Genomic DNA, 60,948 nt, shown 5'->3' on the forward strand with positions numbered 1-60,948 from the left:
CCAGGCTGGGGGTCAGCATGGGAGCAGCGGTGCGGGCTGCATGGTGTCTGGTCGCAGTCGGGCTGCCAGCTCCTGGGCACAGGGAACGGGGAGGAAGGGGCACACATGTCCAGCTAGCTGGGTCCTTGGTGGAGAGGGTCCCGCAGGGCCAGGTGTGTGACCGGCGCTGGGCAGAGCCACCCTGGAGCTCGAGACAGAAGGAAAGTCGGTGGTGCTAATCCTGTCTTTATTTTGATGTTTTGTTCATCGCAGATATTTTTTTTTGCATTTGTTTTGATTTTTAAAAACATTGCATTAAGAGATGATTTATCCTGATGACTGAGTATTTCTGGTGTCCCCTGACATTTGGCACTGAGGGGGGTGCCTTGTTCTCCTCACCCTACACCTGGCCCCCGTATGGTCATTCAAACAGGCTGGGATTGCAGGCAGGGACCGAGGCTGAGGTGCCAACCTGGTGCTGGGCACAACATTGTCCTATGGGCTAACGGCTCGGGGGCCGAGTGTCTGCCGACGTCCTTCAGGCATGCAGGGTGCCCACGCTGTCACCCGCACCCCTTTCACGCCTGCCCCCTCGTGGGTTTGGGACTCCATGTGCTGTGGGCTGGCAGGCACCTGCCACAGAGCTGGCCAAGCCTGCAGGGGTGGCCCTCAGAGTGAGCCGCAGTGAGAGACTGCACAGTGTACCGTGAGGCCCCTGGATGAGGGGAGCGGATGGCCACAGAGCCCTCGGCCGCCATTCAAACAGAGATGCATTCACTTGCAGTTTGGAGCTCAGAAACCTACAAGGGGTCTCACTGGGCTCAAATAGAGGGGTCGTCAGGCTGGTTCCTTCTGGGGGTTTCAGGGGAAAATCCATTTCTGCCTGTTCTAGCTTCCGGAAACTTCCTGCATCCCTCTACTCTCGCGTTCCCTTCCTCCATCTTCAAAGGCAGCAAAGGTGGGTGGAGTCTTTGTTGCATCACACCCCTCTGGCTGTCCCCCTCCTGCCGCCCTCTACAAGCAGCCTGTGATTATTGGGCTGAGCCACACAACCCAGGCCCTTCTCGCCCTCTTAAGTTCCGCTATGTTAAGGAACCTATTGTCCCCATTGCCACATAAGGAAACACACTCTCAGGTTCTAGAATTGGGACACGGGAGGCCGTTATTCCTCAGGCCACAGGGAGGGACGCCTCGTGATATCTGGTAATCGGAGGGACCCTCAACTTCCAGAAAGGCCAGCTAATGGTGACCAATAGCAGCTCACATTGCTCAAATCCATGACCTCATTCAGTTCAACTTACATCTTGGCCAGTTGTCCGAGGCTGTCCCATTTCATCTCCGGGTTTGCTGACCTCTCCTATAGGCCAGACTGTGGGGCACTTTGCCCCAGAGGGTGCTGCCTTGAAAAACGTCTTCCTTCATGGATCCAGCCTGGTTGAGTCCTGCTTACGCACCACACACTGAAGCGGTCCCTGCTTCTGTGGAGCTGACATTCTCGGGGTTAGAGACAAACGTGCCACAACAGGTGGCAAGGAGCACTTTGCAGAAAACAGATCGGGATACAGGATGGGGAGTGACGGGGCCACAGAACCCGGAACCCGCCTCCACGCAGCCAGCCCCCCACCAGCCTGGATTCTGGGAACACAAGGTCCTTTAGCTCCGGGCCTGTGTTCCTCCTTGAATTCACGTTGAAGACGCCACTTCAAAGCCACAACTGTACCAAAGGTGAGGGAAGGAGCCTGGCCACGCGCTATGGGGTGTGGTGTCTGCAGAGATTCAAAACAATCGTAAAACCAACTGAAGGTCCGGAACCAACTAAAGTTCTGTGTACTTTTCATTATCCTCTGCACTGTCGGTTCTAAATAACGCCCCTGCAAAATACCCCTCCGCCTTGTTACTCTAAGTTCTCAGCAATTGAAGTATAAAGAACATAACCCATTCTCCTTATTCTCAGTAGTTCTGTTCTATGAAGTTGCCGTGGCCCCCGAATTAGGAAATATGGACCATCGCTCCCGAGGGAAATACAGGGTCAGGTCCCGTAAGCCTCTGGTCACAACAGTTGTGTCAACTGATCGATAAATAACCTCGGAGGATGTGTGTTTCTGTTTAAAGACACCTAACTTAATAGAAGGTGTTGATTCATTAACACTGAACGGCACTCGCTCACAGCTGAGAAGTGGTGCTAACACACGTCTGTGCTCCATGGGGCACGTCACAGCCTTTGAGCGCTTAGGGCACAAGACAGCTCTTGAGCATTACGCTGTGGGGGCATCTGAGACATGAAATCACCACCACCACCAAAAATAAAAGCACAGAAGTGGGGAAAACGTGGCACTACACAGACCATGGGAAGGACACCGGCTGACAGTGAAACTGTGGCGGGATGTCCCCAGTGGGTGACAGTTTTCACCTCTCTGCCCCTCTGGTCAGTGCATGACTGTGAAAGGGCTGAGTATTGACTTGGGGTCACAAATAAATTTTAGAGAGTAGGTGTTATGGACTGAACTGAGACCCCAAAAATTCATATGTGGGCATCCTAACCCCCAGTGCCCCAGAATGTGGCCATATTCAGAGGTTAATCCTTTAAAGAGGTGTTTAAGGTAAAATGAGGTCAGTAGGGTGGGCCCTGACCCAGTAGGACTGCTGTCCTTATGAGAAGGGCGACCGGGACACACAGAGGGACGAGCACGTGGGGACACAGGGAGGAGACGGAGTCTGCACGCCCAGGACACAGGCCGCAGGCGGTACCAGCCCTGGGACACCTGGATCTCGGCCTCCGGCCTCCAAGTTGGAGAGAATAAACTCACGTTGTTGAAACCAGCCTGTCTGTTTGCCGTGCAGCAGCAGCCCGCACAGACCATGGGACAGACTAATGCTGTAAGCAAATTCGCCAGCACGAGATGCACAAATGATGAGGGACAACTGCGTTTACGTACTCTCCAAGTTGGCGGAGCTCTCCTTCTTCTCCTTTTGTAAACACCGGTGATGTGGAGTCATCCAGAGAACGCCCGGGGCCTGGGCTCCAGGAGTCGGCCCTGGAGGAGGTTTCAAAGGCTGGGGACTGGTCAGGGTCACGGCAGGTCCTTGCCTCCTGCCCCTGTGGTCAGATGTATTTCCTGCTTAAATAGGAGATTTCAAATCAACGATGGCAGCCCGTGTGAAGACTCAGAGCTGGAGTTATTTCGGTTCTGTAATTCTCTGTGACTTCCTGGTACTGTTATTGGGTGTTTAAAATTTAAAGCTGTGAAACCAAGTGCAAACTACGAGGTGTAGCATTTCAGTGCAAACATTAGTTCGTGTGTGAACTATTTCACTGAATTCAAATAACTCTAAGATTGAAATGTGTTCTTCTTTTTCACTGTTAATTGTTTTAAAGAACAGGATTCGGTTTCGCACGATTATACTGGAAATAAGTTTGTCCTATGGAGGAGGGAGTGTTCAAAAAGTGGTCGGTGGCCTGGTCTGGGTGTCAACTGCACGAGGTACACTGCTGGCCTTGGGTTCCTCCCTGCTATTCGCTGGCATCCAGAGCTCCTTGCAATCCTACAAGAGTGGACGGGACTGCATGGCCCAAGGCAGGAGTCCCCACTGCAGGACCAGGGAGACAGAAGTGACAGGGCCGCCTTTGTGAACTACCCTGGGGCAGACCCTGGCTCCGAGCCCTTGACTTTCTGTATTGGCTTGAACGCTGAGGACCACACAGCTCCAGGAACACCCCTCGCTGCAGGCAGCCCCTCTGTTTCTTATTTCCAAATGGAAAAGCAGACTTTGACGAGAAGCTTTTGTAAGAAGGTCTTTGTAAACTAAGGTTTTAAAAGAGGATGGATAGGAGCTTTGGAACCTGCGATTTTTATTTTATTTTAAGTAACACTTTTATTATAAAAGTGATACATGGTTGCAGAATTTGGACAATACAAATAAATCTGAAAGTGGGGGGAAGTGCCCAGAATCCTCCCACATCCTGGGTATTCAGTAAAGGCTGTCTCAGGGGACGTGGCGAGTCCTTACCATGTTGCTATTTCTTAGGATCCTGGGGACCAATGAAAAGGTGGGTGCAAGAGAAGGCGGAGCCACAAAATCCCAGTGCACCAGGCACTATGGAGGGTTGGGCCCGGCTGAGGACACACCGGGCGGCTGGGGTCTTGGCTGCCAGGCCCCAAGCTCGGCCACCTGTCCTCTCGGTGGCCGGTGCCCCAGCCTCAGATTGGTGACAAAACTCCGCTGCCTTTGCACTGAGAGGTGAGTCCAGTCACCCCAGGCCCTGTCACCCCCTGGACCTCGGACTCCTGCTTTGTGCCAGTCCTAGCGGCCATGACAGGCTGTGTTCTGACGGTCTATCCCTCTGGCCTGTCCTAGAGACCCCAACAGAGGTCTTCACACCTGGCCCAGCCATGGCACATGTAAGGTCCCAGAGCTGACCCCGGGGCCACCTCCAGGGCAGACAGGGGAGCCAAGGAAGTGCACTGTGGACCTCTGACTTCTGGGCCGGGCCTGTGTGGGGAAAGGCAGGGGCGCCCTGGAGCTCCCACCCCAGGGTGGGGACCAGGCCCAAGGTGGCTTCTGAGTGAGGAGGGTGGCGCTCACTCAGTCACAGAGCGGCCCCAGGCTGCTACTGCCAGCGGTGCCTCTGAGCGGCTCTCTCCTCCCCAGGGACTGTGGGGATGCAGCCAACCTTGGCCCACGTGTGCCATCACTTGCCATGCCTTAGCCCCAGCCAGTTTCCCTGGAGAGCGGCCATCGCCCTCCACCTGTGCACCAGACAGAGCCAGAGAGAGCTGTCTGTGTGTGTGGCTGGCCCCGAGGCCGGCCCCTACCCGACTCAATCTGCCGCTTTAGCCTGAGAAGCAGGTTAGCTGGCCTGGGGTGGGGGTGGGGGGCCTGCAAAGCCAGCTGCCCCTGCCAAGAGGTGAATGGGGCAGGCAACTGGGGTGACCATGAGGTGACCATGTGGCACCAGGCCTGGGGCTCTGTGAGGCCGAGGGGTTCTGTGCGTGCAGACGGTTAATCCTCACGCGCCCTGAAGAGCCTCTGGTCTCACCACCCCCACTGCTGCCCAGAGGAGACCAAGGCCCAGAGGCCAAGAGCTGCCCTGGCTGCAAAGGCACTGCGGCCCCTGACCCCACCCGGGGCGTCTGCAACCCAGCGCATTTCCTTCAGCCCAGGGTGTCTGGCAGGCATTATAGGTTGAAGAGAAAAAGGAGAAATTTCCTAAAAATCAAAGAAAAGAGTATATCTCTCCTATAACCAAGAAAAGAAATTGAATCCAGAGGTGACCCCGTTTATTCAAGACACCTGTTGAGGTCCTGCCATGCCCATGAGAAGCACAGAGGCCACCCACGAATTGGAGGGACAGTGCTGCCTGCATGGCACCTTTGTCCCGCGGGGATTCAGGCTGACACAAGCGCGTGACACCGAGGCAGGGAGAGGAGGGTTCCCCAAGGGGATCAACGAGCTGGGGGCCAAAGGGCAGCAGATGTGATTATGGGCTCAAGACAGGGTCCTGGGGTGAAGGAACCAGACAGACAGGTGGGGAGAGTTGTGGCTGCCAAGGCAGGCCCCTGGCTGGTTGTGTCTGTGTGTGTGTGTGTGTGTGTGTGTGTGTGTGTGTGCGTGTATCTGTGTGTGGGGAGGGGGATGTGCCTGTGTGCGGTGTGTATGTGTGTCTGTGTGTGCGGTGTGTACGTGTGTCTGTCTGTGTGGTGTGTACATGTGTCTGTGTGTGTGGTGTGTACGCGTGTCTGTGTGTGTGGTGTGTACATGTGTCTGTGTGTGTGGTGTGCATGTGTGTCTGTGTGTCTCTGTGTGCCGTGTGTGTCTGCATGTGTGGTGTGTACATGTGTCTGTGTGTGTGGTGTGCCTGTGTGTGTGTGTCTCTGTGTGCCGTGTGTGTGTTTGGGAGTGTGAGCCACAGTTCCTGAGATCATCTTTCTCTACGATCTAGACAGATGGGGACCTGTCAGGAATTTTCGTCAAGCCCTTGCAAAGCCCTGGGTCGGCAGGAAATGTGGCCTTGAGGACGAGCTCCCAGATGCACCATCCGCTCTCACATTGTTTCTGAGGCCCCGCTTAAGCCTGTTGCCAGCAGTTTGGCATTCTGTTGGCGTGAGCTGAATGCCGGCCCTTTCCACACAAAGGCCCGTATTTGCTTCCTCTGCAGGATTCCCAGGACGCTAGCAGCCTGCCAGCAAAGGCACAAAGCCCGGGCACCCCGACTTTTCACCTCACAGCCCAACAGGGCTAACCCACAAATCCACACTATGTGGCTGCCGGGCATTGTTGTGGGTCAGCGGGAATGTGTCCAGCTAAGTCTGTGCCCTGACTCTCCGTGAGTTCGGGAGGCTGCGTGCACAGCCCACTGCTGACCCCACCACAGCCCTCAGAAAGGAGCAGGAGGCCGGCCAGGTCACCCCAGCAGCAATGTGAAAGTACTTAATGCCACCGACTATATACTTTAAAAAGGGCACAAACACCAAATTTTATGTCTCATATATTTTACCACAATTTTTTAAAAAACTGACCATCGTAGGCTGTGACTAGGGTAAATGTGCATACCTGGAGACTACCCAGGAGATGTGACAAATGTCACCTGGAGGCCGAGAAGGTGCCCCGACCCCTCAGGAGTGGCTGTGGCCAAAGTCATTTCCAACTAGCAAACTGCGGAGCTGTTTTCAGGCCGGATCTTGGCTCCGAGCACAGTGCCGTGCACAGCAGCCCCAGGCTGTCCCTGTCCCCCCCTCCCAAGTATAGCCACAGCTGCCACTCCAGCTGCAGAAACTGAAAGAATGGCACAAGGCTCATTTCCAGCTCTCCTTCCCGTTTTTAACTATCTGTCGTGGTCGGCAGAGGGATGGCCCCCCAAGACGTCTGCGCCCTAATCCTCAGAACCTGCAAATCTGCTACTTGATGTGGCAGAAGGGACGCTGCAGCTCTGATTAGGCTTCGGGAGCTGGGCTCAGTGTCGCCCTGGGGTCCTCGTGAGGGAAAGAGGAAGGCAGGAGGGCTGGAGAAAGGGATGTGACAAGGAAAACAGGTGGGAGGGGTGCAGGCCACGAGTTAAGGAATGTGGTGCCTCTGGAGGCTGGAAATGGTGAGGATGCTCTTCTAGGGCCTTTGAAGGAGGCAAACCTGTCAACACCTTGATTTGCACCTAGTGACACACAAGCTCCACTGTAAGACAACACATTTGTGTTGTTCCAAGACATTAAGTTTGGGGCAATTTGTTACAGCAGCCACAGGAAACCAATGCCGTTCTGTGAAATAGAGTGTTAATTCAGACCCCACTCCCACTTCGTGCATTTGGCCAACATCCCTGTCTGCAGGGCTGTGGGACAGCCGGAAGGGACCTCGGTCACGTTGAGGGTTCTGTCGCCAGAATCGTAAGAAGCACAGTCAGGAGTGGTCTCCACATACTTCATAAGAATGTTAACTTTGAAAATCATCGAAGTAGATTTAAAAGGCAATCGGACCAAAATTCGGACTAACCTGAAGACAAGCAGAATTCACTGATACCATCTAAACTGGCGCCAACACAGTTGGTGAATGCCGCCCACCTGCCGTACCCTGCTGACCGCCTGCCCTTTTCAGCCGACTCAAAGCTCCTGAACCCTCCTCCTGGGGAAGAATCTTGCATAAGGTCTCTGCATCTCTTCATCCCCCAAACACCCCACCCGCAGACTGCCCCAGCTGCCCTTCCTAAACCCAGAGACCTGGCGCCCGTCTCCTTCAGCCAGGGGGGCTGGCGGTGCTAGCACAGGCTGCTACGTGACTGCCACTTCCAAGGAGGCAGACAGTGACCTAAGGGGCCTCCAGGAGGCTATTGGGTCACACCTGGATACGCTGGACGAAGGGATGATTCACGTCCTGGCCGCAGCACAGCAGGACGGCTCGAGATTTCATCACACTGCTCAGAACAGCACGCAACTGAAAACTTATGAATTGTTTATTTCTGGAATTTTCCTTTTAATACTTTCAGATTACCATTGGCCGTGAATAACTGACACCATGGATAAGGGAGGGTAACCATGCTTTTCAAAAGACATTCAGAAACGGAATGTGTGGAGCAGTTGGGCAGAAACAATAAAATGTTGGTTTTCTTCCACTTCAGCTTATCTGCAGTGAAGTTGTGAAAGGGACTATCCAACCGGCAGAGAACACTTCTTGGGTTACCAACATATGTTTGTTTGCATCGTGGGACACAGGGACATGCCATTCGCCCTTCACACCTGTGGCTTCTTCCAGTCACAACCAGCTTTATCCTGACTCAGCCTGGGCTTTGCAGCTTGAAACCGCTGCCTACACCATCCTCGACCATTCTAATGCCTTTCTAGAAACAGAGCACAGTACCCAGCTGCCTTGTCCGCACTGAAGGCTGCGTCAGACTAAGATCTACCAGTATCATCTTCAGATGTGTCCTGATCGGAGGTGTTTCTACCACAGAGATTCAGATTGTTTTAGACCATGACGCCTCTTAAATTTCCACAGCCAACCTTCTGAATATTCATACTCACCTTTAAAGAGAAAGCATGAAAGCATGTAACATCCAGTAGTTGCTAACAGACACCGCTCAAGGTGATCCAGGCAGCCTTCTGCTTTGTTGTTGTGGTTTGCTAAGAGGTAGTCCACAGACAGCAAAAGTTCCAAAACCAGGAGCGTACACTACAGTCTACACTCACCTGAGCTAGCACCAAATAAGACTTCAATTCTCTCATGCCCAGAATTATGGTCTGAAAGCCTGGCCATCAGGTTTGCCTTTTAAAAATGTATGGATAGAATTTCCAGTCAAGATGGTGGAGTAGGTAAATGCTGTGCTCACCTTGTCTTATGACCACATCTAAATTACCACTAAACACAAAACAACCATCATTGAGAATTGCCTGAAGTCTGGCTGAACTGAAGCCCTACAACTATGGACATACAGAGGAAGTCACCTCAAGACTGGTAGGAGGGGCAGAGATGCAGAACGGGCTGGTCCCACACCTGTGTGTGACCATTAAAAATCAGGAGGGACAGCTCAGCTGTGCAGATCACCCCGCTGAGGAGTAAGGATGTCCCAGACCCTCCCCAGCCCAGGGTTTCAGTGCTTGGGAGTGAAGTCCCATAATTTCTGGTTGTATAACCAGCAGAGATTGGGGCTGAGTGAGACGAGGGTGGCTGGAGTCCGAGGTGATTCTCTTAAAAGGCCCATGCACAGACTTACCTGATGATGGACTCACTGGCTCTGAGCTCCAGTGTTGGGATAGCAGCTTAAAAGGCGCCAGGAACACATGGAGAGGAACTGAGTTGTCTGGCTGCAGGCTGAGGGCTGAAGGGGAGCATTGTCCCAGGAAGAGGAGCTGGTAGAAGCCATTGTTTCTTTGTTGAGCCCTCCCCTGCCCTGCGTGCAGATGTGTGTGCGCAGACATCATATCTGAGTCTCCATCTGACTGGCTATCAGTTTTCATCTGCCCCGCCCTACTGGTTCCCTGAGACCATGCTCCACCCAACTTTCAAGCCCACCCAAGCCACCTTCAGTGGCTTTTTTGTACAAACTGCCTGCCTTGGCTCATGCTGCACACTTTCCTAAAATCTCTCAAAGGTTCACACACCCCAAACAAGCAGCATCTGGTTTGGGCATGTCCTGTACCTCTGGCTGAGCAGCCCCAAGCCCAGCACTAGCAGCAGCCAGCCTTGGTTCATGGCTTGGTCTCTCAAGATACCTCTAAGCACAGTGCAGGCAGCAGCCATCTCTGGATTGCTTTGTGGCTCATGCCAGGTGGCCCCAGGCAGGGCACAGACTGCAGCACGTCCTCTCCCAGGAGGCCCCGGGGCTGGCAGTCCCAGTGGCCAGCTTCAGACTGAGCCAAAGCATCACCTGGTCACCTCCAAGGACCACACACCCCGTGGGCAGGCTGGGCAGGAACCAGAGCCCTGCTAAAGTGAGTCCTGCTCTGCAGGGTCAGACCCTGCACCACAGCTCCTCCACTATAGTCATGACCAGTCCTCACAACCAATCAGCCTGAGGGTCAGTCCCTCCTACTGATGTGCAAACAACAACCAAGGCTCAACTATAACAGGAGGGCACACACAACCCACACAAAGAACACACCTGGAGCACCCAGCTCTGGTGACCAGGGAAACTGTACCACTGGGTCCCACAGCACCTACTACATAAGGCCATAAGGCCACTCTGCTAAGACCAGGAGGCATAGCAGCACTATGTAGACACAAACACAGGGAGGCAGCCAAAATGGGGAGACAAAGAAACATGTCCCAAATAATAAAACAGAACAAAGCTCCAGAAAAAGAATTAAACAAAATGGAGACAAGCAATCTACCAGGTGCAGAGTTCCAAACACTGGTTATAAGGATGTTCAATGATCTCAGGGAGAACTTCAATAAAGAGATAAAAAACATAAAAATGGAGATAGAAAACATTAAAAAAGAACCAGTCAGAAATAAATAATACAATAACTGAAATGAAGAACACATTACAGAAATCAACATATTAGATGAAGCAGAGAATTGACTCAGTGATTTGGAAGACAAGGTAGCAGAAAACATTCAATCATAACAACAAAAAGAACCCCCGAAAATGAGGAGAGTTTAAGGGGCCTCTGGGACAACACCAAGCATACCAACATTCACATCAAAGGGGTACCAGAAGGAGGAGAGAGAGAGAGCAAGAAATTAAAATCCTATTTGAAGAAATAGTGACTGAAAATTTCCTTAAACTGGCAAAGGAAATAGATATACAAGCCCAGGAAGCACAGAGAGTCCCAAACAAGATGAACCCAAACAGGCCCACACCAAGACACATCATAATTAAAATGCCAAAGATTAAAGACAAAAAGAGAATCTTAGAAGCAGCAAAAGAAAAGCAGTTAGTTACCTACAAGGGAACTCCCGTAAGTCAATAAGCTGATTTCTCAACAGAAACTTTGCAGGCCAGAAGGGAGTGGCAGGAAATATTCAACATGATGAAAAGCAAGGACCTACAACCAAGATTACTCTACCCAGCAAAACAATCATTTAGAATCAAAGGACAGATAAAGAGCTTCCCAGACAAGAAAAAGCTAAAGGAGTTCATCACCACCAACCCAGTATTACAAGGAATGTTAGAGGGACTTCTTTAAGACAAAAAATAAATAATAAAAAATATGACTAATAAAATGGCAATAACTACATATCTATCAACAATTACTTTCAATGTAAATGGATTAAATGCTCCAATCAAAAACATAGGGTGGCTGAATGGATAAGAAAACAAGACCTTTACATATGCTGCCTACAAAAGACTCACTTCAGATCAAAAGACACACAAAGACTAAAAGTAAAGCAATGGAGAAAAGATATTTCATGAAAATGGAAACAAACAAACAAACAAAGCTGTGGTAGCAATAAACTTTAAAACAAAGGCTATAACAAGAGACAAAGAAGGACCCAGTAATCCCACCTCTGGGTATTTATCTAAAGAAACCCAAAACACTACTTCAAGGGGACGTGTGCATCCATATGTTCACTGCAGCACTGTTTCCAACGGCCAAGATGTGGAGGCAGCCTGGGTGTCCCTGAATGGATGAATGGGTACAGAGGAGCAGGTACATATGTACAGTGGAATATCGCTCGGCCAGGGAAGGGAATGGGTTCTTACCATCTGCAGCGGCAACATGGATGGACCTGGAGGGTACTGTGCTGAGTGGAGTGTCAGACACAGAAAGACAGATGCAATATGATCTCACTTATATGTGGAATCTAAAGAAAAACAAACAAACAAAACAGAAACAAACTCACAGAAACAGAGAACATTTTGATGGTTACCAGACAGGAGGGGGCTGGGAATGGGTGAAAGACGGGAAAGGTTAAGAAGTACAAACTGGTTGTTACAAAGTAGTCGTGGGGTGTAAGGAAGATGTTGAAGAAAATTTGCCTTCATTGGTTGATGTGAGCTTTTGTCTATTAGCTTTTGTCTGTTCCTGTATGTGAGGTGATTTCTGTGCTGTGATCAGGGGTTGAGTAAATTCCCCCTTTGGTCTCATTCTCCAGAGCAGGGGAGACATGAGATGATGTTTGCTGTTCTGTCTGTGCTGTGAGGTCATGGTTAGCTTAGGGTTAAAGAAATTCTTGATCAGGGGTTGAGAGAATTCCCTCTTTGTTCTGTCTGTTTCGCCCACGTCAGCAGATGAAGTGAAGCAGTAGCTAAGTTATATCAGGACGACGTGACCGGCACGTTGCCAGGCTTTGGAAGACCTTGGGCTCATGGTCCCAAGCAGGAACAGTAGATATTGCTTGTCCGGATGAACTAGCCCTTCAGCTGGATAAGTAATATATTTTCTTTTTTTTTTTACCATTGACTGTCGGACCCTCCCGGAACTGGCTATTCCTTGAGAGGGGAGGCAGGAACACAAAAAAACTTGACTCTGGGGTGCATCTAAAGAGATATATAAGACAGACCTCAGGTGGATTGATTGATTGATTGATGTTTCAAGACATTGCTATTCAGAAGATTTGCTGTTTCAGGACTGCTTTTCAGGATTGGATTGTTTCAGAGTAAGAGATCAGAACTTGTCTCAATGGACAGTAGAGACTTTCGTTGGTGAATTGTCATCATTCTAGCATCTTTGGGAACTTGCATGCAGCTTGCAGCTTGCAGTTATCAAAAGACTTCCTAACTTACAACAACAACAACAGCAGCAGCAGCAGCAGCAGCAGCATTCTTGGGAACTAGCGAGCAGCGGTGGGAGACGCCTGAGTGTCTCTCAGCTACAGACCAGGCAAGGTTTTGATTTACGACTTTTCCAGTGCTGTTCCCCCTCTCCCCTACCCCCACCCACAGTTCGGTGAGCTTTTGGCATCTACTGTAATACTTACTATCCTTTAAAGCTTATTACTGCTTTTGGATACTCCTTATTGATGTGTATTTAGCCAAGTGATTTTTGATCAATAGTAAACAAGTGCTGGGATCTCTTAAACTTATAAGTATGTGCACTCCTCTGACATGACATTGTTATCAATGTATATAGTTTAGTCTTAACCACCTTTACTTTCTGTCATTAGCACATTCTATTAATTGCGTTTTACTATTGCATATTGCTAAATAGATTAGATATTGCCAAATAAATTCATTAGCTCCACTCTAGCGTGTGTCCCCCCCCCCCGTTTCCCCCCGCTCATCATTACATGGGGATGTAGGGTACAGCATAAAGAATATAGTCAATGAAATTGTAATAACTATGTGTGATGTCAGATGGGGACTAGATCTGTTGGGGTGATAGAGGGAGGGGGTTGGGGGACAGAGTGAAAAGGTGAAGGCATTAAGAATACAAATTGGTAGTTACAACATAGTCATGTGGATGTAAAGCACAGGGAATATAGTCAATAACATGGTAATAACCATGTGTAGTGCCAGGTGGGTACTAGTCAGAGGGTCACTTCTTAAATTATATAAATGTCTAACCACTGTACTGTACACCTAAAATTAATATAAAATAATATTGAATGTCAACTGTAATTGAAAAATTAAAAGGGGGGTGAGATAAAGAAGAATAAGAGGTCCACATTTCAGGTATAAAACAAACAAGTCATGGGGATGTAAAGTACAGCGTGGGGAACATAGTCAATAATATTGTGACAGCTGGGACGGTGTCAGACGGTTGCTGGACTTATCGTGGTGATCACTGCTTTAGGTGTATGTGTTGAATAACTATTGTGAACACCTGAAACTTATATTGTATGCTAGCTATATTTTAATAAAAATCTTTTTTAAATGTATGGATAATTAAAACCTGAGACTAAATAATATTGCTTCCTAAAGTGTTGCTCGGAAAAAAAAAAAATCAGTCCTTCCTGCTGTACCTGAGCTGTGAGCTGTTTCAGGACCAACAAACCACTCCTTGGCATGTGCTAGCATCTTCACCGCCAAGACCACTCAATCCTGGGGAGCAGCTCCTTCTTCCCCTCCCCCAGCAGTGTTTTCCATTTCTCAATGGGTCGTGGGCATCACCCATACCATCAAACTTCAACTGCTTGCTTGATTTCCTGAGTCATATGTCACGGTGTTTCCAAATTCACTGCCTTTCCACTATTACTGAGGACAGTTTCAATATGCCTCAGTCACAGCAAGCCATCGGGTGCCTTTAACAATGTTTGGTGCATTCATAGTGCAATTGAACCCAAAGTCACAAAAGGAAAAACAAATTTTAGAAGTTAAACCACACACATTGTGGGCAACCAGCAGAGGTGCCTGTACCATTGGGAGCACTTGGCCACAACACCTCAGGTCAGGTCGCATTTTACAGCAACCGGAATCTTGGCACCAAACTTATAGAAAAAAACCTTTCCGTTTTCAGAGCTTTTTGCATTTCCGAATTATAGATAAGGGACTGTGGGTCTTTTCTACCAGAGAATCAAAGAAAAGATAGAACCAGGCTCTTCAAAGACCCCACAGTCTAATAGGAGAGAGATGTGAACATCCGGTTAGGGCGCAGTTGAACAATGAAAGTAGCTATTGTTTAGTGAGCACCTACTAAGTACCAAGCTCTGCACCACTCTCCAGCGTAGGTGCTACTGATCCCATTAACAAATAGAAATTGAGTCCAGAGTTCATAACCAAGTACTATAAACTGAATGCTTATGGTCCCCCCAAAATGTATGTGTTAAATTCTACCCCCAAGTGTGGTGGTGTTGGAGGTGGGCCTTTGGGAGGTGAGTAGGTCACAAGGGCAGAGGCCTCGTGAATGGGGTTAGTGCCCTTGTAAGAGACCCCGGAGGGGCATTGTCCCTTTCTCCAGGTGATGACACAGCAAGAAGACAGCTGCCTATGAACCAGGAAGCAGACACCAGACCTGCCAGCACCTTGATCTGGGACTTCCAGCCACCAGGACTGTGAAAAATAAATGTCTGTTGTTTACAAGCTGCCCAGTCTGTGGTGTTTTGTTACAGCAGCCTGAGCTCAAACAATAGTGTAAGGACCGCTGCAGGGATGCAGGGCACCAAGGCCAGGCCCAGTGCAGGAAGGACACAGAGATGGTTGAGCGAAGCCAGAAATTAGAATGTATGTGAGAGTAAGGGAGCCAGAAACCCAAGGACAACCCACATGGGCAGATGGTATGGATGACTGACATTCACTAAATGCTGGAGCAGGAGGTCTGGAGGTGAGAAGAAGAGAAAGTGAGATCAGCTGGAGGCACGTTACCTCAAGGTGGCTGGCAGACTTCTAAGCGGAGACCTGTCTTCCCAGTTTGTGTCTGTGCAGCTGCCTCAGTCTGGCATATCAGATATGCTCCCAAAATAACGGATGGATGGATGGATGGATGGATGGATGGATGGATGGATGGATGGATGGATGGATGGATGGGTGTATGGATGGATGGATGGATGGATGGATGGATGGATGGATGGATGGATGGATGGGTGTATGGATGGATGGATGGATGGATGGATGGGTGTATGGATGGAGGAATGATTCTAGTGGGCCTGGTTCTAGTAACCACACTAATTCCTTGTGATGGACCTCAGTTCAGGCCCCATACATAGATTCATCCCTGCTTTCTGCCACTGCTCCCAGGGATGCCACAGCTGACACACTATTTTCAGCTTCCAACTCTTCAGCAGTCATCCTCCCTAGACCGTGTCCTGATGCTGCACCCTCCAGACATGATACCACCTGCAGGGCTGGCATCTGTCTTGTCACTTATCTGCTCTCACCTCAGAGTCCCTGCTCTTCCTAAGAGGTGTTTCTTGTTTGCTGACCCAGCACTTCCACAGGTGGGGGATGCTCTGTTGTCAAGAGATGCTGTTCTAACTGGTGAATTCATCCCAATGCTGGCCCTCAGCATACAGCCCCCTCCTGGCCAAGATGACCCTGGTCCTGCCCTGTGGCCCACTTCTCAGCCATATCTTGCTGCCCTCTCTGCTATGACAGCTACTGTTGAGACTGTCTGGTCCCTGGGCTTCCCAAATCTGGCTCTCTTCCTCCAGATGTCATTGTCCAGTCTCCTCTGGGGGATCCTGCTGCAGCCCCCACATGCTGCTGCCCCCAGGGGCTCTGGCCCTTGATCTGCTCCCTCGATTCTTGGAGTTTGTTGTGTGTAGGTTTAATATGATTTCAAAGCCACTTGTCTATGACTTAAGTGAAGGTGTTTTAATCCTCTTGTTTATGACAAAAAACAAAAAAAGTTGCTTTGATACAAGTACGAAGTAAGATGTCATCATTCCACATCTGTTGTCATTGATAAGCAGTCAGTAGCCCAGCTGCTGGGGGCCCCGCTGGGAGTCTGTTGATAAGAGCAAGTGGAGAAGCCACTATGGCCAGGGGACATCGCCACTGTAAATACTGCGAGTCTGTGAGGCCCATTGCAAGTTTCGGTTTGGGTGAGGGGACCCCTCCCTAGTAACCTAAAAACTCTCCGAAGACCTTTGGGGCATTGCTCCTGGACAGTGGTGATAAACCACACAGGAGCCCCGTGAAAGAGATCAGCCACCTACCAACACTGGCATCTTCGTTCCCTAGCAACATGCTCTACCAACAGGGGACTTTTAGGCTGGCAGCTGGAAATCAGCTTCTGGTTGGTCGCTGACTCCCTGAGCATTTCCTCCTATAAAAGGGTACACCTGATATGAAATTTGCACTTTATTCCTTCAACTCCCTTGCCTGAAACAGACTCAGTTTCTGGGCATAACTTTTACTGCCTCCCAAAACAAAATCAAAGCAGGGGTCTTAACTATCAGGCAACATCCAGGACCCTGGAGGGCCTACGAGCCCTCTTAACTTTGTAGGCTAAGACCCCTTTGGGAATCTGACAAAATGATGGGCTATGCACCCCCAGGAAAACACCTGTGCCAGGGTCCCACACATATTTATACGTGTTAACTCTGTACTTATTAATGAATCCAAATGTGCCACTCCGCCAGGGCCGATCCCCTGAACTTAAATGCAGACACACTTGTGTTGTCCAATCCAGGGGCCACTGGCCACGTGTAGCTGCCTAAGTTTAAATCTAAATTAATTAAAATAAAATAAACTCGGTGTCTTCATCATACTAGCCGCATTTCAATGCTCAATAGCCACGTGCCAGTGGCCACCCTATCATTGGACAGTGCAGACATAGAGCGTACCCGCCATCATGGAACCTGCTATCCTATCATTGGATAGTGCAGACATAGAGAGTACCCGCCATCACGGAACCTGCTATCCTATCATTGGACAGTGCAGACATAGAGCGTACCCGCCATCACGGAACCTTCTATCCTATCATTGGACAGTGCAGACATAGAGCGTACCCGCCATCACGGAACCTTCTATCCTATCATCGGACAGTGCAGACATAGAGCGTACCCGCCATCACGGAACCTGCTATCCTATCATCGGACAGTGCAGACATAGAGCGTACCCGCCATCACGGAACCTTCTATCCTATCATTGGACAGTGCAGACATAGAGCGTACCCGCCATCACGGAACCTGCTATCCTATCATCGGACAGTGCAGACATAGAGAGTACCCGCCATCACGGAACCTGCTATCCTATCATCGGACAGTGCAGACATAGAGAGTACCCGCCATCACGGAACCTGCTATCCTATCATTGGACAGTGCAGACATAGAGAGTACCCGCCATCACGGAACCTTCTATCCTATCATCGGACAGTGCAGACATAGAGAGTACCCGCCATCACGGAACCTTCTATCCTATCATTGGACAGTGCAGACATAGAGCGTACCCGCCATCACGGAACCTGCTATCCTATCATCGGACAGTGCAGACATAGAGCGCACCCGCCATCACGGAACTTTCTATTGCACAGTCTGATATATACAAATGGTGGCCACTCACTCCACTCGAATGTCTGACCGGCGTTCACACCATGCTGTATTAGTCAGCACTGCTACTGTGACAACCCTCGTCTCAGTGGCTTACAAACGTGTGTCTTCCCGGCTTCCTTGCCTGCAGGGCAGCTGGGCCAGCTGATTTGGGCTGCTCCCCGGCCTTCTCATTCAGGCCCAGACTGCAGGGCGGCAGACGCTTGGAACCTGCTCTTTCAGGTGAGGCTTACATTACCCGCTCACATTCCATGGGTCAAAGTGAGGTGCAGGGCCAGCCCAAGCAGTGGACAGGTCACGACACGTCCTCTAACCATGGTGACCCAGGGGCAGGCGGGAATGGCAGGCTGTGAACAAATAACACCATCGCCCAGAGGCCAGAACTGCCCTCCGAGCAGCTCCTCCTCAGCCATTTCCTGCCTTAGCAGGTGCCAAAGCTGCCCTTGGCCACTCAGGGAACAGTCTAGAAGCACATGCCATGACCTTGACAATCCACGTCACTGCCCCGCCAGGAACACAGAGGCAACAATGGTGACCCCCACTCAGGCAGCAGAGGGGTACAGCAACGTGGAGTGTGGCGTCACTGGGGGGTGGGGTGGGGGCCCACTGCGCAGCCACAGCAAGGTGAGCAGGCTCCTCCCCAGACCAGTGTCACAGAGCGAACTCGGAGCCCGGCTCTCCAGCCCTCCCAGCAATGGGATGAATTATCCAGCTTCCTTTTAAAACCCCCTTTCCAAAGAAATGTATCCCTCACAGTACGGGAGGCTGGAAGTCTGAGATCAGGGGGTCCCAGGCTGGTTTCTTCTGAGGGTTAGTGGCATCCTCTCCCCGTGTCCTCACAAGGCCGTCCCTCTGTGTGTCTGTGCCCTACTCTCCTCTTCTCATAAGGACGCCAGTCAGATGGGACTAGGCCCATTCTAACAGCCTCATTTTAACCAAAACAGCTCTATGGAGACCGTACCTCCAACTGCAGTCACATTCTGAGGTGCTGGGAGTCAGAGCTGCAACATACGAATTTAGGGGGACACAGTTGGGCCATCACAGCAGCAGTGGTCAGTTTCTGCAGCCTGCGCCCAGGATTCTGACCACAGCCTCTGCCACCGCAGCCGGAAGTCAGGCCCCGTCATTCCGCACCAACAAAACCCCTTTAACCACCGTCTCCCCTCTGGTCTTGTCACCCTCAAATTCAAGCAGGACTCTGATGACGTCCCCCCACACACACCGAGATTCTCGGCTCTGATTGTTCCAACACGGCTAAGGACCGCGGGGAGAGCCGTTGCGGATGCAAATAAGGTTGCAGATCACCTTCCGACAGGGAGGTTTTCCTGGGTCGCCCAGGTGGGCCCAGCCTGGGAAAGGGAGCCCTTAAAATGGCCGAGCCCCGCGCTGCGCTCGTCCTGAGACCGGGGTCAGCCGGGGGCTCCCCATACACTTTCCCCCACCTGCGAGTGCGGTGGAGAAGGGGTCTTCACCGAGGAAAGGTTCGAAAGACGGTGGGGGTCCCCCAGGGAAGGTGCGGGGACGGAGGGGCGCCTGCACCTCTCCGAGCTCCGCTGACTCAGCCTGAAGCGACTACGTACAAAAGCCCCTCACCCGCCGCCTTCCCCCGCGGCCGCGGTTTGCGCGCTCCGCTTCCCCGGGCGGGGGTCGGGGGAGGGGGCGCGGAGCCAGGACCCGCCGGCAGAGGGCGCGCGGGCCCCCGAATGGAGGGGGCGGTGCCGCCCGCGCGCGCCAATCCCCGCCCACAGGCAGGCAACGTCTCGCCCGATTGGGCAGCGCCGACAGGCCGTCGGGGCGGGACGAGCGTCGTCGCGTCCGGGTGACGTCTCTCGCGGGCGTCGGGCAGGGTCGGCGGCGTCGGCAGCACTGGCGGCGGCGGCGGCGGCGGCGGCGGCGGCGGCGGGTGGGAAATGGCGGAGTACTTGGCCTCCATCTTCGGCACCGAGAAAGACAAGTGAGTGAGCGCCTCCCGCCGGGGCTCGGGCCGGGGAGGCGGCGGGAGCGGCGTCCGGCCCCGGCGGCTGCAGGAAGCCCGCGCGTGGGGGGAGGGGCGGGCGGCCCTTCCGGCCTCGGAGCCGCGCGCCGCCGCCGCCTCGTGGGCGCTCTGGCGGGAGGCGATGGGCGCGGGCGGGCGGCGCGGCCTTCCCTGCCCGGCGCTCCGCGTCCGTCGGCCATCGGGCCCGCGGCGCTCGGAGGCCGCCGTGAATGGTGCCGGCGCTGTCGGCGTCACCAGGTCCCTGCAGCGTGGGCGCCTGCTGTGCCAGGAGGGCTCCGAGGCCAGTGCTGCCGGGTTGCGTCCTCAGATAACGTGGGGCCCAACCACTGGGCTTTATTCGCTTAACGTGCCTCTTGCGCGTCTGAGTGGGGTCGGCCGGTCGTAAAGACATTGATGTGGAAAAGTGTCGTGGGACCCTGAGTTAACTAACCATGAACGACGCCTGCGTTCAGACACCTGCATGTGCAACATACGAGAAGACAGGTGGTTTTTTTCTTTTTGTTACGGTTGCTCGCCTTCCCTAGTCAATTGTTGGGTTAAAAATTAACATTTTAACTCTGACTTTGCCACCTTCGCCTTGATTCCCAGCGCGCTGACTGAAATGTAGTCTCAAGGAAATGTGGTCAGGCAATTAGAGAATGATTCTTACTTTGAAACCCTGAAGACTAAGCGTCTGGCTTAATTTACTCTGAATAAGCCATCATTTGGGGTTCTTCAGGTCTTGGGTCGCGCTCGGGCGAGTGTGTGTTTTTAACGGTAAGTCTCTAAGCTTGTCAGAGGTAACGTCTTAACACCACTTTTTCAAACACTGTTTGAATTGTTTCTCTTTTCCAGGATGCAGCCTCTCGTGTAAAATGCCTTCCTTTACACGTGGCAGCGTCTCCTGTGTTGTTTGGGGGGGGGGGGGTACTTTTCTTCCCAGCAAAACTCACAAGGCACGATCATCAGTCTTAGTCACTTGGGTGTCAACCCAAAGCCAATCTCTGGGGACTCAGAGGTGGATAAAATTTGGATCTTGTTCTCAAGGAGGGAGGGGGTGCGTGTCATGTCAAGGGTAACTAGTGAAATGTGTTAAACGCTGTGGAGGACGCTGCACCCGATGCTGTAGATGCTGCAGGTCGCAGGGCACAGCAGGGTCCCGCCTGTGCAGTGGCCTCGCATGACTGGTGGCTGTGCTGCAGAAGGAGGCTGAGAACACGCAGGGTGATTTCCCTCCTCTTCCTGCGTTAGTGTGGGCTGTGACTTGGGCCTCGCGCACTGTTTTTTCCTTGTTCTTGTAAAAAGTTCTATCAGGTGGCGTCTTCACTGTTACTCTGCAAAGCTCTTACTTCAGGGGTTCATTCCAATAACTTATGACCTATGTTGTAAAAGTCATGGGTTTAATTCAAGAAATTTGCTTATTTTGTCTACGTTATTCATAACATCATTTCAGGAAGACTTGTGGGGTTTTAGTTTCCAGGAAACAAAATCAACTCGTAAAAAATGAAGATGATTTCTACTTTTTTTTTCAAACTAGAAGTAAAATGTAGGTCTCTACCAATCTAAAATATTTAACTAATGATGCATTTGAAGTTACGAACATTTTCTAAACCCAAGCATAGGGATAGCCTTTCTAATACCTTCTGTGATAGCAAATCACCTTTCCTTTCGCATTTTTTCATTTTATTTGGGTAGTTTAAACAGCAGATCACCAAAGTTTATGCTAGAAAAGTTTTGACTAATATACTGAACTCTAACTGGGCATCAGGAAATGAAAGCTACCTCTGGAAGTATAGGAATAAGGATTTGAATTATATGGAATGGTTGAGTATTCCTTGCATAGATGGGTTTTGCCCATTCTTAGATTTTTGCAATAAGCTCTTCCGTTTTCAGGTGACTCTGAAGATAAAATGCTATATACTCAAGTTAGGTGAGCTAAGACCTGTAAGTTTGCAGACATATGTAGCAGTATAATCACTTTCCTCCTCGAAGTTCAGACTTTTCTGACTATTGCTACCTAATAATACATCAGTGGCTGGTCAGTCTTCATGGCCCATCAGATTTCACTGAGGCCCTTCGACCTTAACTCCGGATTGGGGTTGACTGTCTAAATATATGGCACTTGCTAAAAATAATGTACCTACAGGGTAACCTTCCTTCCACCTCTGCATGTCTAAATTTGAATGAGACCCATCTAGTAAGGTTTCATAGTTCATCACAGATCTGCTCAGCTTCCTAGCATTGCTGTCACGCTGGCTGGATTGCTGGTTTTGATTTGATCGGGACCATCCAAGTATTTGAACAGTATTGAGGGAGGGTTTTGCAATCGGCACTGAACGTACAGGTTGAGTTCCCCCAGTAGCTTGTCTTCAGGGTATTGAAGCCAGAATTATTTACTTCAGACTTGCGTTTGGAAATTTCCTTGTTGGTCTGGTTTGGTGGGTGAGAGAACCTGGACTTTGTTTTCTGTTTTATTTAGATAATGGTTGTGTTTAAAGAGTACTGTGTATGAAGCACACATGCATTATATCTGATTCTCGGAACAGTGCCGGCTTGGCATTTTCCTCATGTTACATGTGGTTCCTGAGACGCTGAGAGGTGGGTAGGGGGGCGTGTCCAGGTACAGGCAGCTGGAGTCAGAATCTTGACCCTCACTACACTCTTGTCGACCGAGCGGGCACTGCATCGCAGGAGGCTGAAGAACAGATACGTTTTACGTTACAGTTAGTTTCAGACTGATCTTTCAGTAAAAGAGAACAATAGAGCAGAGAAAGAAGAAGGGATTTGAAGAAGGAGAGTTAGCATGCCCTTCATTGAAAGAGTCTCGCATGTTTATAGAGGGGCAAATTGAGGCTAAGTCGTCCTAAAATATTGTCAGGAAGGGGACGGTAAGTGCCACCAATAAAAAACGACATGCCTGTGTTTTTACGAAGTGAAAGAAAAGTAGTTTGATAGCATGGATTATGTTTTTCCATCTGTTTGATCTTTTCTCATCAAAATAATCCACTCTTATTTTCCCTTACAGAGTCAACTGTTCATTTTATTTCAAAATTGGAGCATGTCGTCATGGGGACAGATGCTCTCGGTTGCACAATAAACCGACCTTTAGCCAGGTTTGTTTCTTTTTTTTTTTTTTTCTTTTCTTCTGCTTTCATGTAAATTGTCAAAAGTTGATGTACTTTACAGAAGCAGTTAATTTCCATATATTAGGCGGGTTATTTTGTTCTCTGTTTGTTGCATTTTCCATTTGTGTTCATAAGTGAGTGTGTTCTTTCATTCCAGTGAGGAGGAGGCAGGTCTGAGAGCACCACCATTCCCTGTTGTCACTAAAGAAGCCTGTTAAGGTTTTTAGTGTTTGCCCGTGACTGTGGCCAGTCTTTGCTGCCTCGCCACCCACCCTGCATTCTAACAGACGTGGGTCCGGGAGGCAGCCTCTTCCAGCCACGCACGTGCAGAGTGGGCTTTCTGCTCTTGGCTCTCTCCAGACAGTAGTGGTGGACGGAGCCCTCTTACAGGAGAGGCTGGCGTGGCTGCCCGCAGACCCATGGTGCCAGGCATCCGGGTTCTCCCTCCCTGGTTGTGCCCCTTCTGTTAGCGCCGCAGTCAGGGAAGCGGCAAGTTGCCTCACGGCACAGAAACATTAAACGTGAAACTTAACATTAGAAGATGGGCATTTACTTCAATTATTCGTAGCCAGTCTAGTCGATTAATTGAGAGAGGCCTGTTATCTTGGGCTTGGGTCTGCTGAGTTCAGTTCAATCAAAAATTAGGGGTTTTGATGGTTTATTTGGTGAATTGAAGAAAAGGCAAGTGGCACACTGTGCCTCAGTGACCACTGATGAGTTAAAGGGAGAAAGACTTGTAAGAGGGACAGAAAACACCCCCATGTTGACCAGAGTGTTTGGAATTTGAAAAATCTATATTTCAGTCTTTCCAGACTGAGGGCTGTTGAGATCCTTCTAACCGCCCATGAAGTCTGAATGTGCATCCTCTGAACCATGGGGTAACTATTGTGTCTGGCTTCTGGAAGCTGCCAGACTGCTTTGAGCTCATCTTTCTGTTCACATGTTTTAAACTTCTAACACAACAGAAATTTATGTTTTCTACAATTATGTAGGAAAGTCAGCCCTTTGATATAAGAAAAAGACATTATTATTTTCTAATTTAAGCCAATAAAAAACCCCACAATTTAATTTGTTTTCAGAAGTGGGGTGACAGCTTCCTTTCCCCCATTATTCCTGATCACCAAGTGGTTAGTATGATAAAAATATCTTTGAATACCTTTGAGCATGCCTCGAATTTCAGAATATTGGAGAACTTGCTTTAAATTTTGTTTATTGTAATTTTTTTAGTGCTTTCATTTATTAAGTAAATCTCGCCACTAAGCCAGTGGCCATAGCTCGGGCAGTAACCAAGCATCTTAAGTGTCCACTGCGTTTTTTGATTTTGGGTGGTTACTTACAGATGCACCAAGTGTTGGGCTGAGAGGGGAATTGTGCAATTACACAGTTTTCTTTAAGCTACCCAGACACACATGGCTGTTTTCTTTCTGAATCATTGATTACCTCAGGATGTTAATGTGAAGCTTAATTTGAGTACTTTGGATCAAGACAATGATTCCATTAAAGTTTGGGGGGTCGGTTATATGTGTTAACTGGAGCATCTTGTTTTAGTTTAATTGGCTGGTTTTAGGTCATCGTAACCACCCCTGATTTTAACGGAACTGCATTGCCCCTTTAAGTGAAGCCTCTTTCACTAAACAGCCGTGCCAGATTACCTGAGTGAGACCTGACATGAATTTTCCTGTTGAGTAATTGGGCTTCGTATAGCTTTTCGTCAGAGTTGTCACACACTGGTAGTTCCAGTGGGGAATAGATAGGTCAGCTTTGGGAAACATCAGCCCCGAGATGAGTTGACTCAGGGCAGTGCTCAGTGGCTTGGGGAAGGTGCCGGGCCCTGAGTGGAGGGTCTGCGTGTCACGTGTGTGTGGTCCGGCTGTTGGACGTTCTCCCAGGTGGGTGGCCCGGCAGCAGTGGCACACAGCCACTCCCCTTGAAACGTAACTAGAAGTGGAACTGGCTGGTTTTGTAAAACCACTTACAAAACTGTTTTGGACACATGTTGAAACTGAACATTTATTTTTCTAAATCAGGTGTTTCATTTGTTCAGCTTGTAAATAATGTAGCATAATTGAGTGTGGGTTTCTTTTTGAGCTTCTTACAGTGATGTGGACGTTAAGATTCATGTACTATATTAGCCTACTAACTTAAACATGGTTTGTTTTTTCAGACAACTTGATTTTAAGAAGAACGGTACAATGTAAGGTTTCAAGTCTGCCTGATCCAGTTTAAAGCACAAGGGCTAAAAGGATTTTTTTCCCTTAAAAGAAGGATCGGAAAAGAGCAAATGTTTTAAGCTATTGTATTATGTAAACAGAGATCCCACCCAGAAAATGTAACTGTGCTAGGTGTCTGTGACAGTTAGGAAACCCATTTGGTGTGCCTGTTTCCTACGAGACCAGAGAGCTGATGGACTGCATACAGTTGGGTTATGCATTCGGTTTAAAAAGTGATTTTGTATGGACAACGTGATTATAATGTGAATTTTTTGACTTCTTAGTGTCTGCTAGCTTAAAGTGTGAGAAAATGTTAATGTTCTATTATTTATCTTGTAGAAAACACTTTAATAATGTGGGACCACTCAGAATAACTGTAATTTCTTCTTGGTTGCTGGCTGACTTGACCTAAGTCACTGCTCAAACTCTGTTTTCATAATATGATGGTTTGGGTGAACTCTTCGGAAAAACTAGTGTCTGACTTGCGGGAAGCAAACAAGCGTTGAGCCATTTGCAAACAAGTTGTCTCTTTGCAATTGTCTAATATATGCACAGCAGCCAGTAGAATTCCCCTTTTTATTTTTTTTTCCCCGCAGACCATCTTGATTCAAAACATCTATCGTAACCCCCAAAACAGTGCACAGACGGCTGACGGCTCACACTGTAAGTCCCACAGTTGGAGAAATTCTTTTAAAACAATGGTGCTAAAGAGCCCACTCTTAATTGAGACAAACAACGTTGGCTTCTGAGCTGCTGACATAGAGCTGTTGCAAACAGGACAAGGTGGTGGAACTCCTTGGCATATACAGCAAGCACTTAATACTTGCCTGCGCTCCAGCGGCTGTCCTGGGCAAGGTCACGGGCTGGCTTTCTTCCCTTGGTTGACACTTGTTAACGGGAGAGGGTCCATCCATGTGACATTCGCATGTTACCAGCCGATCACTGGCCTTCACAGTGACGGAACCCCGGGCACTTATTAAGTTCTTTCTGTAAAATCAATCTTAGGAGTATTTAGGAATCGATAACGGTAAGTTGCCCGATAAGTGTGGCTTTTATTTCACCATTATAATTTTTCCTCTAGGGAGTGGAGATTTCATGATATGTAATTATTGTATTTCTCTAATACAATAATTTTGTCATCGTTTACACAGGTGCTTTTCTTTCTCAGTTGTCCATTAAAAGTTTTCTGTAACATCTGAGAATGTTTTGATGGTAGCCTGCCAAGTTATTTGCACTCTTAACTGGCTTGGAACTTGGAGATGGAGTCTTGACGTTCTGCGAGCAGAAATACAATGCTGGCATATCATGGGATCTCTGCACTGCAGTGTAGGGCTCCGAGACAGCCATCAGCTAAGGAAACGTCTCTGCTCGAAAGAAATAACTTCCTCTTTTTTCAGCACTGAGTCTTGACTGAAGCGACCACCACAGGAAGCCGGTTAAGTGTTTACATTTAATTTTCCATAATATAAAGTTGTTGCGTTTTGTATTTCAGACCATTGCCCTCTTGAACATTTACCGTAACCCTCAAAACTCTTCCCAGTCTGCTGACGGTTTGCGCTGTAAGTTCATACAAGTTCCTTCCCCGTCCCCTGGGCTTGCGTGTCAGAGCTCAGCGTCCACTCCACCTGGTCTGCCGCTGTAGTGTCAAGGACCACTTCCACTAGAGGTGGCGGGAGCTTTTGTCCCACTGACCCCATGGAAACCTCTGCTGGACGTTGGAACTCCTGGCCACTTGTTTAAGAGGAAGAAAAGGAGTGCAGAGGGCGCCCTTTGCAGTCGCTTGGAGCTGCTGCTCTTTCTCTGGATGGTTGCCGTCACCCCATCCCAGGGAGCGCACGCGCCTCAAATGCCCAGTGTGTGCTTCTCTTGCGAGAGCAGCAGTGTTGGAAAGCTTTTCCCCCTTTAAAAAACAAACTCCTGAAATTACTTTTCAGATTTTATTTGTTAGGTTTTCCCCCTTAAACGCCATTCTTGAGCTCATGCTTTAATTGTGAGGGCGTTGTCCTGAGAGTGTTTCCCAGGTGCGGGGCCTCCGAGTTGCGTGGATCCCCGCATTTCCCCAGAACCAGCCTATGCCAACTCAGGTTTTAACCAGGGTACTTTACGTAAATACCTCCACCTTCAGGAGCTAGCTCCCTCCGTTAGGGAAATACAGGGTGCTTGGTGGGCAGTAGATCCAGATGGGCATTCAGTAGACAGTACCGGTTCTTCCTGTATTGGCAAATATATATGATCTACGAATATTGTATTTGCTGCGGGGTAGAGAACAAGGTACATGTTAGTGTCATGGGGAAGTTCACAACTGAAACTGAAATTTTAGAGCCCTCGAGCTGAAGAACCCATGTAGTCACCTGTGGATGAATTGGACGTCCTGGGCTCGCAGTAGACTCAAGGGTCCGAACCACAGGGCGGGTGCTTCTCACCCACCAGTCTGTTTGAAAGCTGGACACACAGACAGAAGGCGCGATCAGACCTACATGCAGTGCCCCGCTGGCCCGGAGCCCCTCCATTTGTGGGTGACCTGCACGGGGTGGAATGGTCATGGCAGCGCTCGTCCTGGCCCCACCTGGGGAGGCCTCCCGGTTACCGCCCATTTCCTCAGGGAGGGGCTGTCTTGTCAGGTTTTCCTGCCGAGACACTAAACTTTTTCCTGTGCTAGTACTGACCTGATAGTGGAGAATTTTTTCCCAAATCTGATGGTAGCAGGATTGACTTGGGAGCCCTCGGTTTAAAATAGCTAGTTTTTGGGTTTTTAAAGAAGTGAAATGATTAGGTGGAGGAAAATCTTTATATGTCGACTGAATTAAATAATTTCTGTACCAACCCTGCCCTGGGGTAAATGAGTGAAAAGTAGGTGACGGAGTAACAACACTTCATAATTCTTTGCCCTGCTTGTTTACTTGCGGACTGCGGGTGCTTTACTGGCAAAAGAATGTTGTGTTAGTTTTCTTTGTGTCTTTATTTGCGATTCACAGTGCTGTTATGCGTATGCTACAAAAGAAAAGTCTGGCTATACTGAATATTCCAGTTCTGGGGTCCAGATTGTACAAATTAAAGGAAGTTCTGATTCAGCATTTTAAGAAGAAAACCAATTTAAGTTGATAAACCTGAAATATTTGACAACAGACCCTTCCAATAAAATTTCAACCGGCTAGGTTCATCAGTTTCCTAAAATAAATGGTTCTTTTGAACATGACCCATCTGTAGAAAAAAAAACTTTCTATGCTTGGGTTAAACTTAAATAATGAATCCCAGTTTAAGAATGTTTCTATAAGAAAACTGGGTGTTTTTTAAGTTGTGTTTAAAATATATTAAGTCATATAAATAATTTTTTAGTTGATTAGTTTTTAATCACTCATTTCTGCCTTTCAAGTAGTTTTGATTGACTCAAATATTTTAAACAGAAGGTAAAACACGCCCACTATCAAGCATTTTCAAATGCGAGCTTGCCAGAAATTACTGAAATGTAATACTCCGTGTTATATGTAACACTGGGAGTGCCATGAATGCAGCTCGTATTTTAACCTCCACCCAACTCAGTTCTGCTCTGATTTGGAGTGTGTAGGTATGTTCTGTCTGTCCTCACGGTTCTGATGGGGACAGCAAGTGAGTTTAAGCACTGCGACTAGCCCTTTGCAATGGGCCTCGCTCTTCTGGTTTCTCCTTGGGGGGAGATCTGCTCACGCTAGCTTTTCAGTTGGGGCAGGCTCTCAAGAGCAGTCGCTGTTCCTGCATTCATTAAGTTTGGGGTTCTAAAGTGAGGTGGATTCCTGGGAAGTGAAAAATAACTAAAATGCGGGGAGGGTGCCCCACCACCATTCACATGGGTTAGAAAGTGAACTGAAATCACTCAGAATCGAAAGATTGAAGGTCTTGTCCTTAAAGATAAAAATGCTTTCAAGAGAGCTTAGAAACTGCTGTAAGGCAGCCGTCTGCACAGAGAGCCCTGCGCCACAGCTCAGATGCCCTCGGTGGGTGGCACCAGATGAGGCCACCAGTTCCAAGAGCGTGGCCTGTGGAAATAATGATTGAAGACTGAGCTGGCCCTCCTAGAAGCTTCTCGGGCCTTCCTGGGCTCCCTGGTGTAGCCATTTGGAACATCAACTTAATGACACGCCAGCTTTGTGATTTCCCAGATTTAGGTTAAGAAAACTCTAAAATTGGGTAGAGACGATAATGCGTATGGCGTGTAAACTTGCAAAATTACCCACAGAAGGGGTGTGATTTCACGTAGTGCATGTGAATTAACAGAGAAGAAACTTGAAGAAAATAGTTTGGGAATATAAAATAAGAATGCTTTCTTCAACAAAGCTTTGAACTTTCCCGTGATCCAAAGAGCATTCAAAATACTGGAATTGAACTTGGTGACTATCCTACTGAGTATGGTCGTTTGGGTTTTAATCGCATCAATATTTTATAGCATTAATTCTGTGTGGCTGGTAATCAGAGTAGTCAGGACATAAGCTTGTAATCACTCGCCCCAATGCAGCTTTCATTTTAATAAAGGGGGAAACACCAATGTGATTACTGGGCCTCTATTTGAAACCTTAAAAGGAAGAAATTTTTCATTTAAAAAATTTTTAAGTTGAGAGTCAACCTTCTTCTCACTTTCTGAAAATGTGGCCCTTGGATGCCAATTAAAACTTGTGCTTTTCGTAGCCAGAGTTGAGGCTCATCAGGGCGTTTAAGTCTCGCCACACTTGACGATTGTACCAGTTGGCTGTGGTGCAGTCTGCTCAGTGCTTCGGTAGGACGCAGCCTTGTCGGGTTCTCTAGATAAGCTGGTGTGTCACGGTGGCAGGTTGATGTAAGCACGAGAGTTCGCGGTCGCCGTCCCTGCGCTAACCAGTGAGGTCTCTGTTGTTGACAGGTGCTGTGAGCGACGTTGAGATGCAGGAACACTATGATGAGTTTTTTGAGGTGAGATACTGAGTATTTGACACTGATAGGCCTGGTCGCCTTCTCTGTTTGGGAGGGATGAAAACTTCCCCATTGATAAAAACACTCCAGCATGAGTCCTGGAGTTACTCTGTCACCTTTCATGTAATGACCCTTACACCACTGTCCCTCCTTCAGGAGGTCTTTACAGAAATGGAGGAGAAGTACGGCGAGGTCGAGGAGATGAATGTCTGTGATAACCTTGGAGACCACCTGGTCGGAAACGTGTACGTGAAGGTAGGCGCAAGATGCCAGTGGGGTTCTCTCCCGACTGGCTGTGAACAAGGGATGAGGAAAGCTCGCCTGTTGTTCTAGCTGTTAACCTTGAACTTGCCACTGCTTGGTGTACTGTTTGAATCCCGGTGCTCCAGCTGTAGCTTGGGTGGGAGCAGGAGGGCTGGGTGGGTTTTAGTGAAACTGGCTGCCTGCACAGATCATTACATTTACTCTTTTACCAATTGAATTGCAAAACCAAGGCAACGTTTGGCATGACCTTGGACCATGACAACGTTATCTAATCGTTAAATCGCTGTACAGCTTGATTCTGCCTTAATTACCTTACCTGCGTGAGCACACGACATATTTGGATCAGTCATTGGAAAGGTGCGGTGAAGGTGGGTGGCAAGCATTTTTGTTGCGTCTCCTCAGTTTCGCCGTGAAGAAGACGCGGAGAAGGCCGTGATTGACTTGAACAACCGCTGGTTCAACGGACAGCCCATCCATGCTGAGCTGTCCCCGGTGACTGACTTCCGAGAAGCCTGCTGCCGCCAGTATGAAATGGGGTAGGTGTGGGCAGCCTGGCTGCTGGGGGCGCGTGTGGAGAAAGGGCTGTGCGCACGAGCGCAGGGTGACCGTTGTCTGGTTCTTCCCCCAGAGAGTGTACGCGGGGCGGCTTCTGCAACTTCATGCACCTGAAGCCAATCTCCAGAGAGCTCCGGCGGGAGCTGTACGGGCGCCGGCGCAAGAAGTGAGTGGTCGAGTGTCTGCCCTGACGCTCGGGTCTGGGTGGTGTGTGTGTTTTGTTCCAGACGATTTGCAAGCCAAACTTGGCGTACATGTCATTTCTGTTCTCTCCAAGGCGCTGCTTGGAATGTAGTGCCTGTTTGAAATAGAAAACGTGCTCTTTGAAGAATATTCGTGTGCCCACCTTCCTACTTAAGCAGAGGTCCAACCTCGGTAACTCAGCGAGGGAACGGCCGAGTGGGAAACCGTGCAAACTCGTTCGTGTGTGCAGTTTTATTCTCTTAGCTGGGGGTCGTAACCTCCTTTGTATACTGCATATTTCCACTGGGGCTTCTTGGGTTTTGTTGGTTTGGGCGCATTTCTTGGCCTTGCCCCTGCAGACCACCAGCAGAATGGAGTATGGTCATAGCTGTCTGGTTGTGGTGTTTAAATGCAGCCGGTCGTTTCACAGGACAGAGGCCAGATATCGGAGGGTGGAATGCGGCGCTTTTCCTCCAGACGTGGAGTTTCGCCCCCAGAGTGGCTCTCATCCCTCTCCTGTTAAACGTACATTAGCAATGCAGACATGCTTGGTATTCTGTCCTGTTGGCAACAAAAAGAAGCATGGGAGGCAAAGAGTCCTGCCCACCCCCTGAAATCAGCCTGACGGACACCATCGCTCAGTTGTAAGGTGCCCTTTGCCCTGGCACTAACGTCTGGGGTCAGGGCACAGCCTACAGTGCGGCTTGCAGTTAAATGGGCCACTCTTGTCTTTGTGTTAGTGTCATCAGTTGGATGAGGTACAGTATTTGAAAGTGTCAGTCGCTGTGGTTTCATGTCACATGTTTGGGTTTGGATGCCAACGTGTTGTTTTTTTCCCTTGGTTGCAGGCATCGATCGAGGTCCCGGTCCCGCGAGCGTCGCTCCAGGTCTAGAGACCGTGGCCGCGGTGGTGGTGGCGGCGGCGGCGGCGGGGGACGGGAGCGTGACAGGAGGCGCTCCAGAGACCGGGAACGATCGGGGCGATTCTGAGCCGTGCCGTTTTTACCGTATGTCTGCTAGAAAGTGTTGTAGTTGATGACCAAACAAGTTCATAATGGGAATTTTTTTTAAAAAACAACAAAAAAAAACAAAGATGGGTTTCTGAATAAAATTTGTAGTGATACAGTAGTTTTGGTGTGACTTTTTTCTTGTGGAATGTCTTTACATCTCTCTTCCTTTACAGACCTGCACATCCTCAGTGCTGACCTGAGGCTCAATGTCCATCAGTCACTTTGGGTAGAAATGACGCCATATTCAACTTAAGGATCTGAAATAAAACACCTGCCAGTTGCGGGAAAATTCACATGGGAAAAGTTTAAATCTGTTTCTTAGCTGCATATTAACAGGTAATGCAGACTTTCTCTCCCGAGGCTGAGTAGACGGGGGTAGATGGCCTGTGAGGTCCCTTTACTTACTAGTCAGTAATACGTGCTTACGCGTCAGTCTAGACACTGCACCCTCCTCTCCTGGGAGAGGGGCTGGGCGTCTGGCGTGGGTGCCGCTTCGTCACAGAAGTGCAATACTGGATTTAGAGGGTCACTCGTACCCCAGTATCCCTCGGTGTTCTCTCAGTACCCTGGGTGGAAGCTGGGGGTGGCCCAGACTGGCCCAAGGAGAGTACCAGCCCTCATCTGCTGAGTGGCCCGGGGAGGGTACCAGCCCTCATCTGCTGCCCCTCCATGGCCCCTCCTAGTTCATGGCAGACAGCTGGCTGCCACCCAAGAAGGTATTGAACAGGTGACAAGCATGCGAAAACTAAGCCCAGGGCCGCCCTGCAGCCAAGGCTGAGCCTTCACACCCCTCCATCCTGTCTCCCGTGATGGTCGGTCCCACTGTCCAGGGACGTGCCCGCAACAGCTGTGCAGATCAAATGGGAACAACGCCAGCACTCTAACTGCAGGAACTGCACCTGTCCTCCCACGTCAAATTCAAAGTTCAGAGACGAAGCCCAAGGTCTCTTCTTACATAATGGAAGCTTCTCCATCACACAGTCCTGAGGCCAACCAGCTGGCTGCCTTCCCATGCCACGTTCCAGGACAGGCCTGAAAATGTGGCCCGTCAGGAGAGGTCCCCAGCTCAGGGGTCTGCCAGCCAGCAAGCGAGGTCGCTCACTACCCGTCCCTGGTGGTGGGGTCCGTTTGGCTGGATGACTCATGCAGGTGGCTCAGTATGGCTCTTAGGGAGGGGACCGACCCTCTGTCCCTGGGGGACTGAAGGCAAGCATAAGAGCTCTCAGCCCCCAGACGGGCCCTGTCTCAGGACAGACGTGCTCAGAAGACGCCGGGCACATCCAGTGCACTTGGCCCACTTGCAGCTGGAGAGGCCTTGGGGAGCACGCTGAGACCTCCTGCAGCGGGACCGTAGACTCAGAAAACCCCCACCTGAGGCAGGAGGCAAAGATTGAGGCACCTGCTTCAAATCCCAGGCGTTTGTTTTTTTTTTGTTTAACAAGTTGAATCATATGAAATTGCCATTTTTTATAGGTCAGTGAAGATCAAACAGCAAGTGCATGTGGTTCAACCTAACATCCCAAGATTGGGCCGGTTGCCACTGCACGAGGGGCAGGTGGGGAGAGCAGAGGCAGGAGTCGAATCCTGGCTGTGCCGTTCACTAGCTGGAGACTCGACCCTTGTGTGTCGTCTTCCTCTAAGGAGCACCCACCTTTTATGATATTTAAGAGACTCCATTCGGTAGTACAGTTGGTGCTTAGGCCAGTGTCTGGCGTGTGCGCAGTGAGTGCTCAGTAATGGTTACTTGTTAGTAGGAAAAGTACTAGTAACTGCCGGTAAGAGATGGGTAGTGAGGACAGCAGAGGGGTAAGTAGCCACCCTAATAGGTTTGTTTTACAAAGAGAAGATTTGACACAGTGTAAACAGTTACCGACTGCAAAACTGATACTCTAAAGGTGATGAAATAAAGTAAACCTAAATAGACACCCCACGTTCATGGGCCTGGAGTCTTACTCCCCAAATCAAATACTGAGGAATAAATGTACCTGAGGAAGTGTGCGACTTGTGCACTGAAAACTAGAAAGCATTGCTGAGAGAAATCGAAGACCGAAGTAGTGGAATGCCTTCCCGAGTTCACAGATGAGAGGATTTGATATTGTAGGATGGCACTTCCCCACGGCAGTCTGCTGACTCAGTGCCCCCGTCACAATCCTAACAGCCTGTCTGCAGAAATGGAAAAGCTGACCCTAAAATTTGTGTGGAATCGAAGGGACCCCAAATAGCCAACACAATCTTTTAAAAGAACAAAGTTGGAAGAGTTGCACTTCCTCATTTCAAAACTTGGTGCCAAGTTAATTTAGTGCAAAGTTAAAGCAGTAACTGTGTCACAGGCACAAGAAAAGCATGTAGATCAATGGAGTCAAACTGAGGGTCCAGACGGTACCAAGACCAGTCAAAGGGAAGAGAAGGGTGTCTCCAACTAGTGTGCTGGTCACCTACAAGCAAAAGGATGAAGGTGGGTTCGTACCTCACACCATATACAAAACAGTACCTCAAAATGGATCAAAAATAAGAATTAAAACCATAAAACTCGTTGAAGAAAAATGGGGGTAATCCTTGGTGACCTTGGATTTGGCAATGGTTTCTTAGATATATATATGTACCAAAAGCACAAGCAACAAAAGAAAAATAAATGCTAGTTCATCAAAGTTGAAAGTGTTTTGCACCAAAGCCACTATCAAGAAAGTGAAAAGACACCCCACCAAATGGGAGAAAATAATCTGCAAATCCTATCTCTGAGAAGGGTCTAGTATCCAGAATATATAAAGAACTCAAATTCAGCAACAAAAAAGACAAATGCCCAATTTCAAAATGGGCAAAGGACTGGAATTGACATTTCTCCAAAGACACAAATGACCAGCAAGCTCATGAAAAACAACATCATTTGTCACCAGGGAGATGCAAATCCAAACCACAGTCAGCTCCCGCTTGGCACCCACACGGATGGCTGTGATGCAAAAAAGTGACAGCAAGTGGAGGGGTGCCTGCGGACAAATTGGAACTGTCCTGTGTTGCTGGAGGGGTGCAGTGGGGCAGTCTGTGGTTCCTCCACAAGTTAAACGCCGTGTGACCCCTCAGTTCCACTCCCAGCGGTGCACCCAAAAGCACCGACATGTCCACACAAACTATACCTGTGTCTTCATCCACAGAAACATTCACAATGGCCAAAAGGTGGAAACAACATAAATGTCCATCGCTGATGATGGATAAATAAAATGTGGCGTGCCCACACGATAACACTTTCGACAGTGAACAATGAAGGTACTGACACGTTACAACATGGGTGAACCTTAAAACCCACCAAGTGAAGGAAGCCAGTCACAAAGGGCACCACATGATAGGATTCCATTTACATGAACTTTCCAGAACAGGCAACCTGGAGAGAGAGAAAGTAGACTGGTGGTTGCCAGAGCTGGGAGTGGGGAAGGATCGATGTGGGGGTGATGGCTAAGGGGTGTGGGGTTTCTATGGTGATGAGAATCTTCTGAAACTGACTCTGGTGGTGGTCACACACTCTGGACGTACTAAAGCCACTGAAATGTGCACTTGAGTGGGTGAGTTGTGTGGTGTGTGGATCGTGTCCACACACCTGAGATTGCCTGAGACCTAGAACTGGGGGTGGGAAAGGGTGGCAGGCTGCACCTCCGGCTGTTGCTTTGTCACCTGTGGCTGCGGGGCGTTGCCTCCCACTGTCCCGCACTTGGCAGACCCAGCGGCCAGCCCTGCATATCCCAGGCACCTGCCAATTCCTGGGCTGCAGACCTGCCCGCTGGCCCTGGGGACTCAGGGCAGCGGCAGCTGTCTCCTCCACAGCAGAACTTAATTCCCTCCCAGTCCTGGAGACCGGACATCCTCAGGGCTGGCGTCTCCTGAGGCCTCTCTCCTTGACTTGCAGATGGCGGCCTTCTTTCTGCGTCTTCATGCTCCTCCTTCAGTTCAAGCTTCTTACGAGGACACCATGTTAGGCGCGGCCGGAGGAATGAGACGGGAGACCAAGACTGGTCTATTAGAATGTATTGGGCATGTTTGAGCGGCGGGAGGTCAGGTGAGAGCGGAGGGAAAAGATCATAACTTCCCCGAGCAAAGAGGGATGGAGATTTATAGGAGGGTGTAAACGAGGCTGATCCCCCTTCAGTGCTCTGGGGGCTCTCATTGCCTTGTCCAAGCCCTCCAGCTCCACGTTCAAGCCCCTAGGCCGCCGTCTGGACCGCCCAGACCCACTGATCATAAACCTCTGGGAGACAAACACAAGGCAGCAGGTGCAAAGTGCAAAGCAAGACAAGATGGCTTTTAGCATAAGATGCTTTCTATATTCCAGGCGGCTTCTCCAGGCCTAAGACAAATACAAGCCGGCAGGTACAAGGTATAAGATGGCTTTTAGGATAAGGTTTCTGCCCCTGGCTTCAGCATGGCCTAACACACGAGTCACGCTGGCCTTGGCCTGCTATGGACTCCCCCCCCCCCCCCCCCCCCCGTGATGGTGTTTGGAGGTGGGGCCTTTGGGTGCTGAGAGTTCATGAGATGGCGCTGTCTGGTAGAGTCGTGCCCTTAAGACAGGACAGGAAAGAGCTTGCCCTCCCCCACCTGACAATTGTTCAATAAGGAGGACAGTTTCAGACTATTGCCTGGAATAGGCAGGGAGCTGGGGCTCGGCTCTGACTACAACAGAGGCAGCTGGGGAGTCACAGCTGAGGGGCAGAGTGGGTGTCATCAGGACTGGACAGCCTTGCTAAAATGACCTGACAGGATCCTTGCTAAGGAGGTGGGGGTGGGGTGGGGGCTTCTTTCTAAACGGACTTAGCAGGATTCTTGCTAAAACTGAACTAGGCAGTCCCAAGACAAGCGGGGGTGGGAGTCGGGGGGCTGGTGGTGAGGAGGGCGCAGAGGAACCCGACCCAAGTGGGGTCCAGGAGAGTCTGAGTCGCCCTAATGGCCTCGTTCTCACTTAGTCACCTCTCTAAAGCCTTTACCTACAAATATAGTTACATTTGTAGGTATGGGGGTTGGGACTGCCACAGGTGCCTTTTGGGAGGATGAAAGCCAGCCCATAAGAAGGACCCGTTGGAAAAATGTCCGCTGCCAAGACGGGCAGGGAAAATCAAGAGGAGCCTGAAACATCTTGTGCCAAAAGCAGGTGCGCAAAGAACAACACGGAAATGACAAAAAGACACAGGATCCAGTTGGAGTCCTGACCTGGGGCCATGTGGGCATCAAAACAATGGCAGTAAAAGAGTATAATCTGTTTAGTATGGCAACACTCCACGAATCCGGGCCGGCCCGGTGGCTCAATCGGTTAGAGCGCAAGCTCTTAACAAGGTTGCTGGTTCGATTCCCGCATGGGATGGTGGGCTGCGCCCCCTGCAACTCAAGATTGAAAACAACAACTGGACTTGGAGCTGAGCTGCGCCCTCCACACCTAGACTGAAGGACAACGACTTGGAGCTGATGAGCCCTGGAGAAACACACTGTTCCCCAATATTCCCCAATAAAAATTTAAAAATTAAAAAAAAAACCTCCATGAATCCACATGACATAAATAAAAACATCAAGTAGTGGTTTATCTAGGGCTGGAGGGGGCAGGGGCAGTGACTGCTAGTGGGCACCGGGTTTCTTTTTGGAGGGACAAGCATGTTTAAATTGTGATGGTTGCACAACTCCATGAATACTAAATATTGTGTGTATACTAAAAACCATTGGATTGTGTGCTTTTAATGGTAAAATGTGTGTGCTTCTTATACAAGGATCAGTGAATCCACACTGGTATATTATTTATAAATAAGAGAATAAATGAGGGGGGGAGAAGAAAAACTCTGTCATAGTGGAATGCCAAATAATAAATACAGAAGGAATGATGGGGTTAGAAAAATCACCTCTTGACCACCATTTCAGTGGAAATTGATTCAGATACAAGTCCTCAATGAAAGCTGAAAGTAGCAAGTGACAGTTTGAGAATAGGGTATTTACGCAGTTTCAGAGTATCTCCGCACAAGACACTTATTAATTACAAAGAGCAAACATAGTAACTTTATAGTAGAGAGACCAAGTGTTCAAAGTTAATGCCAGAGAAGGGACCAGATTGCACACATCCCTGAGGGAACAAATGTAACAAAAGTGTTACAGTTGCCAAATCTGGATGAAGGGCCTCTGGGAAGTCTTTGTACTATTCTTGCCACTTTTCTGACAGTCTGAAATTGAGTCAATTTTTTTTTTTTAATTTTAGTACTTGGGCTGCTGTAACGAAGTACCACAAACTTGGCTGCCTTAAAACCACACAAATTTACTGTCTCTCACAGTTCTTGAGGCCAGGGTCCAAACTCAAGGTGTCTCAGGGCCTTGCTCCCTCTGAGGACTGGGGGCCAAGGGGTGAGGGGTCTATCCTGCCTCTTCTAGCTTCTCTGGATCTTGTGCCTGCGTGAGTCCAATCTCTGCCTCTGTGGTCCCACAGCCTTCTCCTCTCTGTGTGTTTGTCCAAATTTCCCTTTTCGTATAAGGACACCAGTATAACTTCATGTGAAGTTGATTATATCCTCAAAGACCCTATTTCCAAATAAGGTCACACCAATTCCAGAGGTTAGTAAAAGTTTAACATTTAGGAATCCGGGTGAGTATCTGGGAATTCTTTGCCACTTTTGTGACAGTCTGACATTATGCCAACATAAAATAATGCGGAGCACGATCAGAAACTCCTTGCTGAGGGCTCATGTCACTGAGGCTGAAGTCCAGATGCTGGCCCACAGCCCTGAGGCCCCTGCGCCCCCCTCCCACCCTCTCTGACCACTGGGGCTCCTGGCTGCAGCCATGCTGACCTTCCTACCAACCTTCGGGGTTCTTGGATACCCTAAGCTGGTTGCTTCCCCGGCCATTTGCAGTGGCTGTTTCAGGCCAGAACATTTCCTCCCCCAGAACAAGAGGTAGGTCCTCAGATTTCTGTCCCACGTCACCTGTCCCAGCTTCCAACAAGGTGATCTAAGACTAGCTCCCCTTTGCGTCTCTACCTCGTTGTTATAAATTGCTGTGTGGTTGAGCCCCCTTCCCTAGAATAGAAACACTGCGGGGGCAGAGGCATTGCTCCCTTGAGTTGAGCTCTGTTTCCCGGGCCTGGGACAAGTGCCAACAGGTGGCCACCGCTTGCTAACTAATTGTGGATGGAGGGAGCCCAGGCACAGGTGTCAGCAGAGTAACCGAATGAGTCCACCTGTGGCCAAACCTGACGCACGGCCCTTGACTAGTGGGTCACTACAGGTCTGGGGAAACTCAGGGTGAGAGGTTCTCCATTCAGCCCGCGGGGCCCCACAGCACAGTCGTTGGGAATTTTGTCAGCTGTGGCCTCCCTGGGGCCGCCTTGAGCCCCTCCTGGCCTGCAGCCCCTGCGTCCTTTGATGAAGACAGCCTGCATGACATCTGTTCTAAGCAGCTTTTGTGACTTCTGGCCAAGTCTCACGTGAGCTCCGGTTCCTTGCCCGGCCAGTGGACGCCCCCCGGGCTCCGCACTTAGACAACGAGGGCAGGAAATGTACATCCTGACAACGCCGCCCGCCGCGGTCCATCCAGAGCCCGGGTACTCGCCCCAGCTTTAGGCTCCTGGGTCCCGCTACCAGACGACACGAGCGCAGAGTCGCCAGGCCTTGGGGACCATGGCCAGCGTGAGGGGACCCGGTGGGCGGGACATCTGCTGAGGCTCACCTTCAGGGCCTTACCAGTCCTTCCGTCTCCAGACTGCACGTTTTAAAACTCAACAAATGGTTACAACACCGCGCGGAGCGGGCAATTAACCAAGTAAAACGGCGTCCGGACATCAGGTACCGAGCTCCGCCCAAGCACTGGAGGCCATGGGTCTGAGGGGAGGGCCGGGATCGGAGCAGGAGGGCCGGGGCCCCGGCTCGCAGTTGCGTCAACGGGGAGTGGGGGATGGGAACGGGGCAGCGCGGGGGCAGGGGTCCGTCCTAATGCCGGACAGTGCGGGTGGGGTGGGGGCAGGGTTCCCGGGGTGGATGGGGTCTGGGCTGTGGCGCGGTTCTGGGACAGGCGCAGGGTGGGTTCCAGACTCGCGGGGCGGCAGTGAGGGTGGGATGGGAGGGGCGGGGCCCAGCCCACGGCCAGTGGGGGTGGGGCGGGGGCGGGGCAGCGCGAGGACCGGCCGGGCGTGTAGGCGGCCCGGCGCTCAGCGCCTCGGGATTGGCCAGGCGTCGGCCCTCCGCCCCCGCCTCTCAGCCAATCGCCTTCCAGCCAGTCTCCGCCGCGGGGTCCTCCTAAGGTCCGCCAGCCCCGGTTGCGTTTTCGCCCCGCAGCTGTTCGGCCACCACTCGCCGCCCCGGGACGCGCCCTGTCCGTCCCCCTCCCGCGCCCGGTCCAGGTGAGCGCCGCCGGGCCCCGTTCCGCCCCACCCCCGGGCGGAGGGATCGGCTGGGGTCCCGGGCCGCCCACCCTCCGCTGCGGTTGCGTCAGCCGCACCTGCACGCGGCGGAGCTGGGCGGGCGCCCGGGACCCTTCCCCCGCCCGCAAGTCCCGACCATCGAGAAGCCGGGGTTTCGGTCCACGAGGCGGAGCGGACGCGGGGCCGCGCGCCTGAGAGCTTGGAGCTGGGACCCGGGAGGGAATTTGGGAGAGGTGCGCTGTAATGGTGGCGACCGTTGATTTTTCGCGGCATTTTGCATGGAAAATGGCTGTTTCTTAAGCTGTTCTCTTCCGCCGCTTGTGTGGGGTGTGGGTAAATATTGAGAGAGCTGCGGGGACCGCCTCCAAAGCGGATGCCCGCTGAGCACGCTCTCCGGTTGGGGAGGGGCGGAAACGCAAAACTTTTAGCCTCCGGATTACGTCGGAGTGTTTACCCCAAACTGTGTCCCCAAGTGCCCTCCCGAAGGCCGACGACCGGGCGGTGCCCACATTCACTGTAGGGTTTCCGTCTCCCCCATGGAAGCTCCCACTTTAAAAGGAGTTTACTGCCGTTCGCACGCTTGACTCTAGCCCCCTCCGGGCGACTGGTGCAGCGTGCAGGGTGTGGGGCTGCCCTCGGGGGCGTCGTGATCCCGGGACGGTCGTGCGGTTTAAGGTGCGGCGGGCGGGGCCAGGTGAGCCCGCCCCCCCAGGATGCACGGGTGTGGGCCCGCAGGGCGCTCAGGGGCGGCCAGAGCCGGCGGGTTCGAACTGTAGCCAAGCAAGAGTCCCAGAGAGAGCCTTTGGGTTCTGCAGACCAGGTCGGTTTCCATCCGTGTTCCCAGCAGCCCCTTACCTTGTCGGAGTTGGTCCCGGGTGGAGAAAGCCGCCAGGAAGGAGGCGCCCAGCTGCCTGTTTTCAGCCGCAGGATCTCGGTCGGATTGTGGCCAGTGGCGCAACCCTGCGCGTGCCCACCCCCCAGGGCGTTGCCCCGCTGTCCAAGTCTGATGGGGAGGGAGGTCCACGACTGGGGAGCTTCTGCGAGATGGAAGAATCACCCCTCGACAGGCAACTTTGGCGACTGGGGGCGCATGACAGAGGGAAGGCTTTGCTCCCCTTACAGCGGGGGCTTGACGAAATATTCCATTGTATGGATAGACCACGTTTGCATATTCGTCCTCTGATGGGCACTTGTTGTGTTTCCACAGTTTGGCTGTTGTGACTAGTGCTGTTGTGAATGTGGTATGCAAATACCTGCTTCCGTTTTTCTGGATAGATGTGAGGGGGTGGGATTGCGGGGTCACGTGGTAGTTGTACGGTTCACCTTTTGAGAAACCGGCAAAGTCGCCCACAGCACCTGGTGCCTGCGAGTCTGTGCCTGTACTTGCTGAGCTGTCTGGATGAGTGGCGTCCCACGCCCGGAGGGGCCGATGGGCAGACCTTCCCCGCAGCATGAAAGCAGGCTCCCCTGCAGTGTTTGGAAAGGGCCTGAGCTGCATCTGCTCTCCACCCCTGACAGATCACAGCATGCCTTCCGAGACCCCCCAAGCAGAAGGGCTGGCAGGGTGCCCCCACCTGTCAGAGGCTCACTCCGAGAAAGGCAGCCTGCAGCAGGTGCCCGCCGGGGCCCAGGACGCCAGGGAGTGCCTGTGGATCAGCCCCGATACGCCCAGCAGGTGCTCCTGGAAGCTGGGCAGGCCCGTCACCGACTCGCCTCATCACCACACTGCCTTGTAAGTCCCTGCTCAGGGTCACGGGACCCTCCACTCTTCCCTGAGGGGAGGAGCGTGTTACCTGGAGGCCATAGAGCCCTGTGGCTGTGACCCTCCCCCTTGTAAGCGCTGCAGGGCGGGGGTGGAGGGACCTTTTCAGATGAGCCACCAAGGCTTGTCACGCTGCTGCCCAGCGCCTAGGTCGGTGCCCAAAAAGAGTAGATGCTGAATACGTCAGTGGAGGTGCCCCTGTCACACACTGTGAATGAGGTAGAGAGGAGCTTTCTAACGCGGGTCCTGATTGCACACTCGTGTTTGAGGTGAAGGTGTATTTTTTCAGCAGCTAGGATCATACCTGCACCTTTCCACTTAACTGAGTTGTAAACATTTTTCCCAGTCATGAAATACTTTTCTATAGTGGGTTCTTTTGTGGTTGGACAGAGACTGTTGTACGAATAAACCATCCTTTTTAAAGCCCTCTATGGGGTATTCAGGTGTTTGCAATTATCTCGTTATGAGTAACTGCAGTAGAAAACACTATGCATTCATGTAGTCAGTGCACTTTTGTTGAGCACCTGCTGTATTTTGTGCCCTGGTCTAGGTGTAGGGGATCTAGCAGGTGCAAAGAAAAGACACAGAAACCCCTGACCTGCGGAGAAACTGAAATCGAGCTAACTGAATTTTAGGATTATTTCCTGAGTAGGATCTCCCGGAAGTAGAATAAGTGAGTGGGAGACTTGTCTTTTAGATGCTTGATTCTTGTTTTGTGTACACGTTTCTGATTATTGATTTTTACACCAGGACAGGAGTGGGAAGGGGGGTGCACTCCTCAGTGGGGCCAATCGATAGATAGAAATGGAAAGTTACAAACCCAGGAGCTCCAAACATTAGATTTATCTCAGTGCTGGAGGTCAGTTGGTCACTGGCCAAACAGGATGACCTTCAGGGCCAAAACAAACCAGAGCAGTGGGTAAAAGCTGGAGCGAAGCTGGGGTGTGGCTGCTGGGGGTGGGGTTGGGGAGGGGGCCAGCAGGGAAGAGACAGACTCCCCGTCTGTGTCCTGAGTGGAAAGGACGCTCTCCTTTCCTGGTTGTCCGACAGCACCCCACCTCCTGGCCTGATCACCCCTCGTTAAAAGCCCCAAAGGGGCAGCTGGCCCATCCTGAGCCCTGTACCATTTGTCCCAGTTATGAGGGAGGACACTAGACCAAGGTCCCCTGGGGGAGACAGGCCTAGAGGGTTCTGATGGTGAGAACACATGGGGTGATCAGACAGAGGGTGACCTGGGGGGTGGCTTGGGGAGAACCTTGGAGCGGGCACCTGCATACGCAGAAGGTACTACAAGTGGGTATCTGGGGAGGGGGTTCCAGATGGATCTGAGGTGGGGGAGCTTAGAAAGAGGGCCAGAGTGGGAGCAGCAGAGTAAAGGGAGGGCGTGGGGTCAGGCAGGGATTGGGGTTTATTCTAAGATGCTGTGGGGTGGTCCTCCTGGAGGCCTCTTGTGCTGTCAAAGTGAAAACAATTAAGAGGAGATGACTCCAGGGCCGTCCCTCGTCAGTTCTTTCCCTGGGCTCCTGTCCTGACCTCAGGCAGCATTCTCAGGTGACTGAGTCAGGAACCCCGAGTTCTCTGCCTGCCCTGGTGGGGGGTGGGCCTTGACCTCCTGGCTGCCACAACCACTGCTGGGAAGGGGCCACCCACCAGCCCTCTAGTACTCCCCCACATGAGGGGGCAGGTGTTTCCTCTGTCTGGCCTTCACTTTAACTAGTGAGTGAATCAACCCCCCTGGTGTGGCCCCGAGGACCTAACCTGCAAGCTGGGGTCAGGAGCTCTTTGCCCCCAGCCCAGGCTCTCCTCCCCCTGTCCTGCCTCCAGCGTGGTTATGCCTCCAGCGTGGTTAGGGGTGACCCTTTTAGCTCCTTGCCACATTGGAAGTAGCTCGTCTGTGTGGCCGAGTCTTTCCCTCCTTCCCCCCCCCCCCATAGAATGCAGCATTCCTTATCTGTCTCAGGACCCCCTGGGGGGCAGGGCCGCCAGGCGGCAGGCGGGGTGTCTGACAGTCCCAGCGGTGGTGACAGGCTCACTAAAGATGAAGGACCACAGAGTGGCACGTTAAGGGCGCAGGAGGCTGTTGGGGCTCAGGTCAGTTGTGTCTATTCCTGGATGGATATTTGGGGAGCGTGTCCTTGGCACATGGCACTGGTCCCTGAGGGTGAGGGGGGAAACACCCCGGCGGCCACTCAGGGAATGCCTGTTTCATGGTTTGCACCCACCCTAATGCTGCCTGTCATCAGCTTGTCAGGTGGAGAATTGCTGGGGAAAGGGAGCCAGTCACTGGAATGTGAAGGGAGACAGTTACCCATGAAAAGGAAACCCCCCTCTGGGCCTGGAGGTCCTCTGGGGGAATCGTGACCCTGGTCTCAAGGACAAAAATGGTCACCCTGAGGTCTGTTCTTTGTCTTGAGCGTCGCGCTTCACCCACCTGTGCCTGACACTTTGGGGGTGATGCCGGGGGCTGTTTGCAGTCACTGTCACTGCCTGGTGGTGAGGCAGTCCCAGGGGGTCTCTGCTCTGGGGTTGGCACCCGTTTTTTTGATCAAAGAGAAAAGGAGGAGGCACCCCAGGTGTCAGATGCTGAGCGATGACAGGAATTGAAGTCCCCAGTAAAGCCTTTCTGAAAGGATGGACCGGACCTGTTTCGAACTTAGTGTTTGTTTATTTTAACTTTATTTGGAAATTAACCTTGGCAAGTTGCAAAAACAGTACATAGATGTCCAGTGTCCCCTCTACCCCACTGTCCATTGACGACATGTTCTGTTATCACAGTGCATTTTCAAACCCAGGACGTGACATTGATGCAGCTGTGCACTCAACTGCAGACATTTATTTCATAGGTTTTCAGGGGTGTGTGTGTGTGTGTGTGTGTGTGTGTGTGTGACCTTAGGTCCTTTGTGTACATTTATGTGATCACCACCCAGGACCCTCGTCAAAGCCAGTCCTTTTATTTATTTTTTTGATTTATTTAAAACAATGTGCTGGATTGCCAAGGCTGGTACTATTTCATTTTGTTTTGCTGAATAATTGTGGGCTCCTCTATTTTAGGGCAAAGTCTCCCAAAATCTTGCCAGATATCCTGAAGAAAATTGGGGATACCCCCATGGTGAGAATCAACAAGATTGGGAAGAACTTCGGCCTGAAGTGTGAGCTCCGTGAGTACCTCCTGCTGCACTTGGCCCAGCAGCGGCTGTGTGTCTGGGGGTGCAGGTGGTGAAACCCTCGAAACCCTCGTGGGGGACTAAGGAATGACTAAGACCTTGTCAGATAGGATCAGGAAGGATAGGTGATAGGGTCATGTGCCGGGGGTGACCGAGAGGGCCGCTCTGGAGCTGGTGGGCAGCGAGGTGACCTGAGAGCGAAGGAGGCAGCGTGTGGCGCCCCAGGAAGCGTGTGCAGGCAGAGGTCGCAAGAAGGAGAGTGACCTCATCCAGCCCTTACAGGGGTGGCCCAGCTCCCAGGAGCAGAGTGCGGTCATCTGTCTTAGGTTCTTCTGGGGAGGAGTAGACACACTGCCTGCTGGGCCATGTGACAACAGGACAGTTTTTGTAATGAGGGTCTCAGTCACCAGCTGGGCAGGAATGGTTGTCTCATTGTTTAGCAGGTTTTGTAGGGACAGACAGTCCCTACAAAACATTTACAAGATAAGTGGGAATGGGCCTTGTCCTAGGTAAACACGGGGGTCCTCCCGAGAGTCTTGGCTGTCATTTGGGGAAGGGGCTGCTTTGCAAGAAGGTTTCCAGGAATATGAGAGGGTGGGGGATTTCCTCCCTATCACAGTCTCCAGGCAGAGCCCAAGTAGAGCCCACCTTGTCACGGAGGAAACAGCAGCTGCAGAGGCCCTGGGGGGTTTCTGGTGTGGGGGGAGGCTGTGAGCCGGGGGAGGAGGGGGCGGGGCTTGAGGTGGGACGGGCAGCATGTGGTCGCATCACCGTGGGGACAGCAGAACCTTCTGCCCTCCTCTCCTCTGGGGCAAGACTTCTCTAAGAAAGTCAAGGTCAGTGCACACTCCCGGGCTCTGCAGGGGTGCTGGGGTCACCTCGGAACAGCCAGGATAGTGGAGGCCACTGACCAGTACCCAGCTGATACAGGTCTGCCTCGTCTCAGTGACCCCACTGTACGTTCTCGTGTGTCCGTTTTACTGCTGGACAAACGGGATGGCCTTCCCGTGGGGCTAGTTAGATTTAGGTAATGAAACAATTCAAGTGTGAGACCCGGAAGGGTCCTGGGGTGCAGGCCTGCTCTGCGGTCAGGTGTTTGGGGGCCCCTGACTACCACGCACGTGCACATGGACACACCACATACACGGGCCCAGCAGGGGCCTCTCCTGGCTCTAGGAACAGCCTTAGAGCAGAAGTGGGATTTCAGAAACCAGGACACACTAGGTTGGAGGTGATTCTCGGGGTGTCATAGGTTGGCCTGGGGTCCTCAGATCCCGTTGGGTACAGCGCCTGCCCTTTCTACAAACACCATGTATTTGTAAGAGATGGGCGGGCGTCCTCCCATCAGGAAAGATCTGACCCAAGGACTGGTGCAGCCAAGGACAGCATGTTGGGTGGGGAGAGCCCTAGGGAGAAGGTGTGTCCGAGGGGAGGAGGACGGTGAGGCAGGTGGAGGGTCTGCAGGTCTGTCAGCTGGGGTGTGATTGGGGGTGTGGCTGGCAGGGCCTCTGGGTATGGCCGGGCATTATGGGTAGTTGCCCCCCGCGTGCCCAGCAAGTCGCTGCGGGACTGGCTGCCTGTCGGAGGGGGTGTGACTCCGGCCCATCCACCCAGCGGGGCTCCTGGGCATGACTCTGTCTCGTCCCCTCAGTGGGAGGGGCATGTCCTCCAGCTGTGCTGGCGGGTGGGAGTGAAGGGGGCGGTTTACTGCGCCAGCAAAGGCCAGGCCCACGGCTGCGTTGGGTGCGTCAGGTTGTGGGGCCGGCGAGGATGTCGGGGGTGGGCCTTGCCCCTCCTGACGCGCCCCTGGTTGCCAGTGGCCAAGTGCGAGTTCTTCAACGCGGGCGGCAGCGTGAAAGACCGGATCAGCCTGCGCATGGTGGAGGAGGCCGAGCGCTCGGGGACGCTGAAGCCGGGGGACACCATCATCGAGCCCACATCCGGGAACACAGGTGCGTGCTGGGATACGCCAGGGTCCCCTGGCCGCGGTGGCCCGCCGCTGCACATGCTGGCCTGGCCGGGCCGCTTCCCCGTCCGTGTGCTCGCCCGGACGCCGCCTGCAGCTGCGTGTTGCACCCCATTGCCGACCCCTTGCCCTCTGGCCTGCACTGATGACATGGGTCACTCACACGAGCAGTTCCGCCTGGCAGTAAGATTTTAGTGGCCGAGCGCTGCAGTGACAAATACCACAGATGGCAGCTGAGTCAACATACATTTATTCCCTCACTGTCTGGAGGGTGAAGTCCAGGGGGTGGGCACAGTGCTTCTTCCTGCAGCCTCCTGGGTGTGTGGACGCTGTCTGCTCTGTGTCCTCAGGTGGCCGTCCCTCTGTGAGTGTCTGTGTCCCCATCTCTTCTCAGACGGACTCCAGACAGATGGGAGCAGGGCCCACCCCAGTGACCTCACTTTACCTTTATCGTCTCTTTAAAGACCCTGTCTCCCCATACAGTCACACTCTGAGGTGATGTCAGTTAACACTGTTAATTTGGGGGAACACAGTTCAGCCCCTAACATTGCCATCTGACCCCCCGAAATGCACATCCTTCTCGAATGCAAAGCACATGCACCCATCCCAACAGCCCCCAGGGGCTTCACTCTCTAGGCATCCACTCTACAGTCTAAAGCCCGAGGCCGCATCGAAATCAGACAGGGGTGGGACTCGGGCACATCCCTCCTGAGGCGACGCCTCTCCAGCTGGGAACCTGTGAGACCAGCCCAGCCATGTGCTTCCCAAATATGGAGGCGGGACAGGCGTAGGACAGAATCCCCACTGCTCAGGGAGACGGCGGGAAGGAGGCAGGGGTCACGGTCCCGGCAAGCCTGAAACCCAGTGGGGCAAATGCCGTGGGTCTGAAGGCTCAAAATAATTTTCTGCAGCCAGATGCTGTGTCCTCAGGACAGTGGCCCTGACCCTGTGGGAACCAGGGAGGAGGCCGCCTTGCCCCCAGGCCTGTGCCCTCAGGGCTGTGGCGGGAGTGGCCACCCTGCCAGCCTCTCCCCACCCTCAGGGCCTTTCTCTCCTCCTGGAAGGGTCACCTGTGCTCAGAGTGAGCTCCATAGCATTTGCTCTCTGCTGTGGTCGTTACTGTCACCTCCCTTGGCGCCCAGGACATGGTGTGGGTGCCCGGGGAAAGCTGGAGGCATTGGGGTTTGTGTTTGTGCCCTCACTTTTCCTTGCCTTTCAGCCTCCTCGTTCTCTCAACCCGGGATCCCAGCCCGGGCTGCAGGGCAAGGGACTGACCCGTGTGCTGTCCGCAGGGATCGGGCTGGCCCTGGCCGCCGCGGTGAAGGGCTACCGCTGCATCATCGTGATGCCGGAGAAGATGAGCACGGAGAAGGTAGGCCGCCAGGCGGTGCAGGGGCGGGGCCGTGTGGGTGCCGGGCCTGGCGGGGGGGTGAAGGCGCCTGTCCTCTGCAGGTGGATGTCCTGCGGGCCCTGGGGGCTGAGATTGTGAGGACGCCCACCAACGCCAGGTTCGACTCCCCAGAGTCGCATGTGGGTGTGGCGTGGAGGCTGAGGAATGAGATCCCCAATTCTCACATCCTGGACCAGGTGAGGCTCAGGGTGTGTGCGGGCTGACGTGGGCTGCTCCTGGGGTCTCTCGGGGTGTGGGGTGGTGGCGCACATGCAACAGGAGTGGGGCACAAAGGTGCCTGACACGCTGGCACGTGGCCGCTGGCTTCTCCCAACCGGTAGGACCTCCAGCGAGCAGCTGGCTGACGGGCTGAGCCTTTGCCTCTGCTGACTGTGCCAGCTTCAGGCTCAGCTTGGCACACTGGGTGGGAATGCCCGAGCTGACGACCTGGGAGCTCTCTGCCGGCGTAAAACGCGTAAAAACCTTTTTATGGGAAGCTCTTCTGTCTCACTCATTTCGCTTCTTGGTTAAATTCGGGAATCGCATCTTCTGAAGAGCTGAGGTGACTGTTTTGGGTCTGTTGAGGCTCCTAGAACTGCCTGTGCCAGTGGCCCCTCTTCCCTAAGCCACTGGCATTCTCTGGCTTGCACTGGTCTGTTTGCCTGATGCCCTCTGGCTGCCGCCGTTTTGGTGCCGTTGACCTTCACTCATGTGCCCTCTGTGCTCCCCACATGCAGTACCGCAACGCCAACAACCCCCTCGCTCACTACGACAGCACCGCCGAGGAGATCCTGCAGCAGTGTGATGGTGGGTACTTCACCCTAACCTCCTGTCCACCTGCACCACCGCTCTGCCTGGTGGCCTGGGAACGCACAGGTCACTTACCAGCTCCTTGGTAAACTCCTCTTCATCCTTCAAAAACCAGACCAAATGTCCCCTCTGAAATGCTTTCCAGAGTGTTTCCTTAGAGTGGTTTCCTCCCTCTGTTGTGCTCTCTTGGATTTTGTGTGTGCCTCTGCTAAACACCAAATATATCATGCAGTCGTATTTGTCTACCCAGCAGTCTGTCCTCCCGAGCTGCAGGACCTGAGTGTAGGGAGCGAGTGCCCCGGCTGGTGGTGCTGGCTCACAGCTGGGGCTTCACGTTGCTCAGTGGCGACTGGGCATCAGGCCCCAACTTGGTATTGAATTCCACAGTCTCTGTGCCTGGGGTGGTGATGCCAGAGGTTAGCTTGCTGTCTGTATGGACGGGAGGCTCCCTGGAGCCCTTCCACGCAGCCAGAGCCAAGGCCCACAGGGCTCTGGTGTTTTCTGATGGACTGAGGTTTTAGGGGGTTGCTGCTGGGCAGCTGGCACCCTGGCTTCCTGTTTGGAGGTGGTGTTGGCCGTGGCTTCAGTGTCACCTCATTCAATGCCCAGAAGCCAGGCAGCGAAGTCCAGGCATTTGCTCGCCAGGTTTTGGGGGTGAGAATTCTATCACTCAGCAAAAGCAATGTGCTGCCTCGGCTCGGTGGCCCGCTCGGACTTGTCTGCAGGAGGCCTGGGCTGGCGCTCGGCAGCGGGCGAGCCCAGCGGGTTTCTGAGCCCGGCCCGAGTGTTTGACTCTGTCTGCTTTATTGCTCAGTTCACTTACATCATCCAAAACCAACAGCATAAGTAGGTGCGTCGTGGAGAGCACCTGGGCCCCATCCGCCCAGGCAGCCAGCACGTCTGTCCTGCCCACGCTTCCAGACGGGCTTACGGAGTTGTACCAAAGAGGGCTTCGGTGGCCACGTGCCCTTTGGCAAAGACTTTACTGAAGCTCACTGCATCCCTGTGACTGAATGCTTCTTAAAGATGAAGGGCGGTGATGAGAGGCTGTGGAAATTTGAGAAGTTTCTCTTTTGACCTTTTTGATAGCCTGCCTTCATCTTGGTTGAGTGCGTCTTCACTTACTATCAGAATGTTCTCCCTGATGCGGCTTTTCCCCTCTCAGGGAAACTGGACATGCTGGTGGCTTCAGCGGGCACAGGCGGCACCATCACGGGCATTGCCAGGAAGCTAAAGGAGCAGTGCCCTGGGTGCAAAGTGAGTGAGCAGGGCTGCGGGGCCCTCGGGCCAAACCCAGCGACCCACCACCTAGGTGCTCAAATGAGCTGAAGGTGGGAGTGGATTTGGGTGGCCCCTAAGGACCATTAAGAAGCTCTGAGCTCTTGTGTTTGGATCCTGTGACCACTCCACCTGGGAAGGGCACTGGATTTGGAGTTGCAAGTGGGCCGGGGGGGGGGAGGGCTTGTGGGGAGAGCGGCTGGTCACGCTGAGCCCACTCCCTCTGATGCTCCCCTGTCGTCCAGAGGTCACTGCCCAGCACCTGGGGCTGCGCAGGAGGGGCTCCCCTGGGAAACCCTTCCCCAGCCGTGCCCTTGAGCAGTGATCTCCCCTGCGGGCACAGGCTTTCTGTGGACACATCAGTAGGGTGGTCTGGGCCACTCTGCGAGCCAGGGACGTCCACGTGGGGTTTGCCAGACGCCAGCGCTCACATGGCTCCTCCGCAGATTATCGGGGTGGACCCTGAAGGCTCCATCCTCGCAGAGCCCGAGGAGCTGAACCAGACGGAGCTGACTGCCTACGAGGTGGAAGGCATCGGCTACGACTTCCTCCCCACGGTGCTGGACCGGACGGTAGGTGGGGCCGCGGTGATGTTGGCAGCCCCTGGGTGTCGCCCGTTAGCCGCTCACGTGTCAGCTCGCCCGCTGAGCACAGGAGCCGGCCTGGCTTTCCTCCAGCGCCTGTACAAGCAGGGAGAGGCTGCGTAGTCGCGAAGTCAAGACTAGCCACCACGGCACAGTACCCCACTGTGCTGTGACCCCGCTGGGCCTGGCCGCCCAGGCCCAGCTCTGGGTGGTGTGCACAGACCAGGCCCCTGCCAGGGTCGGGGAGCCGGAGAACAAGGCGGAGGCCGTCTGCTGCTGACACGCCGTGGGCCCTCACCCACCCTGCGCACCATCCCCGTCCTCCCTGCAGGTGGTGGACAAGTGGTTCAAGAGCAATGATGAGGAGGCCTTCGCGTTCGCGCGCATGCTGATCGCACAGGAGGGGCTGCTGTGTGGTGAGTGGTGGGCAGGCTGCCCGGGCACCTGGGCTCCCAGTGCAGGCGCGTGGCGCCATCCTCATGCTGAGGCTGTGTAGCGGCCGTGGCCGCGCTTCTCCTGGCGCCGTCCGCCTGCCCGGGCCATTAGGAGGTCGCCTGCCTGCCTCCCGAAGGGCCTGCCACTCCGCACTGGCTGGAGCTCTGGGCCAGTGTCCAGGGTCTGGGCTCCCTGTGGCCCACGTGTCTTGTTTTCTGTGTGATGGCCTCGCTGAGAACCTGGGAAGGACAGGAGCTTGAAATGCGAGGGCTGGGGACACAGGAGCCCTGAGAGCATGACCAGCAGAGTTGGCCGTGGGGCCGGTGGCCTGCGGGATGTCCCTGCAGCACTGTTGTGCACTTGTGTTTGGGGCCAGAGCTCTCAGGACCCTTGGGGTTTTCAGTCAAGACCAGCATTGTCCTTGGGGTGGGGGCTCCCCATCGATGGGGGTCTGAGACAGGACAAGGCTCCTGCCAGCTCACTTTCCTCTGGAGGCCTGGGGCCTGTCCAGGATCCCTTAGGTCTCAGGGGACTGACTTACGTGCAGAGAAGGGACACCCTCACCCACGTTAGAACTCCTGTGTGGGGAAATAACACGCAGTCATTTGAAATGTGCCTGCCCTGTGTCGCGTCACCTTGGGGGTGGGATAGAGGAAATGGGCCCCCACTTAGAGATTGGAAGCAAGCCCCTTTCAATTGAAAAGGAATTTCCAAAATGTCCTGTGAAGGAAGTTTTCTCTTCATAATCGTTGGACTTGGTGCCAGGCCTCCCCTGGTCCCGGTTTTCAGTGGGTGACAAGTGAGCATTCAATGCTGGAAGGGGGGCCTCCTCGGTGGCCACATGGCACTTCCATGAGCTCAGCCCAGCGGGGCCATGGGGGCCACCTCTCAGCACCCACCCTCTGGCTCTAACTCGGCGGCTCTTTGTAAAGCGGGAACTGCGGCACCGGCCTAGTGGGTGGCTCTGCGTGGTCAGTGGCATGACACTGTGCTGGGTGCCCTCAGCAAGGCTGTCCCTGTGCTTGGTCTCAGTCTCTGGGGCGTTTGCCTGGGGGCTCAGGCCCACAGTGGCACTTTCCCCAGCACGGCCCCCACCCTGGCTCAGAGGAACCCCGATTGCTCGGGGTCCTTGTGTTTCCATGATAAGGGTTCAGTTGTGAGACCCTGAGCAGGTGGGATACTCAGTGGTGCCAGAGAATGGGGGTGGACAGTGAGAAGTGGGGTCGCTGCCAGCACCCTGAATCCAGCTCCTCTCCCCAGAGGCAGCCACTGTTGATGGTTTCCCACAGATCCTTCCGGAACATTTCAGTGTGTGCTCGTGCTCCCCCTCCCCCCTCCCCCCTCCCCCGTCACTCTGACACAGGGTCTGACTCTGGCCCTCGGCAGGTGGCAGCTCAGGCAGTGCGATGTCGGTGGCCGTGAAGGCTGCCCAGGAGCTGCAGGAGGGCCAGCGCTGTGTGGTGATTCTGCCCGACTCTGTCCGGAACTACATGTGAGACCCTCCTTCCTCCTCTCCTGTCCCCCCGCTGGCACCGCCTTGCGTCCCACTGGGTGTCCCCTGCCAGCTGACAGCGGGGGGGGGGGGGGGTCCCAGCGGGCACTGAGCTCTGCTCCACCTCCTGGGCCAGGGCCCCCCCCACGTCACGGCTCATGATTTCTCGGCCTAACTGCCTCATCTGGGTCTTCTAGATGCGTTTAAAGTCCACGCAGGTCCCCAGCAGCCACCAAAGCCTGGTGTGGAGGCTTGGACCCTGGGTGGGTTGGGGACGTCACTCAGGGGGGCTGACAGCAGGGCCCCCGGCAGAACCTGTGCTCTGAGCCCCTTCCTTCTGCCCTGGTGGGCAGGTGCCCCAGCGACACGCAGTCCCATGGGGTCTTTCCCAGCCTGTCCCTGGAGCTGCAGACATGGGGTCTGTGCTGGTCCCGCGGGGTCTGGGGGTGGTACTGGGCTGCGAGAAGCAAGCCCCTTGGTGTGGGCACAGGCAGTGCTGACACCCTTTCTCTGGCCCTACCGACCTCATGATGCCCGTAGGTCCAAGTTCCTGAGTGACAGGTGGATGCTCCAGAAGGGCTTCCTGAAGGAGGACCTCGCGGTGAAGAAGCCCTGGTGAGGCTGTCCAGGCCACCCGTGCCGTCCCACGCTTGGCTGTCGTCCCCGTCGTCTCCCTGTGTGCTGCCGCCCTTTGCAAGCGTGTGTTCTGAACTCCCGCTGCCCGGCTCACGGCCGTCCCTGCCCCCTCTTCCCTCAGGTGGTGGCACCACAGGGTCCAGGAGCTGAACCTGTCGGCCCCGCTGACGGTACTGCCCACGGTCACCTGTGAGCACACCATCCAGATTCTCCGGGAGAAAGGCTTTGACCAGGCGCCCGTCGTCGATGAATCGGGGTCAGTCTCAGCCACACCCCAGGACAGGGCCACCGAGTGGCCTGCTGGCCTTGGCCACTTTGCATAGAAATGTCCAGAGCATTGGACTGCCGGAGCAGGGGGCTGGCCACAGCGACCCTTTGGGTCTTACCGCTAGTGTCCTTCACCTCCCCCTCAGTGTGAACACGGGAGGCAGGAGACAGAGGTGGCCTTGCTCTGAGGACATGTCTAACAGTGGCAGGCATCCAGTTCTGGGATTGTCCCATTTCTAGCACCCAAAGTCCCATGTCCCAGGACACCGCTGCTGCTCACCCATGACTCCTGTCAGCCAGAAGTACCCAGAGGGCTCATTGCTTTATTGTCTGCCCGGGTGGGACGGGCACCTCCAGGGCAGGGCATTTGGTCACCGCTGTCTTCCTGCCACGTGTGGGCACTTAGCACATTTGGCCAAAGACCGCATGGCTGGTGAGGGAGGGGCGGCTGCGGGCATATTCTGGCGAGGGGTCAGGGGAGGGTGCTGTATTGACCGCCCTCCCCCGCTTCCCAGGGTGATCCTTGGGATGGTGACCCTGGGGAACATGCTGTCATACCTGCTCGCTGGGAAGGTGCAGCCAGCAGACCAGGTTCGCAGAGTCCTCTACAAGCAGTTCAAACAGGTATGGGCTCTGCAGCTAGAGCAGTGGGTGCTGACACCCAGCTCTGTTCTTGAAAGCGGGGTACGGAGTGAGCTGCTTCGGGTGTCAGATGGCTGCACCCCCATTGAACCGTACATCAGAATTCACCCCAGCTTTGCAAACGGGAAAGCCCAGGTGGGGAGATGCCCTGTTGGTGAGGGCGCGTCTGCCCACCGTGTTTTGGCCACGCCTGGGGTCAGCAGCCAGCCCAGAGACCATCGTCTCAGCTGACGAGCATCTGGCAGTCTGCTCCGTCTCCTGCCACCAGGCCCTCTTTTCCTGTGCAGCATTCATTTAAGAATGCCTGGCACGCCTAGTTATGTACTAAGAACCAGAATGTTCTGGGAGAAATACCGTGTTGCCCCTTGTGTGCTGGGGCTGGTCGTTCTGAGACAAAGGTGGCCACTGTCTGACGGGTCTGGGCAGAGCTGACTGGATGCACTTTCAGTGTCCCTGAGGGCCATGCCGTCGGGTCAGCTCATATCCCTGGGTCAGGTTCCACCCCTGCTTTCTCCGACTGCCCGGTGAGGGGGACTAACCCCAACCTAGGAATGAACTTGACCTTCCTCTTTACGCGTCACACACTGTCACACACTCTCACAGACACACAACTGAAATGTCACCAGAATCTGTATATTCTCGCTGTTTGCAGCCCTGTGGCCATTGCCTGTGTCTCACCCCTTCTCCTGTAACTCCCCAAAAGTGGAGAGGCCGCAGGGGACTGGGCCACCCAAATCTTGCAGGTCTCCAGCACTTTTTAACAAGCTGAGGGGGGGTGTAGTGAGCTCGTTCCGTTTTCTCTGTTCTTCCCTTAACCTTGTCTTTGAAATTCCTGAACATATAACACCAGAAAAGACCTTTGAAAATGGAACTATGGCCTCACATGAGTTCAACCCGTTGCCCCAAGCCAGATTCCCCAAGGAGAGGCATTTCTGTCCTCACCTGAGTGCAGCTGCCGGCCGCGCCCTCTGACACGTGGGGTGCCTGCCAGCAGACTTTGACCAGTCCCCCGGGGGCCAGGGAGCCACAGCATGACTTCTGAAAGAACAGGGAAACAGCGACTGGGGCCATTTTAGGCGTCCTGCCCATAGCAAACGTCCCCTTTCCAGCTCCCGGGCTGAGAGAGGGGCCCCACGGTCGTCCCCACCCATTTCTAGGGTCTTCCCTGAGACGAGCTGTGCCAGGTGCCACTGCAGGCCGGTCACTGGAGATGGGGGAGGGGGCCCAGGCAGCCTTTTCCAAGTGGGGGGGCTACACGTGGACCCACCTAGCCTGGGCAGAAGGGAGCAGGGCAGGGTCTGACACGCGGGGCCTCTGGGTCAGCTGGTGGCGACTTGACCGAGTGGGATGACGACCAGGAGAGGAGCCACCATGGTCAGCCTCCCTCCTCCACCCGGGGAGGACCGAGGTCAGTGCCTCGACTGTTGTCCCCGACTGCCACTTAACTGACTCCTGGGCCTTCTCCTTTCCGCATTCCCCAAACTCCCTTCCGATGACGCTGCGGGTGAATGCAGTTGTACTTATCTTTGAAAGCTAGACCCTCAGTGCCTTTTTTTCTTTTTTATTAGAAGACCCATGATTTGTCTGTGGAGCAGGTAGCACAAAGCGGGTCCCCCATTCCCCTCCCCCTCCCAGATGATGGCGTTTGGCACTGGTGGTTGCATTTCTTACCATTGTTGGCCAGCATTACCGGGTCACTAACTGAAGTCCCACGTTTATGTGAAGGATTGACCTGTGTTCTAAAGCCCTGTGGCTGTGACAAGTGTAGTGACATGTGCCCATGATAGCGTCTGGATGACACTGTGTATGGCCCTGTGTCCCGTGTTCTTCCTGTTTTTCTCTCCCTACCCCCCACCAACCCCGGCAGCCTCTGAGCTCTTTCTGAGTTTTGCCTTTTCCAGAATGTCCCGGAGTTGGAAATTCGGTGGCTGCCTTTCCTTCACTTAGTGATATGTAGGGAGCCTTCTTCCACGTCTTTCCGTGGGTAGATAGCTCATCCGAGTGTCTTTCTCGGTGCGTCACGTCGCCCTCCGATTTCTGCATTGGTTTTAAATCAGCAAATGGCTACAGAAGAACCTCCTGGAGCGATGCCAGGCCTCTCCTGTTGCCTCACGCTCCTTTCCGCGGAGGGCCTGCTGGGATGCCCAGTGGGCACTGATCGTGGCTTCCCTTCCAGATCCGCCTGACCGACCCGCTGGGCAAGCTGTCGCACATCCTGGAGATGGACCACTTCGCCCTGGTGGTCCACGAGCAGATCCAGTGTAAGTGGGTGGGGCGAAGCCAGAGCTCCGTCCCAGGCTTCCTTGCACATGCGCTTTGCTCGGGTTCGCAGCGAGGCCCTGCTCCCCTGTATTCGCTGGGGAGTCCTGGCGCTGTCAGCCACCCCCAGGCTTGGGCACGGATCTCAGAGGGACCCCTGTGTGGGTGAGACCCGGGTGCCCGCCAGGGCGAGGGTTGTAGAAATAAGAATTGGGAGCACCCTGGAACCGTCCTCTCCCCCCACAGCTGAGGGCCGAGTCTAACCCCTCTCCCGTCCTTGGCTCCACAGCGCAGGACCAGGCCTTGGCAGGAGTGGTTGGGGGGCCTGCAGGTATGTACGCCCGTCTCGGAAATGGCTCTGCAGTCAGAACTGTGGCTCCGAGGGCCGTGGAGAGTGTCCAGGGTCCCAGACCCCCAGGTGCAGGTGGGAGGGTCCTCCGCTTCCTCCCACATTTACTCCTATTTGAACATTTCCAAAATAGGGGTATGAATTCCAATTTCAGGGTCTATAAATAAAGTGTCCTTGGACACAGCTATGCCTGACACTGCTGTTGTCAGGGCTGCAGGGTTGTGACAGACTGGCACTGGCTATGCCCGAACCGAGCCTCCCAGGGGTCTGCAGGGCCACTCTCCAAAGTGCCCCTTTGCCTAGAAGTCCCTGAAATGCTGGTAGCTGGTCTCCAGGCTCCCCTTGATTTTTTGAGGTGCTCAGAGTAGGCCAGCATGGTGCCCAGCCCCGTGTGTCCCCCACCCCTACCCTAGGGACAGATGGCTGTGGAGGTGCTGAGATGGGGCCTGGAGGATGCAATGTAACCTGGGCCCCTCAGCTCTGTAACCTGGCCCTCTGTGCACTTTACAACAGCTGTCGGGGCCCTCCAGAGAACTGACAGGATGTGTGTACAGAGAGAAAGATCTGTCATAGGAAGTGGCTCACGTGATTAGGCTGGCGAGGCCCAACACCTGTAGGGTGGTGGGCAGGCCTGAGACCTGGGAAGAGCCAATGTTTCAGTTTAAGTCCAAAGACAGGAAAGGTTCCCTTTTACTTGGGGAGCCATCAGCCTTTTTGTTCTATTCAGGCCTTCAACTGATTGGACGAGGCCCACCCACACTGGGGAGGGCAATCTGCTTTGCTCAGTCTGCCAATTCAAATGATCTCATCCAGAAACACCCAAGGAATGTCTCAGTGAATCTGGGCTCTCTGGCCCAGTCAAGTTGACACATGTATTTAACCACCTCAACATCCTTCTCTGCCCTTAGCAGGCCAGGGCCAGCACTGATTCTAAGCCTGAGAGCAAAGCATGGGTTTAAAGATGATCACAGGCCAGAGATGTGAGCCAGTGCAGCTCGTGGGTGTGAGTGGTGTTGGAATGTACTTCTTTGGGCACCTAGGCAGACCCACAGGCTGCTGTGAATCGGCAAGGCCCTCGGGCATCTGACCACTGGGCATGGCTGAGAGGTCAGCAGCTGCTCTCTGTGGCTTCGCCCAGACGACTCCTGAGGGGAAAAGATGGCATCTGTTGTTGGGCTCCCACCGCACACAGGTGCCTGTAGGCACTGGGACAGGCTGAGGGCTGCAGTTTGGGGCTCAGCCCCCGCCAGCCCGTGTGGCCGTGCCTTTAGCCTGCTGCTTTCTTCCCTCCTCAGACCACAGTCACGGGAAATCCAGTCAGAAGCAGACGGTGTTTGGGGTTGTCACTGCCATTGACCTGCTGAACTTCGTGGCTGCCCAGGAGCGGGACCAGAAGACGAGCAAGTCAGCAAGTGCCTTGGAACCCAGAGCCGGCGGGGCTGCAGCCCAGCTCTGAGTCCCCCTGCCACCTGCCGTCGTGCTTTCGTGAACACTGACGAACAAGTACAGTGCTGCTTCACCACCTTACGCTGGGCATTGCTCAGTCCTGCAGGGAGCAAGGAACAGGTGTAGGATGCTTAGCCCGGGGCCAGCGGCAGTGGTACAGCTTACCTTTTAGAAACACCTGGGACCTAAAGGAATCTGATTTAGTAGATTAGATGTGCTTTTCTTTAACTTTCTCTTAAAATGTTTCAACAAGACAATCTTATTAAAAGAGAACCCATGCAACGACTGGGGCAGAGTGGACATTAGCAGAAGGGAGTGTCTTCTCCAGAGAAGAATCCAGAATGGGAGTAGCAGAAAGGAGTTCGGGAAGCGTGGGGGCAGGTCAGGGACCTGCTCACGGCCGTGTTGTCTGCTTGGGGCTCGGCTGGTTAGAGCGGCTTGAGTGTTTGGGGGGTTTTAAATTGTGGTGAAATTCACATTCCTAAAATGAACAAATTTTAAATGTACAATTCAGTGGCATTTATGACATTCACAATGTTGTACAGCCACCACCTCCATCAAGCTCCAAATTGTTGTCATTCATCACCCCCTTAGGCAGTCACTCCCCCCTCCTCTCCTGGCAAACACTAACCTGCTTTCTGTCTATGGATTTTACCTATTGGGGTTATTTCAGATAAATGGGAATCATACAATCTGTGACCATTGTGTCTGGTTTATTTCACTTAACTCAATGTTTTCAAGGTTCGTTTGCATTGTAGCAGGTGTCAGACTCCATTCCTCTATGGCTGAATTCTGTTCCATTGCGTGGATGGACCTCATTTTGTTTGTCCATCACCAGGTGACGGACATTTAGGTTGTTTCCACTCTGGCTGTTGTAAACTGTGATGCTGTATTTGTTTGAATGACTGTTATTTTGTGTATAACAATCATTCGTTATTTTGTGTATATACCTAGGACTGGAATTGCTGGGTCATGTGCTAATTCTATGGTTAATTTTTTAAGGAACTGCCAAACTGGAATCCACAGTGGTTGTACCATTTTACATTCCCACCAGTAATGCATGAAGATTCCGATTTCTCTGTGTCCTCACCAACACTTATTTTCCTTTTTTATTTTTTGCCATGATAGTGGGTGTGGCCTAGCATCTGGTGGTTTTCATGTGTATTTCCCTAATGACCAATGATATCGGGCTTCCGTTCATGAGCTTCTTGGGCATTTGTATGTTTTCTTTGGAGAAAAGTCTATTCAAGTTCTTTGTCCATTTTAAAATTGGGTTTTTTTGTTGTTCCATGGTAGGAGCTCTTTATGTATTCTGGATGCTCGAGCCTTATAGAATTAAGATTTGCAAATATCTTCTCCCATTCTGTTGGGTGTCTTTTCCCTTTCTTGATAATGAACCTTGGTGCACAACAGTTTTTAATTTTGATGGAGTCCAATTTATCTATTCTTTTCTTTTGTTATGTTTTTGGAATTATATCTAAGAACTCCTTGCCAAACCCGAAGTCATGAAAATTTGTCCCTATTTTCTTCTAAGAGCTCACTGATCCATTTTGAGTTCCCTTTTATACGTGCTGGGAGGTAGGGGGTCCAGCTTCATTCTTTTCTATGTGGATGTCCATTTGTTGGAGAGATGTTCTTTCCCTGTTGACTGGTCTCGCTGGAGGTCAGTTGGCCGTAGACGCCCAGGTTTATTCCTGGACTCGCAGCTCTGTTCCACTGGTCTGTATGTGTGTCCTACGCCTTTGAAGTCAGGGAGTGCAAATCCTCCGTCTTCATTCACTTTCAATATGTTTCTCGTACTTGGAATTCTTTCAGCTTCTTGGATTCAATATTTGATTAGTAATAGCTCCAGAAAGAAAAAAAGGAACTAATTCAAAAAATTCCCAAAAGACACAATTTTGCAGATTGAGAGAGCCCACCCAGTTCCCAGCACAATGGATGGAGAAAGACCCACAGGGCAACATCATCATGAAATGTTAGATCACTTGGGACAAGAAGACCCCACAGAAGCTTCCAGAGGTGCCTGGGGAAACCCAGCTCATGTGGAAAGTCTCGGGAATGAGACAGGCAGCCAACT

The 60,948-nt window shown here is 52.6% G+C and overlaps 2 protein-coding genes across 11 annotated transcripts; both read left to right on the forward strand.

The window, feature by feature from the left end:
* The first annotated feature begins 19,578 nt into the window (after positions 1-19,578).
* U2AF1 (U2 small nuclear RNA auxiliary factor 1) lies at positions 19,579-32,135 on the forward strand. 5 transcript variants are annotated; one of them, XM_074324804.2, is made up of 9 exons: positions 19,605-19,729; positions 22,776-22,863; positions 25,682-25,748; positions 26,578-26,644; positions 29,956-30,005; positions 30,162-30,260; positions 30,672-30,805; positions 30,898-30,990; positions 31,856-32,135. In XM_074324804.2, the coding sequence occupies exons 5-9, from the start codon at positions 29,976-29,978 to the stop codon at positions 31,995-31,997; spliced, it is 498 nt and encodes a 165-aa protein (XP_074180905.1). In that variant the 5' UTR covers positions 19,605-19,729; positions 22,776-22,863; positions 25,682-25,748; positions 26,578-26,644; positions 29,956-29,975; the 3' UTR covers positions 31,998-32,135. The 5 variants fall into 5 exon arrangements, with proteins under 5 accessions (XP_074180903.1, XP_074180899.1, XP_074180905.1 ...); XM_074324802.2 differs by lacking the exon at positions 26,578-26,644 and having other exon boundaries at positions 19,579-19,729; XM_074324798.2 differs by lacking the exon at positions 25,682-25,748 and having other exon boundaries at positions 19,580-19,729.
* A 7,393-nt stretch (positions 32,136-39,528) lies between these two features.
* Positions 39,529-59,563, forward strand: CBS (cystathionine beta-synthase). Of its 6 annotated transcripts, none has more exons than XM_019745664.3 (17): positions 39,689-39,816; positions 41,910-42,123; positions 45,205-45,311; positions 47,135-47,269; positions 48,576-48,655; positions 48,736-48,870; positions 49,411-49,480; positions 50,649-50,740; positions 51,208-51,333; positions 51,677-51,761; positions 53,167-53,272; positions 53,813-53,887; positions 54,030-54,164; positions 54,691-54,799; positions 56,994-57,078; positions 57,366-57,407; positions 58,721-59,563. In XM_019745664.3, exons 2-17 carry the CDS (start codon positions 41,918-41,920, stop codon positions 58,879-58,881), a joined length of 1,749 nt encoding a protein of 582 aa, XP_019601223.3. In that variant the 5' UTR covers positions 39,689-39,816; positions 41,910-41,917; the 3' UTR covers positions 58,882-59,563. The 6 variants fall into 6 exon arrangements, with proteins under 6 accessions (XP_074180857.2, XP_019601223.3, XP_019601221.3 ...); XM_019745662.3 differs by lacking the exon at positions 39,689-39,816 and adding an exon at positions 40,225-40,370; XM_074324748.2 differs by lacking the exon at positions 39,689-39,816 and adding an exon at positions 40,841-41,085.
* The last annotated feature ends 1,385 nt before the right edge of the window (positions 59,564-60,948 follow it).

This window comes from Rhinolophus sinicus, chromosome 17, assembly GCF_057876585.1.
Source record: "Rhinolophus sinicus isolate RSI-liver-muscle chromosome 17, RSI-T2T, whole genome shotgun sequence".
Lineage (NCBI taxonomy): Eukaryota > Metazoa > Chordata > Mammalia > Chiroptera > Rhinolophidae > Rhinolophus > Rhinolophus sinicus.

What these genes read in the sequence shown, in the direction of transcription:
- U2AF1 (XM_074324802.2), top strand. Translation starts at nt 19,686, where the DNA reads ATGGCGGAGTACTTGGCCTCCATCTTCGGCACCGAGAAAGACAA. An exon ending in ATAAACCGACCTTTAGCCAG is followed by an intron (nt 22,864 to 25,681) that starts GTTTGTTTCTTT and finishes TTTTCCCCGCAG; the next exon opens with ACCATCTTGATTCAAAACAT. An exon ending in TACGGGCGCCGGCGCAAGAA is followed by an intron (nt 30,991 to 31,855) that starts GTGAGTGGTCGA and finishes CCTTGGTTGCAG; the next exon opens with GCATCGATCGAGGTCCCGGT.
- CBS (XM_019745664.3), top strand. Translation starts at nt 41,918, where the DNA reads ATGCCTTCCGAGACCCCCCAAGCAGAAGGGCTGGCAGGGTGCCCCCAC. An exon ending in CGGCCTGAAGTGTGAGCTCC is followed by an intron (nt 45,312 to 47,134) that starts GTGAGTACCTCC and finishes CCTGGTTGCCAG; the next exon opens with TGGCCAAGTGCGAGTTCTTC. An exon ending in GCCCACATCCGGGAACACAG is followed by an intron (nt 47,270 to 48,575) that starts GTGCGTGCTGGG and finishes TGCTGTCCGCAG; the next exon opens with GGATCGGGCTGGCCCTGGCC.